The sequence below is a fragment of the Nannospalax galili genome, unplaced genomic scaffold (assembly GCF_000622305.1).
Source record: "Nannospalax galili isolate Female #2095 unplaced genomic scaffold, S.galili_v1.0 scaffold187, whole genome shotgun sequence".
In the NCBI taxonomy this organism is placed as follows: domain Eukaryota; kingdom Metazoa; phylum Chordata; class Mammalia; order Rodentia; family Spalacidae; genus Nannospalax; species Nannospalax galili.
Window position 1 is genome coordinate 1,895,497 of NW_008357584.1, and position 72,089 is coordinate 1,967,585.

General features: G+C 38.1%; 1 protein-coding gene and 1 long non-coding RNA gene across 2 annotated transcripts; one reads left to right on the forward strand and one right to left on the reverse strand.

The window, feature by feature from the left end:
• Window positions 1–14,812: 14,812 nt before the first annotated feature.
• LOC115067966 lies at window positions 14,813–18,306 on the reverse strand. The gene is made up of 3 exons (XR_003847326.1): window positions 18,038–18,306; window positions 15,107–15,240; window positions 14,813–14,868 (listed from the first exon to the last, which is right to left on the reverse strand). It is a non-coding gene; the product is annotated as an uncharacterized LOC115067966 (long non-coding RNA).
• A 66-nt stretch (window positions 18,307–18,372) lies between these two features.
• Window positions 18,373–40,542, forward strand: Sem1 (SEM1 26S proteasome complex subunit). The gene is made up of 3 exons (XM_008855218.2): window positions 18,373–18,568; window positions 38,516–38,609; window positions 40,350–40,542. Exons 1-3 carry the CDS (start codon window positions 18,493–18,495, stop codon window positions 40,390–40,392), a joined length of 213 nt encoding a protein of 70 aa, XP_008853440.1. The 5' UTR covers window positions 18,373–18,492; the 3' UTR covers window positions 40,393–40,542.
• Window positions 40,543–72,089: the final 31,547 nt, after the last annotated feature.

The following is a 72,089-nucleotide window of genomic DNA, read 5'->3' on the forward strand; positions in this document are numbered from 1 at the left end:
CTTTCGTCATTCATTACTAACTTGGAATTTCAATTTAAAAGACTTTTTTTTTCTAATTACAGTGTTCAAAAAGGTTTTCTACAAGAATAGGCAACTACATGGAGAAGGAAAATAGTATTATAATTAATATTAATTAATACAACTGATAAAAGTTAAACTGATAAAAGTTACAACTGATAAAGTTAAAAGGATCTTATGCCAACAAAAAATACTAGGACAACTTGATATCCATATGAAAATGAATGAAGTTGGGACTTTGTTTCACATCATATACAAACATTAACTCAAAATGGATCGTAGACCTTGACGTAAGAGTGACATTTTCTCTTCTTTTTTTTTTTTTATTCCAAAGAGAGGCAATTTTTAACATGTTTTTCCGGAAATAACTTGAAGCAGGTTATATAAAAATATATATACAATGAAGTTTAAGGTGAGGAAATAGGAATAAGAAATCAAAGACTAAAGGATTTGACAACCTGGGGTAAACTTTGGTGGAATAATGAAGGGATTTTTTTTTTAATCGTAATGAGTTTATTGGGCTTGCTAACAGAGCATAGGGTGGGGGTTTATTTATAGAAGAGTGGGCACCCCCCCCATTTACAGCTGCACTGGAAAGTCCACACTCAAATACTGTGACTTCCCAACAGCTGCATAAAATGGAGAGAGAGGTGCCTCATGACATTTTCAGCTTATAGATCCTTAGCCCTTCCCCCACATGCAGCTAAGATTGACTGATTGGGTAGGAGGGATAACTGACTACCCCATCAACTCCTTGATGAGCATGGGAAGGAGGTGTGACTATAGCTTCCTGGCTTAGTGGTCAGAGGACACTTTCAGGTAGCACTGTACCCCTTCCTCCAGCTTTTACATTCTTTCCACCAACCTCTTCCACAAAAGTCCTTGAGCCTTTGAGGGGGTGATAGGTGTGGGATGATTTTCCTCCCATTGTGGCAAGGCACTGAACTTTCAGGTCTCTGTGTCATCTGTTTTCCATGGGCTGTTGGCCCATTTCAGAGGGATTCCATCTACTCTAAAAACACAAAAAGCAAGAAGGAAAGACATCTAAACAGTGGCTGCTATAACTTAACCTATGGATGTAAACACAAATGCTTGGATGGCACTTTAGTAGGTGCATCACATCCATCTAACAAAACAATTGCAGTGGATTCCTACTGGGGCCTATATTCTCACCACAGGGGTTGGCCTGATGTACATACAGTACCAGATGTGTGTTCCACCTCTAGAAATGGGAAATATATCCAACCAAAATTTGCTGGTTGTGCATACACTAGGCACATCACTATTGCACCAGCTGGAACATTTTGTTTGGCATGTTGATAGTGCAGCACATGGGGTCCTATGTTAAACAGAATTATAGGGAACAATTCTCCCCCAGCCATCTTCATGTCACCTTCTAAAACCATGAAAGCCACACATCCAGTGACTTGGAGTTTCCAGCTTAGTCCAACCTTGATTTCTCCCTCTCCTGGCTCACATCATGCAGTGTCTTCAGCAATAGGTTACCATCCACTTCTGGTATACTACCAACATTATTAGCAATGGTCTTTGTTTTGGGGGAACTCTAGGGCCCCTCTTGCCAATGGCTCACAGTGGAGTAACCCAGCTCTGGCTCTGAGATTTTCATTTAACAACCATATGGGTTCTGGTAGGGCTTTATTCCATCCCTGTAGTGTTCCTTCTATGCTTAAGGCCTTTTGTTTGTTTGGTTGGTTTGGTTTTTTACTGTGTATCAGGAGATTTTCCCCTTTATTCCCATAGCTCTCTGTATAGCCCTTCTTCCCCCCTTCACCTTTAACTACCCCCTTTTTCCATATTTCTCCCTTAGTAACACCTTTCTCCTACTATTCTTCTATCTCTGGCTCCTTCTTTCCCTTTACCTCTGGTTGCCTTCCATATTCCTGATTCCTGTAGTTACATCAGGATATGCGCTCACTTATAATGATTTGGTGCCAGGATCCACAAATGAGGGAGAACATACACCTGTTTTTTTTTTTTTTTTTTTTTACTTCACTTAGTATAACAGTTTCTAGATCCATCCATTTGCCTGCAAATTCCATTATTTCATCTTTCTTTACTGTTGAGTAGAACTCCATTGTGTAAATGTACCACATTTTTTTAACCACTCATCTGTTGAGGGACACTTAGGTTGCTTCTACCTCTTACTTATTGTGAAAAGAGCAGCAACAAACATGGTTGTACAAATGTCTCTCCAATCGGATGAGTCCTTTGGGTATATGCCGAGGAGCGGTATAACCAGGTCATATGGTAGGTTCATTTTTAGGTTTTTAAGAGTTCTCCACACTGCTTTCCATAGGAGTTGCATGAGTTTGCAATCCTACCACCAGTGAATGAGCATTTTCTCTTTTCCACATCTCACCAATATTTGTATCATTTGTTCTCTTGATTTTAGGCAGTCTGATTGGGATAAGTTGAAATATTAAAGTGGTTTTAATTTGCATTTCCCTAATTGCTAACGATGTTGAACACTTTTAAATGTGTTTTTTAGCCATCTTTATTTCTTCCTTTGAGAACCCTCTGTTTAGCTCTTTAGCTCATCTTTTAATTGGGTCATTTGTTTTCTTGGTTCTTTGTTTTTTGAGTTCTTTATATATTCTGGATTTTAAACTTCTCTCAGATGTGTCCCTGGTGAAGACTTTTTCCCATTCTGTGAGTGTTCTCTTTACTTTCTTGATTGTTTCTTTTGCTGTACAGAAGCTTTTTCATTTAATGAGGTCCCATTTGTTGATTCTTGACCTTGTTTCCTGAGCAATTGATGTCTGGTTTAAAAAATCCTTCCCTACACCTACATCTTGTAGACTATTGCCAAGGTTTTCTTCTAACAGTTTCAGAGTTTCAGGCTTCACATTTAAGCCTTTGATCCATTTGGGGTTGACTTTTGTGCAAGGTTGAAGACAAGGATTTAGTTTCATTCTTCTACAGGTAGAGATCCAGTTTTGCCAGCACCATTTGTTGAAGGTGCTGTCTTACCTCTATTGTGTGTTCTCAGCACCTTTGTCAATATTAGGTAGCCAAAATTGTGTGTACTCAGGTTTGGGTCTTCAATGATGTTCCATTGACCTATGTGTCTATTTTTGTGCCAGTGTTATGACTATAGCTCTGTAGTATACTTTGAGATCTGGTATAGTAATCCCCACAGCATTGCTCTTTGTGCTCAGGGGTGCTTTGGCTATTCTCAGGGTCTTTTGTACTTCCATACAAATTTGAAGACTTTCTTTTTCTAATTCTGTGAAATATGTCATGGGGATTCTTATTAGGATAACATCTTATTAGAAAGTGTCCTTGTTTGTTTCTCCATTGCTGTGACAAAATACTCTGATCAATACCAACTTGGGGAGGAAGGGGTTTATTTTATCTTACATCTTCTCCCAGTTACAGTTCATCAGGGAGCCCAAGGTAGGAACTCAGGGCAGGAACCTGGAGGGAGGAGCTGAAGAACAGACCATGAAGGAACGCTGCTTACTGACTTGCTCCCCTGGCCCCTGCTCAACCTGCTTCCTTATACAACATAGGCCCACCTGCCCATGGGTGGCACCACCCACAGTGGGTTGGGCCCTCTCACATCACTCAATAAATAATCAAGAAGATGCCCCACATTCCAATGGAGGCAATTCACCAATTGAGGCTCCCTCTACCCAGGTGTGCCAAGTTGACAACTAAAGCTATCGAGCACCAAAAGCATAGGCATAAATATCCATGATCTTAGATTACACAGTGGATTTTAGATGAGATCTACAAGCATAACTGCTAAAAGAAAAAAAAAAAGATAATTGGGGGCTGGAGTGCTGGCTCAGTGGTTAGGAGCACTTGCTGCTCTTGCAGATGACCTGGATTCGGTTCCCAGCACCCACATGGCAGCTCACAGCTACATGTAACTTCAGTTCCAGGAGATCCTATGGTCTTCCTCTGACTTCCATGGACACCAGGCATGTACATGGTGCACATACATACGTTCAGGCAAGCACTCCTACACATAAAATAAAAATAAATAATAAACCTTTTAAATTTTAGGTAATTGGGCTTTATTGACATTAAGAACATTTTTTCCTTGCTTCACTGGACACTGTCGGAAACAAGAAATGATAACTCTTAGAATGAGAGGAATTATTTATGAATCATGTTTCTGATAAGGGACATGTATGCAGAATATATAAAGGACTCTTAAAACTCAACAATAGGGGCTGGAGAGATCGCTCAGTGGTTAAGAACACTAGCTGTTCTTGCAGAAGACCCAGGTTCAAATCCCAGCACCTGCATGGCAGCTAACAACTGTCTGTAACTCCAGTTCCAGGGGATCTGACAGCTTCTTCTGTCTTCCTCAGGCACTGAACGACATGGGTGCACTTATCTACATACAGGCAATACACACATACACATAAAATAAAAATAATAAATAAAATATTTTTTAAAAACTCAACAATAAAAACAACCCAATTTTAAAAACAAGCAAAGGATTTCAAAAGAAATCTCTCCAAAAAGATTAACAAATGTCTAGTGAGTCCATAAATAAGATGCACAGTGTCATTAGCCATCAGGAAAAATGCAAATCAAAACCACAGTGAAACAACTCTAGGACAGCCATAATAAAAACGGGACAATGCCAGGGCTAGAGAGATGGCTCTGAAGTTAAGAGCACCGACTGCTCTTGCAGAGGATCTGGGTTCAATTCCCAGCACCCACATAGAGGCTAACAACCATCTGTAACTCCAGTTCCATGGGAACCCAACACCTTCTTTTGACCTCTGCAGGTACTGCATGACATGGGTGAACTTATACAGACAATACACTTATACACTAAAATAAAAATAATTTTTAAAAATTGCACAATGCTGAACCATAGCAAGGATGTAGAGAAAATGGAATCTTCATACATTGCTGATGGTAATATAAAATGGTGCAGCACTTAAAAACAATTTGACAGTTCCTTAAAAAGTTAAACATGTTACCATAAAAGCAAGGGTTCCATTTTTACTGGACATTCTCATAATTATATCCTAAAAGCAATTAATACATATATTTACACAAATTCAAATTTTTCAAAATATAGACATTTCCAAAAATGTACATTATCTGATGACTCAACAAGATGTGCCATATTTATATAATTATATATTATTTGGCCATAAAATGGAATGAAGTATTGACATATGTTATAACATGGATGAACTCTGAAAATATGATGATATGATGTTGGGGAAAGAAGTTATACAGAAAAAGATATAAAGGATACATATACAATTGGATATCTCCAATATCTAATCAGGAATTGGGGTTCCTTTGGTATAGATATGTTCTGGAATTAGTTGGTAGTTGCAAAATTGTGAATATACTAAAATCCAGTGAGTTGTACACTTTAAAATGGTGAATTCTATATTGTTTAAGGTGGATACTATAACTGTCCACACTTTAAGAACACAATGCTAATGAGTTTATTAAAGAAGGAGGTGTTATGGTGCTCAGTGGTTCTCAAAATATTTTCTTCAGCTCAGCAGTGTCAACCTCTCCCAGAAGCATGTCAGAAATGCACATTCTCAGGTTACACCCATCTACTGAGTCAGAACCCCCAGGGCTGGGCTCAGTGATGTATGTTTGAGCCAGCGCTGCAGGTGATGCTGCTGCTCACTCAGGTTTGAGAGCCACCAGGTTAGTTACAATTTTAAAAACCTAATTGCTCTTCTACTTACCAGATGCGCAATCTTTGGCAAATTTCTTGTCCTTTCTGTGCCTTAAATTATTCACCTGGAAAAACAGTTCCTTACAGGTTTATTGTGAGGATCAGATGTTTTAACACAGGGAACATGCTTGAAGAGGGCTGGACACTTAAGAAGTACAAAATAAATGTCACCAGTTATGAAGCCATGCTAAGCTCACCTGAGAAACAAGTACAGATCCTCCAGCACAGCAGAGTATAAGTCATACATGTACATTTATATTTTCTCATAGCTACATTAAAAAATTAAAACAGAATGAATTCCAATGCATTTTATTTAACCCAATGTATCAAAATATTATTTCAACATGTAATTGATATAAATTTTTGAGATATTTATATTCCATGTTTTCATAATAAGTCTATAATAAGTCAAGATTGGGTATAATTTAGAGTGCATCTCAATGTGGAATTGCCACATTTCAATTGCTCAATATTCTCATGTACTTGTGGCTATCCTATGGAACAATGCAAGTACAACTCAAATGTCATGTTGTTTTCTCCTTCTGAAGTTCAATATTCAAGGATGTAGAATGTGACCAGATGGTGATCTACCATGAAACACTGTTTCCTGACCACCTGAACAGGCAATATTGGGCTGCACATTAGCCTCAATTGGCCCACCTCCTCAGCTGTACATTGCTTTACAAGAAAGAACCAGTAACCTATCTGAAACGAATGTTAGTGAAGTTACATATTATATCCCAGGCTGTCATGTATTGATCACTGTTGTATCCATAGAGTCTAATATAATGTAACTGGAACACAGCTGGCACTCAAAAGTTTTTCAATTAACACAAACTGTGAGTTTTGTAACTTGACTTTTAATAGCCATCTTTTTAAACATCTGAAAATCAAACTCCTTTATTATTACTTCTCACATCAGATGGATCTTGTTCTCTGAATTGATTATTAACCACCCAGTTACTTTTAAATATTTGTTGTAGACACTAGTGCTATAAACTTTCTTCTTACAACTGCCTTCATTGTGTCTCATCTCAGATTTTGATATGTTGTGTTTTCATTTTTATTTGACACTAAAATTTTTTAAATTTCTTCTTTTCTCCCTTGACCCAATTATCATTCAGTAGTGTGTTGTTTAGCCTCCATGAGTTTATGTACTTTCTGTACTTTCTATTGCCATTGATATCCAACTTTATACCATTGGCCAGATGGAAAGCTGGATGTTAGTTCAATTTTCCTAAATTTGTTGAGACTTGCTTTATGTCCTAATATGTGGTTGATTTTAGGAAAAGTTCCATGAACTGCTAAGAAGAATATATATTCTTTAGTGTTTGGGTGGAATGTTCTGCAAGTATTTTCTAGGTCCATTTATTTACAATGTCATTTACCTACTAAATTTCTGGGGGATTGTTTTTTTTTTTTGATGATCTGTCTGTTGGTGACAATGGGATATTGAAATTACCCACTATAACTCTGTTATAATTAATCTGTGGTTTTATATTTAATCATATTTTTTTTAAAAAAAATTGTGTACCCCTGTGCTTGTGTTTGGTGCATATATACTTACGATTATAGTATCCTGTTGGTGGGGTTTTCCTTTAATGGGTGTGAAGTATCTCTCCTTTTCTCTACCAAGTAGTTTTGGTTTGAAGTCAATGTTGTCAGATACTAGCATAGCTATGCCTGCTTGTTTCTCAGTCCCATTTGCCTAGAATACCTTTTTCTATCCTCTGACAGTAAGCTGGTATCCATTGTTGATGGTGAGGTATGTTTCTCTGAGGCAGCAAAAAAATGGATCCTGTCTTCTAATTCAGTCTGTTAGTCTGTATCCTTTTATTGGGCAATTAAGACCATTAATATTCAGAGTTATTATTGAAAGATGTGTATTAATTCCTGTATTTTGTTGATTTTGTAGTGTATTTTTAGATCTCTATTGATTACCTGTCCTGAAATTATTTGTTCCCTGTGGTCTCTTGGATGTTTCTAATCTCTCTGTTTAGAGTGAAGTATTCCTTCTAGTGACTTCTGTAGAGCTGGCTTGCCAGTCCTCAGGAAAGATTAGGCTATACAGAATATGAACCCATAATAGAATTGTTGATATTTAGGAGTTTTACTACAATATAATACACACTGCCTCTAATCACAAATATCATACAAAGATTATAAATGGATAGTTTTTCCTTGCTACTTTAAGAAAAAAGCAGCAAATATTCAGAGTTCTAACACATCTGATTCTTCCTGCATCAATAGCAGCAGCTATATGGACATATTTATATGCTAGGAGTGCATGATGCTAGACCACACTGACCTTATTAAAAGTCACCACCTGGACACTGAATGTGCATGCATGAACACTACTGATGGGTGGTGATTATGAATTAATTTCTTTCCTAAGCTTTTTGGATTCTCAAAGTAAAAGGTTGTGGATGATTTAATTAGAGAAAAAGATAAGGCCCTTGTCACAGCCTAGAAAGCACCTCAAACTCCGTGCCTTGATGTTCTTCCCCACACTGGCCTCCTTTTTGTTCCTCAAACACGCCAGGTTTGCTAGTTCTCTCCTCTTGGAATGTTCTTCCTCCAATATTTTCTTAGATATTTCCTTCAATTCTTGTTCAAGTTCTCTCCTTAATTATGAAGTCTACTCTGCATTATTAAATACCCTGACTCCACATCTTCCTCCTTTTATTCTGCCTTATCTCAGCTTTACTACCCTTTAATTGAAGATGTGGCGGATGGAGTTCTTTACTGTCCCTCACACCAAAATGTAAACTCCAAAGGGCAGATCTCTTGCCAGTTTTGTTTACTCAGATACCCAGTCCTAGAATAGTGACTGGCAGACAGCAGGCACTCAATAAGTCCTTGTAGAATGACTAAACAAGTAAGTTCACTGTTAAAACAGGCTCTGGATCTATAACATATTTCTGTTCTCTTTCACTTTTTATCATCCCGACTTTTTAATCAGCTGGGAAGTTTGGCAAGCATGTCAAACTCTCCCAACCTGTTGGTTGGGCCTGCTCAGTAAGGAGCCCGTCTCTGGAATGTATTCTTCTGGGCAGCTCGCCAGGGCCTAAATTTGTCATCTTTATGGCTATGATGCAAGGTTTAGGGTTTTTTGTGTTTTTTTTCCCAGGGGCGTGTTTCAATTTTGGCTGACTTTATTGTTTTGTCTGAGGTTTTATTCTTGTGTTGAATTCTATTTGTCTGGGTTGATCAAGCAATTTAGCAACTATTCTTCACAGAGCTATGGAATAGTAGAAATTAGAGCTGGAAAAGTCCGCATGGCTGATCCAGGCCTTCCCTCTTGCCATTCAATTTTGTGCTCCACAATACGTCGTCTATGGCTTTGTTCAATGGGGTTTTAAATGTCTTCAGAGATTTCTTTGGGCGCCCACTCAACAAACCTAATACTTCTAACAATTAACAAGAATACTCAATGTGTTGTCTAAACTTTCCCTTTCTTATATTCACTTTATTTCTCCTACTTATAGTTCAAGGTAGCAAACCCCTTCTCTTCTGGTATATTATACCCTTCAGAGAGGTGTGGACTTAGATTTCTGCTCTGTCAGCTTTTTAGCCAAAGCATACATGTGTTCTTACCTTAATCTTCCTTCCTTCTCTTTGTTTAATTTTGGTTTTGGTGATTGAATTCCTTCCATGTCTTCACCTTGATTTGCAGTCTGTGTAATTTCACTAGTCACCCATTGAATAAATGTAACATAATGCTGTTCCCTCTGAAATCTTAAGACAAAGCACCATCATCTGCCCCATGAAATGGAGAAAATATTCTGCTTACTATCCTAATCAACCTGGTGTGCTTTTATTTTATTCATCAGAATATGGACTTCCGTGCAATGCTGTTCACTTAACTTTAAAATTGTAATAGTGATTGTGTAATATCAGATGTCTCACAGACGCCCTTTGCATCTTTGTTTTTGTATCTGTGAAAAGAAAGCAAAGCTGCTTTAGCCTCCTTCACTGTCATCTCACGGACATAAGTATGATATTTCAGGGCTAGGAGAAGACCTTTCAGGCAGAGTCACACAGGATAAATTAATCTCAGCACTCTAAAGTTCAAATGACAGTCTTCCTTTATTCTGGTTTATAGTATTTTATTTTCAACCAACACATCTCTATTTGTAGTAAAGGGTACTATTTGTAGTAAAATTTGAAACTTTTCAAATGCCATGGATCCATTTTTATAAAATACAAAATCAAAGCATCAAATAAATTGTGTTGTCAAACTGCCTGAAAAGTTTCTAAATGTTTATGGCAATTTCTGGCAACATTCCTGTACGGGTACATTTTGAGTAGCCCCATGAGAGACAATTATATTCTTCATCTTCAGACTGAAATGGCTTTGAAGAGAAATTTTTCTGATCTAATGAGTAACTTTAGACTGCCTTTTCCATTTGTTTTCTACTTCAATTCATGGCCAACCTTACAAATAGAAGAACTTATCAGCTAATAATTTATCCTCAAATGTTTGGCTACATGGTTCTGATTTATCTTTACTTTTTTCAAAGGGGGATAATTCCTAATTTATCTTATAGGATAATATTACAATGAAAATTGCTTAAAATGAATACTTAAAATGTATTAATTATAACTACATATTTCTGTGGTATCATATGATAATTCAGTATAAAAATACTTTTAAGAAAGATAAAAATCCCATGATTTCATTAAATATCCCCCCAGCTGAGTTACAGAATAACCACATGATCACAGAGAAGCCAGCAATCCCCTCAACTGTCAGAAGTCTGAAAATCCAATGTGAGGACCAAGTTACAGCAGGAAGAAACCCACCAATCCAAAAGAAAGAGAAAACAACAACAGCAGCAACAACAACAACAACAAATCACAAAATCCAGTGTTTACTGTACCTCGCCTGGCACCATGCCATCAACCTGTACATTTGGGTTTAAGACCTAGATTATATGTCAGCAATGGCTGCAGCAGTTATTCCATAAAGCAGGGGATGCCATATGCTTCTAATCTGCATCTTTATACAGTTTGAGTAGAAATAAAATTTCAATTTTTAGCACTCTTCTGAAATAGACTTCTTTTATTCTTGGTGGGTTTTAATTATTTGGAGAGTGAATTGAATAAAAATATAGTGAAATTTCATTTTGCCAGAGAATTAAATAAGGTTTATGGGAAACCATGTAATGTGGGGAAACATTAAATACAATAAACTGAAAAAATGTAATACATGTTACACATTGGACCTTTTATGATCTACAGATCTATTCCAAGAAAAAGAAAAAATTGAAATTCGAAGACTTATGAGTTTGTTTTTGGAAATAGTAAAAATAAGTCCCAGCTGGTGTGAGAACACGGATAGAGTCACAACACAGAGCCAATGTACAACATAGGACCTAGGTAAATAATAGCACAGGATAGGAGAAGTGTTGGCAGAGGAAAATTTTAAATGCAGAATATTTCATACTGCTTTTCTAAAGGATTTTTACAAAAGCATAAAAGTATGTGCACATGTATCAATAGCAGGAAAATGTATTGAAACAATATATCACATGCAATTTTTCTTTACAGGATTTTTCCAAGAGCAAAAACTAGATGACCAGTGTGGATTAATCATTAGTGGATTTAATAAAGGGAACAGATTATTAATTACCAATGCAAATTATTTTTCATTTCTTTAATGTTTCAATCTGTTAGATGTTTCATTAAGAACAATTTTTATTATGTAAAATGACTAAGCTTGACTACTCAACTCTTTTCTGATGTTAAAATTTAAGTGTTAAAAACCCTTAACAAACAGAATTTACAGTTCAGTTAGCAGTCGCTGAATGTGAAAAGAGTTCTTAAAATGCTCTTCAGAGCCATTCTCGTTCCCATAGAAACCAATGTGAGATCTTGGAAAACAAGGTAAGTTCTAAAATAATCACCATTATAAATACCCATTATATAAATGTAAATACAGGCAATTGAAATGATTTAGATGATTTTGAAATTGCATATCATTTCCCAAACCATAATGATTCCTTCAGAGTGGTTCTTGTCTGTCATATAAATACAGCATTTACAAAATTTTTTAAATTCTTATGATTTGCTTGTGAGACCATAAACGCTTTTTCAAACAAGTCTTGGGCATGCAAATATAGATTTTTGAACATGTATTTTGGTATAAGATTGGTCTTTTTGGCTGTGCTTTTACTTCATTAAGTACTTATTAACTTTTGGATTTGTATAACATTTTCTTTCATTACTAATTATAATAAGATCAAGATTCTTTATGATGATGATTTTTATATTTTATTTATATAGACATTTCTCTTGATAAAAGAACAAAAAAATCTTATTCAGTTGGAATTATAATTCTTTTCCAGATTCAGAATTATTTGGATATAGAATACTCATAATAATAAAGATGTAAGTTGAACTGTACACACACACACACACACACACACACACACACACACACGAAGAGCTAAACCTCCTCCTGTTTAAGGAATAACACAGAGAATTTCCAACAGTGAGAAGCAAACATCTGTATTTAGCATGGTTATTAAAGGAACCACAACAAGTTATAGAAAAGTGACACAGTATTGTTAGCTGGAACAATTTTAGGACTTGGATATTTTCTTTTACTTTGATTTCATCTAAACTTTTATTTTTTAATGTGTGTTGTTCAGACTAGCAACAACATAACTTAGGAGCTTGTTTAAATGTAGACTCTCTCTAGGGACTGGAGATGGAGAGATGGCTCCGCAGTTAAGACCACTGACTGCTCTTGCAGAGGATCCTGGTTGGATTCCCAGCATCCACATGACAGCTAACAACCATCTGTAGCTCCAGCTCCAGGGAATTCTATGCCATCTTCTGACTTTCATGGGCATTGCATGATACCAGAGCACTTACATACATGCAGGCAATGGACTCATACACATAAAATTAATGTAATAAATAAAATATTTTTAATGTAGAATCTTGGGCTGTACATAGATTGAATTGGAATCTGAACTTTTACAAGATCTTCATAGATTTGAATGTACATTAGTCATATTAGTTTAAAAGCCAGCCTCAATAAAGCCTTTTAGAGACTTTCTTGTAAATGAACTGATAGGAATTAACAGAATCCACTAGGATATAAATCTATGTGGCATTTGTAGTGCTCAGAGCAGAATCTATAAGCAATATTAAACAATTTTGAGACAGGCACAATGGCACATGTCCTTAATTCCAGAATTCTGGAGGCAGAGGCAGGTGGATCTCTATGAGATCAAAGCCAGCCTTTTCTACATAGGGAGTACAGGAAAGCTGGGGCTATAGGGAGACCTTATCTCAAAAAAAGTTTTTTGAGCAGAGAAAATGAAAAATAACCTTTTAGTTCAAAACTGATATATTTTCAAGTATTATGTTTTCAAAGAAAATATTCTTATTTTATTTTTCACTGACCCCCTCCCTATTTAAATCAATCTCTCTCTCTCTCTCTCTCTCTCTCTCTCTCTCTCTCTCTCTCTCTCTCACACACACACACACACACACATGCACAGGAACTGAGAGCATTAATGTAAGACCTGACACATCAAACATCTAGAAAGAAGCACAGAAGAGCTGCATGCCATTGGTTTAGGCAATGGCTTCTTGGATATGACTCAAACAATATAAAAAACAAAACCAAAAATAGATAAGCAGGACTTAAAACTCAAAAACTCTTGCAAAGTAAAGGAAATAACCAACAATGAAAAGACAGCCTAGGAAACTGGAGAAAATATTTTCCAACAAAATATTTCATAAGAGGTTAATAGACAACCTAAACAATCACTTCTAGAGTTAAATAGCAAATTCCAGAATAGTCTAATTAAAATGTGGGCAGAGAAATTCTCCAAAGAAGACATACAAATAGCCATATGAAAAGTTTTTCAACATTGCTAATCATCAGGGAAACACAAATAAAATTTCACATGTTATTAGAATGGTTGTTACTAAAAAAAACATAGAAAGCATAGATGAGGATATGGAAAAATTGGAATCTTTGTATGCTGTTTGTAGGAGTGTAAAATGGAGCAGCCTTTGTAGAAGACAGAATGGAAGTTCTTCAAAGAAATTAAAGACAGAACTATATATGATCCTGTTATCCTACTTTGTGAGTATATATCCAAAGGAACTGAAATGAGGATCTTGATTAGACAGCTTTTACTTTAATGTTCACTGCAGCATAATTCATAATAATCAAGATACAGAAACAAACTAAATATCCAACTGATGAATTAAGAAAATGTGGTATACAATAGAATTCAGCCTCAAGAAAAGAGGAAACCCTACCATGTGTGACAGCATTCTTCTCGAAAGAGCTGTGGAGAGGACGTGACTCTGAGTGAAATACGGCTGCCACAGAAGGATGAATACTGCAAGGTTCTATTTGGATAAAGTACATTGTTCCTATTTCTGCATCTGAGAGAATTAATTGAAAAAGAGGAAATCTTTATCTTGGCTCATGATTTCAAAGATCTTAGCTCCTGCTTGGCCGACCTCCATAATTGGGGGCCTGTGGTGAGGTAGAGCAGCGCCAGGGAACTTGTGATGGAGGCGAGCTTCTAGCCTACGGTTTACAAACTAAGAACAAGGAGCTGAGGTCCCAATGTCCCCTTCAAGGGTATACTGCATAATGGCCTAATTTCCTCACACTAGGCCCTATCTTTAAAAGTCTCTGTCACCTCAAAACAGTGCCAGAGGCTGGTAAGCAAGCCTTTAGCATATTGGCTTTAAAGGGGACCTTTAAGATCTAAACCATTAAATGAGATATCTGAGCCAGGGATAGTGGTGTGTGCCTTTAATCCCAGTACTCAGAAGGTAGAGGCAGGTGAGTTCCAGGCCAGGTGGGAGACACTGTGTCAAAAAGAAAAAAAAGAAAAAAAAAGAAAGGAAAAAGATAAAAGAGGTATCTAAATAGGCAAACTCATAGAAATAGAACACAGTACAGCACACAGTTGCCAAGGGCAGGGGAAATGGGGAGTTGCTGTTCATTGGTTATAAAATTTTAGTTCTATAGCATACATCTGCAGTTAACAATAATACAGTATTGTACACTTCAAGTTGTAAGAGGGTTGAATGTGGTGATGCCCACCTTTAATTCCAGAACTCAGGAGGCAGTAGCAGGTGTAGCTCTGTGAGTTCAAGACCAGCCTGATCTACAAAGAAAATTCCAGGTCAGCTAGGGCTCCATAGTGATAACCCATCTTAAAAGAAAATTGACCAAAACAAACAATAAATAGACAACAACAAAAACAATCTCTCTTAAGAGAATGGCCTTTGTTTTTAAATGAGTCTGCTATAAATTTAAGATGCAAAAGACCAAAAACCAAAAAACAAAAAAACCCAAAACAAAAACACACCCTAAAATACAAAAATTTTGTGTTATCTTCTTACCATGACAGCAATAAAACTGCAGGAGGGTTTCCAGTCAGATTTAGCTCTCCAGAGTCTGCTTGCATAGGGGATAGTCGCTTTTTCTTGAGACATTCAGGTTCCATTTCTGGGAACAGCGAGTTAATTTTAAATGTCTAGAAAGAATGAAAATTCAATAAGGGAACTATGTGTGTGATGATTAGTTTTAATTGTCATCTTAATACAATGCAGCATCACCTGGGAAGGGTGTCTTAATGAGGGATGTCTTTATCAGGTTAGCCTGTGGGCATGTCTGTGAGGAACATTAATTGAGGTGGGAAAGCTTGCCCATTATGGTCCTCACCATTCCCTAGGCAGAGGATCCTGGCTACATATGTGTAGGAAGGGTGTTGAACACAAGTAGCATGTGTGCATTCATTCTCTCTCCACTCTTGGCTCTGACGTGACAAGCTGCTTCCACTTCCCACCTTTAGTTGCCCATGAGGATGGACTCCAACCTGCAATTGTAAGCCAAATAAACCCTCTCTACCCAAGTTACTTTTTTGTCAGGATATTTTATCTCAGCAACAGAAATGAAGTAAGACAATGTGTATGAAATAAGATATTTCCTATAAAATATGTTCCACTTTCTACTTTCCAATATTGCATCTTTATTATACTACCTTATTCATATTTATGGATACAAATCATATATAGCTTGGCTTGCTCCTACTTTTTTCCTAATTTTTTTTTCTTCTGGCACTAGGCAATGAACCACTGAGCTGCATCTCTAGCCCTCTGTTTACTTTTTATTTGGGGATAGTATTTCACTAAGTCACCCAGACTGGTTTTGAAGCCCCACTCAGGTGAAGAACCCCTCTGCTTCACCCTCCTGAGTGGTACGAATCAGACTCACACCACCAGGCCTGGTTCAATTTCCATATTATCTAATAGAGTTTTACACTTGCATTTACTACAAATATAGGTGGAATTTTTGAGGTTGAATTTGACAGTTGTCTAAATGCCATGACTTAGTGGGCAAAAGTCCCTGAAAGTGTTCTGCTGACAGGTCTTTACTGATAAACTCTCATCTAAGACTTTCCCTTTGGAGACTCAGCAAGAAGCTATTGGAAATGGTTGTTTTCTGGGAGTTAGATAAGGCAGATAAAAAGATAGCTATAGTGTTTCACAGATATTCAGAATTTCTTAATGACAAGCATCAATGCTGTTGCAAAGAGTCAATTTCTAATTCTGAGGAGTGTTATGCAATCAATGCTGGAAAGTGAGAATCAGTATTATCATCTTCTTTGGCTTCAAACTGACATCATTTATTGTCTATTTGCCATATGGCAGGAACCCTTTTGACTGCTTTGAATGCAATAGCTAATCTAATTCTCATTACTTTATGAAGATGGCAATTTGTTATTTACATATTCTGAAAGGATGATGTAACAATTGAGGTGTTGGTCCACTTTCTCAACTTTTCATGTCTGATTAATTCTGTTCTCCTGAAGTCAAACTGGATACTTTTGAAATCAATTCTTTCTCCAGGTATCAGCCTCTCACCATTTCTCCTTGGTAGACATATACATACACAAATCAACCTGATTGCTCTATTTTAGTCACTGTGCTGCAAACTGAAGGCGTAGGTAATTTTGCTATAACTAACTCTATGGAGGAGCCCTAACAAAATTTCTAGAAATAAAGCTACTTGGGACAAATAGAATCATCTGCTATGAAATATGCTGCCAACTTGATCTATGAAGTCAAAACTATTCAGCTATAGATATATAGAGGGAATAACATAGTTCTAACCATAAATGCTTCTCAAAAGAGTTGTGGTGAGTTTTGTAGCCATACACAGCTAAGTCAATCCAAGCGTTTGATTTTCTTAATCGTTTTACGTCTTTGCTTTCTGCACTTCTGCCTATGTTTAGAGAGATTTTGGTCACTGTACTTTATATTTGTGCCTACTGCTAGAAAGAAATGATTCTAGGAATTCTGCCAACTCTCTGCCTCTTTGTATATATTAGTAAAGGTTGTTTCCATCATGAATGCCCCTGGTTCCATCTCTCCTCAGCATTGTGACACTGGCAATACTACCAACTTCTCTGAGTTTCAGTTCCCTCAAGTATAAAAAATGGTTTAAATTGTACTTAGTAGGGCTGCTGTGGGGAGGAGTTAATGAGTAAATTCATAAAATGGTTTGACCCAGAGTCTGACACAAAGCAAACACTAATAGCATTATTATTATTATTATTATTATTATTATTATTATTATTATTAGTGTGAGGAGGGACAGACTGCATCATAATGTATTTCCAGGAAACAAACTTCAAATTTATAGACTGTTAGGATTAATAGGGCAGACCTGAAAATTTAAAAAACATAAATCCTCTATTTAATAGCTAGCATGTATTGATCATTCAGTAGGGGTCAGAAAGTGGTTGAACTACAAGTTATGTACATAATTGTATTTAACTGTGATACTGCAAATAAAGTATGCTATAGAGAAAACAAGTCATTTAAGTCTCCTTTTAGGACCTGAGTCTGGAATTATAAGCAGTTCTGCAAATACATATTATTATATGCTTAATTTACACAATAAGAGCTCCCATGTCATTGTCCAAGTTTTCCATGTGCCAGAACAATTAGAATGAAGAAAACCCCCAAATACTATATTCTGAACAGTATAAAAATTTCTACTTATTTTTGCTTACTTTTTTTTTTTTTTTTTTTTTTTTTTTTTTGAGACAGGGTCTCCCTGTAGCCCCAGCTGGGCTGGAACTCACTATATAGACCAGGCTGTTCTTCAACTCCACCTGCCTCTGCCTCCCTGGTTTTACAATAACCTGTAGAGTTACTACACAGAGCCATGAACTCTTAATAGTCCATTTACCACACGCATCTCCCAGGCCAAAAAGCACTGCATATGGAAATTTTGGAGGACCGAGTTAGTATTATCTAGCACACCTGAGTGACGCTGGCTGCTTCTGATTCCGTGTTTTCTGTGGCGTGGAGCTACTTAATACCAAGCTTCGGGAGCTGTTTTAAGGACTGGGATAATGTATGATAAGGGCCTGGCTCTTATAAAGCTGAGTCATGTTGGCAGTCACTAGTCACTTCGTCTTTCTATATTTCCTTCCTCAGTTGCAAATTAAGTAAAGGTGCTTCTATTTTAACACCCTATGAGTCTTTCTCAGCCAACATGAATAAGACAGCAATGGCCAAAGCAAACAAAACCACCCAGAACAGCTACACCCGCAGGAAGCGCTAGGCGGACCTCCGATATCCCAGCATCCCTTGCGCTGCCCGGGCAGCTCTTCCCGCGAGACTCTATGGTTGCGCCGGTGTCTGCAGCGGCTAAGGACTACCTGGACTTCTAAGTTTGCGCCATATCTGAGAGGTGTGGGGCCTGGGCCCGCGCCATGTCCGAGAAAAAGCAGCCGGTAGACTTGGGTCTCCTGGAAGAGGACGACGAGTTCGAGGAGTTTCCTGCCGAAGGTAACGGCCGGGGCCGGGCCGCGAGTGACTCGGGCCTCTGGTGGAGGCTGCGTGGCGGGCCTGGCTCTTTGCCCCGCGGCGCCTGCCCAGCGTGGCCTGGGGAGCCCCGGCTCGGGGTCGCGGTAGCGGCCTGGCGAGCCTGGTGGGTTCTGCCTCTCTGGGAGGAGTCAGGCCGAGCTCACCCTCACCCGTACAACGTGGTTGTTCTTCCTCAGCCTGGGCCAGTTCGAGCTTCCCAGTCTGTTTCTCTGGGGGTTCGCCAAGCCTTCCTTTGGTTAACCCTCCCCAGAATTGGACTGATGTCTCTAAGTAGCCGGCCACTCGCTGTTAGGACGGTGTAAATGACCTGGGAAGTAAGATCAGAATCATGTGTGGTGTGCCCATTACGGATTTGCCTGAACGCCTCTTCTTACCATTTGTGCTCACTTCGAATTAACATAAGCCTAGGCGTGTAAAGCTCTCAAACTTCTACGTTCTGTTAACTTCAAAACCAGAGACGCCTTCGTTTTCTCACTGTAGATAACTACATGCAACTAGTATTTGAGAGGTTGCCCTAATCTCAGTGTAAGTCTAGCATAATTCATTTTCACAAATACAAGAAGTAGGAATGCTGTTTGCCATTTTTCAGATAAAGAAACTGAAGTTTGGAACCTGTAAGAAGCAAGCCCAGTGTTGGTTGTATTTGGCTAGAAATGATGAAACTGGAATTGAGACACCTGCCCTGCTACATCAAAGCTCTCAACTTTAGCTGCACTAAGTTCTGTTTGTGCGATCTCTTTTGCCAAGTTAGGTTTTGACTACTTTAGCGGCTAACTGTGTTGAGTAAGGTTCCTAACTATTTACCTTGAGCTTGTCAGGATAAATTGGATAGCCTTTCTAAAGGTGGTAGGAAGGGAATTATTAATGGTGTGCACATATGTTGGTATCAAGCAATTATCACTTAACTGAAATGTCCTAAGTTATGTATTCTATCATGATCCCATTGCGCATAAAACCACGTAGCCAGAACATTCTGTTTATAATGAACTTTTATTTTTTGTGAAAGAGAACATTTGTGTGCATATTGCACCATCTCAGACTCAAAGCACATTTCCTTCCAGTTACATACTCCATAATATATTGTTTGGTAATGAAATTATCCTTTCAGTAATTTTCTTTTTTTCCAGGTTGGTTCATAATCCTCCTATATAGAGTTTCTGGTAGAAAACTGGCTTGGGGCAGGGTCAAATTCTTGAACTATGTATTTCAGGTGGTATTTATTGCTTATTTATTACTACAGGATACACTGTTAGACACTTGATTTACATTATATAATCTAGCATCCCATTCTTAGGAAACAGGTTCAGAAATGTTTAAAAAAAAAAACAAAACCAAAAAACTTTGCCATTAAGATGGCAGCTCAGGATCTGAAAGGTCCTTCTTTCTGACCACCCTCACCCCTCATCCTAACTTCACCCCCGTACATTTAGTAAATGTAGCTATTTAAAATAAGGAGGAAAGGATATAGTGGTAACTACTTGATGATGTACTAGATTATTTTCAGCAAGTTTCATCAGTTTTTGTCCTTCAAAGTTTGTTTTCAGCAGCAGTCTGGTCAAAATGTTAGCAGTTACATAGTTTTTAGAAATCTCAGTAAAGTTAAGGAAAAGCAAAAGACAAGGGTGTACAGTTGACTGGTTTATTAATATTGAGCACCACCTCATATATGTGTTGTCTTTAGGTCTGAGTATATAGAATCTAATTCATTGAGGAATCTTTATATTTAGAATGAGAAATAACATTTAAAATACCTTTATTAGGTTCTGTCTGTTCTCTAGTTTTTCAGTTAAATATACTTTCTCTAATTTGAATTAGGGAGATTTTGCTAAACACCATTAACCCACTGGGTGAAACATCTAAATATTTCCAAATGAAAACTGATTACAAACAAAAAAAAACTGGACAAGTATCATCAAAGGACCCATTTTGTTTGTTTGACACCGTACGTGTTCTTTCACAGTTTGATGTTGTCATGGTTTAGATTCTCAGTTGCTGTTTAGAAATGGGGTACATGGATCACCATCTTGGCATTACCATTGTTTATGGGAGACAGAGACTCTTCCTCAACCTAGATCTACTGAGTCAGACTGGGTAGAGTTCACCAAGATCCCTTTAAAACAGTGCCCAATTTTGAATTTTTGGTATTTGAGTTTTCTATTCAGTTATCATTACCCTGACTTACTTTCAGGTTCCTTCCTTTTGGGAAAAGTTCTTTTTTCTTTTGTGGCAAACATGCCTTTGGCAAACTCACTGCCAGAACAAATGAAAAATTTTCTGGTTAAGACAGTCTATTACCACCTGTGCCTTCTATAGGATACCTTACTTCAAGTACTTACTTTGTTAGTCTGAGTGTGCTCCAGAGTGGTGCTGACCATTCTCTGAGTTATCTTGTATAGAGCCTGTCACAAGTAAGCCATTATTGAGTTATGTATTTATGGTTTGACTAGTCATTGTCTGTCTGTGGGAGTCTTTGTGCCTGCCTCTGCCTCCCAGTTGCTCGGATTAAAGGCGTATGTGCACCATGCCCAGTTCAGAAGCCAAAACTTTTATTAATTTATTTTTTTTTTTGTTGATGATATTGGTCAATATTTATAAAAGCAAAGTTAGTCCTTTAGGATAAATATTTTTAAGTTTGAAAAACAAATTCATTTTTTACATTTGAATGTCTTTAAATATTCAAAGTATTCCTTATCCTTTGTTTTCTGGTTTTCACAGTATGTTTTTTGAATATATTTTTAATTGAATTTTTGTACATTTCATACATCTTAATCATATTTAGACTCCCCTTCCCTATCTGCACCCCCCCATGGCCCCACCACCAGATCACATGCATTCTGTCATATATGTTAAGGCCTATCAGGTCAAGTTTGTTACCCAGACCCTTGTTGTGGGTTCATCCACTGGAACCTAGTCATGTCTCTTCCCTCCTTTAAAAACCAACTCTCTCTTACCCAAGCAATGATCAACTGCCAGTAGTTCTCAGCTGAGGTTGGGACTTCTTGCCCATGTCCCCAGTTCCATGTTGGGTTTTTATTGGGTTTGAGTTTGCATGGATCTTGTGCATGCCATCACCATTGGTATAAGTCAATATGAGCAAGTTCCCAGAAGCCTGGAAAACTGTTCCCTTGTGGTCATCTACCACTCCTAAGCCAAGGATTTTAAATGTGTGCTATATACATAGACCTATGTGAGGAAGAATTCTCACAGGAACAGTGTTAAGAAATATTTGCATGAACTTTGGATTCTAACTGTCCTAAGTAGTCATCAGAAGGATTTTTAGGATCTTAAATATAAAAGGTAGATAGGACCAATATTAACTACTTCAGATACTGTTAGTCAGTTTACCTAGTACAAAACGGTTTTGCTGTTTACTGTTATTAAGTCTACTGCAGAAGTCATGCAAACAACATTATCAAACATTTAAGTTAATTACATGGAGATAGCATGAAATGGAGAATTTATGTCACTATAACTTTGGAAGAAAATATTTAGGACTGAAAAGAGAGTAGTTAAAAGTAGTATATACTCTGGGTTGGAGAGATGGCTCAGTGGTTAAGAGCACTGGCTACTTTTGCAGAGGACCCAGATTTGATTCCTAGCACCCACATGATGGCTAACAACCATCTTATAACTATTCCTCTTCTGACCTCTGGGGGCATTGCATGACACAGGTTCCTTACATACATGCAGGCAATACAGTCATACATGTAACATAAAAATAAATAAAAATGTATGTATTTTAAAGTATGCACTGCTCTTGCCTAGGACCTAACTTCAGTTTCCAGCACTCATGTTGGGCAGCTCACAACTGCCTCTGACTCCAACTCAAGCAGATGCCTGTGGCACCACAGGCATCTGTACTCACATGTGTATACTCACATACAGATACACAAATGCACATAATTAAAAATAAAATAAATCTTTAAAAATACAAAGAGTATTCAGTTTGTATAGTAAGTTGGAGAGTACCTATTGAATGTCCATTGTTGGGAATTGTGTTCAAAGATGTAAGTTGTAAAATCCAGGATGGTGATTCTAGGAGCAGACCTGTGTTTAGATCTGTCATTCTTAAACTTTTTTTTTCCTTTTTTATTTATTTATTTTTTATAAATATTTTTAATTTATTATTTAAATAAATAATTTATTGAGAATTTCATACATGCATATAAGGTGTTTTGATTAAATCCATGCCCACTCCCTCCCCTCCAACTCCTCCCATATCTCCCCATCACTTTTTTTCTGATAGCTCCATGTACTCTTCTCTAATTTTTTCTGTGGGGCTTTTGGGTATTCTAACATTCCCCCTTCTGAAGAGGTAACCCTAAAATCTTTTAAGGATTAGACAAAAGTTCCCAAATATTTTCAACATTTTTGGCTTTTGGAACAGAGTGGGTTGCTAAGAGGCCCAAGGACATTGTGAATTTTAGCCAAGAAACTGGCTACTTTTCTTTGGGGTCTTTCTACCCTGACTGCCTAGCAAGTTCTTAACACACCATCCTCTGAAGAGGTTACCCAAATTGCCAGTAGGGAATCTGGACACAGACTGCTCTGGCTTCTTCCATGCTGAACAGGGATGCAGGGTGAGGCAATTGGAGTACCTCTTCAGGGGTTCTATCTAAAAGACTCCCAAATTGTATAACTCTTATTTCAAGAAGGAAAACATTATCTAGCCACTCTTCCCAGCCAACTGAATGTAATTTGACCCTAATCACACATGGCCTCCTGGATTTGGGGAGGGCTAAAGTATACAATCTGGGGAAGGCTAGGAAGAGAAGGCATGACTCATACTGGGTAAAGGCTACCCTCATGCCATACATACACCTCAGCAACCCCTCAGTTATTTCGGTAAGTAAGCTCAATAAATTCCTTGGTTCCCTAGTAAAACTTTAATCAAACATTGGCTCGACTCTAGAACCTTGAAAGGTAGTAAGCATTGCTTAGTATACCCAGGAAAAGAAGTCTCACAACAGATGAAAAATTTATTTGTTAATGCTATTGTGTCTCATAATTATTTTAAAAAAAGAGAGAGAGAATGTGGAAGATGTTAAAAGGATATGGGAATGGAGATATTTTCTAAACTAGATAGAAAAAATGAGAAAGCCTAAGCAAGTGATGAAGGTCTGTTTAGGTTTGTTATGATATATAAAGGATGAGAAAAAAATAATATACACATAATCTTAAACTTTCTGTGATCATAGTTTAATCAACTAGTTTAAGGAACAAAATATATATCTAGTCAATATTTTTCTGAGAATATTTTGTTTTTGTACCAAGCCTTATCTACATAGCACATGATAATTAAAAGTACCAGACTGGTGGAACTAACCTTATTGGATGTTTAAGCTTTTAGCATATCTACTAATACTAATCATTGAATTTCTTTAAAAGTTCTTAGATTAACTGTACAAGTAACTACGTTGAATAAAAATTTCAGTCTACAAAAAAGTATGTAATGAAAAGTAAAAAGAACCCATTGTCACTTCCCCTCCCCACAGCGGTTAAAAACTGTTAAACATTTTTTTTTTTTTAAACTTTTGGAATAGTTAAAAATACAACACAAGCAAACATTTCTTTCAAAACCTTTGAGAGTTGCCAACCTGATGGCCAGTTCCCCTGAGTTCTTAAATGTGTGTTAGGAACAAATTTAACCATAATACCATCAAAATTAGAAGGTAAAATATTGACATATTACTATCACCTAATACTGAGATTCCTTTCAGCACTGAGATGTCTTTCTCTAATTATCCCGTTAATATCTTGATTCAGACTCTAAATAGTTGGCTTATCTCTTTATTGTTCTTTAGAGTGTTTATTCTGTTAGTCTTTGGCTCTCGTGATCTTGACACTTAGGAAAGCTTTAGGCGAGTTACTTTGTAGAATGTTCTTCAACTTGGGCTTGTCTCATTTTTCCATGACTAGATTCTGGTTTTGCACCTTGGCAAGAATCTCACAGTCATGGTGCTGTGTTCTCCCTACATCCTATCAGGTGGAGCATGATGCTCCTTACTTCTGTTACTAACTTTCATTTGGATCCGTATGTGAAGGTGATGTCTGTCAAGCTTTTCCATTGTTAGATTTTTCACTTCCCTTAATAATTAATAGCTGTTTTGTGGGAACGGAATTTGAAACCATGTGAATACTCATTTTAACCACCAAACCTTTATCTATTTGTGTATTTACCTGTTTACCTATTTATATTAGTGTGGGGTCATGGAGTCTAATTTAGTGCATTATAACTTACTACTGTTATTTTTATTCTTAGATTGTCCCATATTTGAATATGGAGAATTCCTTCAAGCTTTCTTCTGCGTTGTTTTGACATGTCCCCATCAATCTCTGTGCATTTTCTAGCATTTGAACACCACGTGTTTGAAGCTAATCTTTTATTTCCCTAATCTAGCCCTTGAGTAGAAAACAATGCTAAAAAGCAGGGTCTTGATACCAGTTGTGCACATTGCTTTTAGGATGGTACTGCTCCCACTAGAAGGAACTAGAGAACATACAGTTGTGTATATGTAGGTGCCAATGTATAAAACCATGACTTTACACAGATATCTCCAATTGGAGTTCAACACCACAGGGTTTTTTGTAGGTCACCCATCTTTCCCACATTTGTAACCCTCTTTAATAGTAAGATACCTGGCTACTGTATCTTAAATGTATTGTCATCCTCTTTCCTGCTGGCCTCTGAAGACTTGCTCACCTTATTTGAGTTCAGCATTCTATATATCACGGCTCTCCTTCCTCACTCTAGTGTGGATGACTTCATTCCATCCAGGCTGTGACACACCAACCACACCATGCTACCACTTCACAGAAGTGTTTTCTTTCATCAGCCTGGGCTCTTATACCTCATCCAGAACAAGGTACATATTAAATTTATACATACATTCTAAATTTTCCTTTAAGAAGGATTATGTCAATGTATGTTTCCATTTACAATTCACCTTTTCTCCCTTAGGCCTACTTGCACTAGATATTAAACATTTTAATCATTGCCAACCTGATGGATGAGAAATGATATTGTATTTTGGGTGATTTTTTTTTTTATGTGGGGTATGCATGTGTACATGTTTACTTGTGTGCATACACACACACACACATATATGGAAGCCAGAGGTTGATGCCATAGACCTTCCTCTAGTTCTCTCCATCTTATTTTTGAAATATGATCTCATTGAACCTGAAACTTACTAATTCAGCAAGACTAACTGGCCAGCAAAGCCCCAAGGATCCTCTTGTTTCTGCCTCCCCCAGTGCTGGGATAGAATTGCACGCAGCACCAGCTTTCTGCATGGATACTGGGGATCCAAACTCAGGTCTTCATGTTTGTAAAACAGGCACTTTACCCAACTGAGCCATCTACTAGCCCCTTATTTTGTGTTGATGACCATTACATTTTTCTTTGAATTGTTGCCTTCTTAATCCTCAGTTTTCTCACTTGTAATTTATGGATGATAAGGCTTATTAGAGTTGTAAAAGGTTTATCTAATTGTATTAGACTGCTTGAGCTACCATGAGAAAATACTATAGACTGTATGCTTTAAACAATACAATTTATTTTCTCACCCAGTCTGAAAGGTAGAAAGTTCAAGATCCAGGTGTTGACACATTGATTTCCTGGTGAAAGAGAAAGCTGCCTTCTTTTTTTAGGGCTCCTATTATGAGGGCACCACCTTCATGACCTGATCTCATTCACTCCTAATTATTGCTTTAGAGCCCTGTCTCTAAACACCATCACACTGGGAGTTGGGGCTTCAACATAGGAATTAGGGAGGGGGGTACCAACATTCAGCCCAAAACAGTGAGAAATATGAAGTGCCCAACAAAGAGCTTAGCATTAGTTTCCTATATAGTAAACATTGATCCTCTTGTTCCTCTCTTCTCTAATGTTTGTTAGGAATTAGGATTTTGGATGCTCTTTGGTATTATTTAGAAATTGAACTATTTCTCATAGCTATTTTAATTAGTAACTTTGAGTATATTCAAATTAAACTTGTTAGCTTTCTGATTTATTGTATAGTGTTCTGTAGATAAAAAGTAAAACATTGCTATTAAATGTTTTTCAAAAAGTAGAAACACAGGACATGTGTATATACATAGCACCTATTGTTTAGAGATACATGCAGATCAAAATGAATAATCTCTTAGGAGGTGGGCAATGAGGGTTATAAACCAGAATATTAAGCAGTACAAAAAAATTCTTTAGAAACCACTTCATTAGCTCTTCCAGTGCTTGTGTGGAGTGAGCAAGCAATAAGCAATAGTGATTTTCATAGTGTTTAATATTACTCAGTTGCTAATATTACTCATTGAAAACTGAACTATGAAAGCATTGAAAAGACATGAAAAAAATCACAAAAACTAATCTTTGGAAGTATTTAAATTCACCAAATGTCTTTATCTAATTTGTATGATCCATTGTACATTCAGTGTTTGGTAGCTGCAGCATTGTCTTTATTCTGGAAAATGTTTCTCTGCTTACATTTCTCACCCCTCAAGTATCTTTGTAGTCACTTGGGTGGAATAAGTGATTTTTTCATTTAATGTTATTTACTTTCTGTAAGTCTGGTCCTGACAGGTGCAGAGAGAATGATGTTAGCTTCTTTCACCAGTCCTAAGTGCTTCTCTTTATCTCTCTTAGAGCTCATAGCATCTGTATGTTGACTTTATACCTGGGGTTTAACACAGAATATCCAAGGTCACAGCTAACCAGACTGTACTGAAGCAAATTTCACTCCTTATGTAGGTATCTGTCTTTGTAGTAAGGTACCTAAATGCTAAGGAATGAGGATCAGTGCCTTTTACTCTGGAAATGCTCATCCTGGAGAAAAACTCTTTAAGGCTTCATGCTAATGCTGTCTCCCCTCCCTTCCTCTTCACTCTCTTTTCCCTTCCCTTCCCCTCCCCTACACCTGCCCATGGTTAAACTAGAGCAATTTTGATTTAGTCTGTTTTATCTAGTGTGCTTTTGGTTAGATTTCCTTTAGGTTTCTTCCTTTGTGTATGTATTGGGATATCAGAACACAAGACAGCTAATTATAAAGTCCAACAACTGTTCAAAAGACAGGGAACCTATTCCCATATACTTAAAACATGAGGCAGCACCATTGGAACAGAACTTTCAAGAGATGGAAAGGTAGAAGGGTTTTCCAAAAGAAGGAAAAAGTAGGTACTTGGGGTGGAAAGTGTATGTATTTTTTGTTTGCAAATGAAATTGTACTTGTGGGCAAGCAAGCTGAGAGGGTAAAGGCCTTGCTATGCAAGCCTGGGGACCTGAATTGGATCTCTGGAACAACATAAAGGTGGGATAAGAGAACCAACTCCACCATGTTTCCTCTGACTTTCATGTGCATATCATGGCAGGTGCATGTGCATGCCCTTCCCCAGTTTTTTGTTTTGTTTTGCTTTTTTTTTTTTTTTCAAAGTTAAGAAGAAATAGAACTTGTTGGGGCTGGAGAAATGGCTCAGTGGTTAAGTGCACTGACTGTTGCTCTTGCAGAAAACCCGAGTTCAAATCCCAGCACTCACATGGTAGCTAATAACCATTGATAACTCCAATTCCAGGGAATCTAACACCCACTTCTGTCCTCAGTGGGCACTGCAGGGCACGGATGCACTTACATACATGCAGGCATAGCACTCATACACATAAAATAAAAATAAGTTAAAAAAAGAAAATAGTACTTGTAACTGCAAGCAATTAGAATCTAAACCTGGAAATCTCTTAAGTAAAATAATTTTTGGCTTCATTCTTAAGTAGATTTGAATTGCTTTTTTTGTTGTTGTTTTTTAATTTTGTTTACTTATTTTGCTTTTGACGGTGATATATTTGTCTCACTTAGGCAGTAGTCTGTTTGGGAAACATTAACACAGTAGAATTAATTTGAAAAGCAGAGTCAGGTAGGCTAAATGGCAAATTGTTGAAATAAGTCAGATGAGAAATAAAGAGTCTCCGGTAGATTGTTGTTAGGATTGAAGTGAGGAGGGTGCGTGAATACCAGAGGAGGCCGAACTGACTGACTTCGGCAGCTAGTTTTGTACATGGTGCTAGCAAAAAGAAGAGCTTGGGGGTCTCATTCTGTACTTGCCTAGGAATGTGGGTGTTGGAGGTTAGGTTGGAGACCATTACCTGAGTCGTATGAAGCAGGGCCAATGTGGTAACTGAGCTGAACTTAGGGCAGGAAGGCATGGAGAAGATGACAATGACGATTTTTAGCAACTTTATCAAATTAAAGAAAATTGAACGTACTGAATTATAAAAAGAATAAAGTGTAAACATTTTGTCAGATATTGTTAATGAAAAGAATTGTCTGAATTAAAAAATATATATATATAAATGATTATTTAGGTCATTTTGAGCCTTAGTTTCAAACTCCTTGCCACACATAACTAAATACTCATCAGTGGCCTGGAGCTGTGCCATTTATGGCTTGCTTTGCTTATTTGCTTTGAAGCTCTCCAACTGGCCTTTTGGGTTGTTAGAAAAGATGTAGAACATGGGTACTGTGCTACCAGTACTACACAGACTAGATTGGTAGGATACGGTGTGGATGTGTTTGCATTGGGATAGCCTACAGAAAGGAAAGTGTAGAAGAAGTTCATTCTGTTTTTTATAGTCTTAAGCAAGAATACCTGCAAGCTGAGTAGAGTTGCTGTGACTTCATTGTATTTGTGAGTGTCATAGGGCTGTTTGTAATGTTGCGGTTTTTTATGCTCACATGATGATGAGCAAACAGTTTGGTATGTTTTCATCATGTAATGCTCTGTGTATGTACACACACTTTTTATTTGAAGAAGTTCGGTTTGTTTAAACTCAGAATAACTTATCTATTATGGAATGACAATTTGATGCTTCTGAGAATTGATACAAAACATTTATAAGCCTCTTTAATGTAATGAGTGGAATTTCTTGTTTACTTTTCTCTAACGGGGCATATTTCGTGCCTTTAAAAAAATTTGGGAACATGTTAGAAGATGGGGACAACTTTAAAAACAAGATAAGAGAAAGAGAAAATTCCTTTCACACTTAGGTCAGTGTGATAGTTGGGTGAGTCTGTGAGTTACTTAGTAGCCACAGTTAAATTTAAAGCTAGTCACAGATGTAATTCTTGATTCGCAAATGTGAGGAAAGCTAATAAAGTCCTAAATAATTTAGAATTACTAGAAATTTAAGTATTAGATATCTGTTATTAGTTATTTCCATTTCTTCTAAAAACATGGTACTTTTTAAACCTGTACACATCTGGAGGCCTACAAATTGAAGTAAACACAGCTGTGTTTATTTAAATAATTGATCACAATTCTGGCAGTGCATTTAATGTTGAATGTAAAGTGCATATTTTATAAGATCAGGTATATATTACCGGACAGTATTAGACATGAATAAAGCACCCTAAAGATGAAAAATGAGAGGTTAAACAGAATCACTTAGTTATCAGTATAATATTGTAATTAAAAATTAAAATACAATTCAAGTATATATTGCAGTGGATGTAATTAAAAGTCATTGTTGTAAGCCGGGTGGAATGGAGCACGCCTTTAATCCCAGCACTTGGGAGGCAGAGGCAGGTGGATCTCTGTGAGTTCAAGGCCAGCCTGTTCTACATAGCGAGTTCCAGGACAGCTGGGGCTATAGGGACACCCTGTCTCAAAAAGACCAAAAATTAAAAAAAAAAAAAAAAGTCATTGGGCTTTTTGTTGAACTGTGACAGACATAGCATTTATATGCGATATGAAGGATTGATGAATGGGGATATTAAACTATTAAGCTTACAGAACCACTCCTACATAATCCTAGTTACTAAGGAAAAATCTTTAGTTTCCCTCTAAAGTAGATGATAGCTTCTGATTTGTTACTACAAATTTTCTTAATGCTATTATCAAGTAATTTTAAATACTTAATAAATAGTAACTCAAAAGAGTTACCAGGCTAGAGAGATGGCTTAGTGAGTAAAGGTGCTTGCTGCCAAGCCTGATAACCTGAGTTCTACTCCTAGAACCCATGTGATGGAAGGAGAAAACTGACCCCTGCAAGTTGCCCTCTGACCTCCACATACACACCATGATTTTTCATCCATAAACTAAGTAAATAAATGAATAAATAAATAAATAAATAAATGTGAATAGGATGAAAGTTATCAGATTCTCATTTATGGTCATTGGAAGAATAGTATATAAATCAATTTTAGTGCATCTTACTCCTAGGTTAAGGTATTAAATTTTTAAAGCATATTCACATTTATAAGACTAATGAAGAATTTGCTCCACTTTCCCATCTTTGTAATCAACAGTATGATTATGAAAACCATATAATAATACCAAGGAGTGGGCCAATGAGATGGCTTAGCAGGTTAAGGTGCTTGCTGCCAAACCTGACAACCTGAGTTCAATCCCTGGAACCCATGTGGTTGAAGGAGAGAATTGACTCCCTACAGGTAGTCCTCAGACCCCTCCACACATGCACTGAGGCATACTTGCCCACACACATAGACACAGTGAATTAATTTTAAAAATTAAAAAAAAAACAAAAGCCAGGCGTGGTGGTGCACTCCTTTAATCCCAGAGACAGAGGCAGGTGGATCTCTGTGAGTTCAAGGCCAGCCTGGTCTCCATTAGCGACTCTGGGCCAGCCCTGGCTAGAGGGAGACCTTGTCTCAAAAAGACCAAAAAAAAAAAAAAAAAAAAAAAAAAAAAAAAAAAAAATTAGCACCAAGGATATAGAGCTGTTTTCATGGATCTTTGTGTAAACTTCCTCAAAGCTTGCCTGTGCTGTTTTCCTTGCTTCATGAGCCAATTTCCTTTTCTAAGAATTTTCTTTCCTTTCTCTTCCATTAGAACATGAGATGGTTGTTTAAAGAAGGAAGATATGCTTTATTCTTATGCCAAAGACTCATCAGTATTCAACTTGATAAACTAAAAATGGCATTATCTTAAAGGAACAAAAAGATTTTGGCTTTTTAAAATTAAAAACTGGCATTCCATAAAACAAGTCATTGACTCAGTTATATTTTTTGTTGGTGATTCTCTGAAGCATTTTGGTTACAGATGAACAAGTATGTCTTTTTCCTTTCATGGTTAAAAAAATAAATAAAGCCATCATGGAGACAATTGAATGACACCAAGTAATAACAATATTGAAGTCAACATTTTGAATCAAATAATAATTTGGATTAAAAGTTTCTGGAACCCTATAATTTTAGTGTTTCTGAAAAAGCAATTGCTTTTGAAGACAATTAAAATTCTACAGTATTTTTGAAAGACTTTATAAGCTTATCAGAAAATACTATATTTTTATTTTATTTTTCTAACTTGCGTTCTTCGACACATGTTCATTTCCCTTTTAGGACCAGTGCAGAGGGAAACTACTTAGGTAATAGTTTTGGAAGTTGTTTAGTTAGAAGTGGTTCAGGCTGACTGTAATCTTGGAATTATAGAGCCTTAAACACTTTCATCTTAATTTGACTGACATATGTCACTCCCTTGTCTGAAAAACATAGTATCAAGTCATTGTTCAAATTACTTTTTTGAATAATTTTTTGAACTTTAGACTCCCTTGGGTATGTAAAGATTCCTAAAAGTATCTTAACAAGTATTTGACATTTCTTGTTTATGTGCTCTGTAAGCAGTGTGTTTACAGCCAGAGGTTTAAGATTGGGAGAAAGATAGTAGTTGATACATTCTTTAAGATAATCTTCACTTCTCTGTTTTTGACTGTGACAGTGGATGATGATTATTATCAAACCAAAATGGGTAATGTGGAGTGTTCTTTCAGACCTTTCTGTAGCTCAAAAAACATCAATAATATTTAAATAACCATGTCTTGACTATTTTATAAAAACTTGAAATACAAAGCCAAATTTTGTTGCAAGGCAGTTAAACAAAGTAGTTTCTTTTGGATTTTAATAAGGAGTCTTTAGTGTTTCTCATTTTTTTAAATTCTGTATTACTCAGTAAGATCACTAAATGGCCACAAAACTATAGTTTATAGTAAGACTGAAGGGAATATGAAGAAAAGACGAATATTATCAGTCAGTGCTCATTTGCTATAAAAAAGTAAATTCAGTTGTTCCATTGAAGTTTGACATAGAAGAATCTAGATTTTTTTTATTAACAAACTTGAGATTATTTTGAAGTGCTTTATTCAATTTGAATTTAGAAAATTAATCATATTGAGATTTGATGGTTTAATGATATAGAGAAACATATCTACTGTCTGAAGCTCCCTTTGAAAAAATTATTTTTATGGCCAGGCATGATAGCACATGCTTTTAATCCCAGCACTTGAGAGGCAGAGGCAGGCGGATCTCTGTGAGTTCAAGGCTAGCCTGGTCTATGGGTTCCAGGCAGCTGGGGCTACAGGAGACTGTCTCAAAAATAAATATAATATAATATAATATAAAATGAGAGAAAGGAAGAAAGAAAAAAAAAGAAAACATTTTTTATGTGTGTGTGTGTCTGCCACACAAATGAGGTGTCTGTGGAGCTGGAATTATAGATGGTTGGTTGTAAGCCACCCATTATGGGTGCTGGGATTTGAATTCCAGTCCTTTGGAAGAGCAGCAAAGAAGTTTTAACTGCTGAGCTATCTCTTTATCTCTGAGGCTCATTTTTTATTTAAAACTTGATCCTAGAATCTAATACCACTTTCATGTAATGGTCCTGTCGTGAATACCTAATAAGGGAACTAAGGCACAGTGATGTAATCTATGAAGGAATTCTCCAAAATTAGGATAGAAGCAATGAAGCTGAGATGAGTAACTGGAGATACTTAGGAGTTAAATGGGAGAGACATAGTTGAGAGAGGAACAATAGTGAAGATGACTCCCAGCATCTGGTTTCTTCTGATTTGGGGACCCAGAAAATTGAAAGTACTACTCTCTTCTTAAATTAAATATTTCTAGTATGTACTTGGAATAAAATGCCCCTATTATGAGCCATTGTTGATAGTTTTGACTCTCTCTATATATATATACATAAGATATGCCTAACTCAATACTTTTGTTATTTAGTTATTTTTCTTCTGAGATTTGTGTTATTTTCCTGATACTGTGACTGAATACCTGACAGAACAACTTAAGAGAGGAAACGTTTATTTTGATTCACAGATTGGGAGAAATTTCAGCCCATAATAGCAGAGAAAGCATGGCTGTTGTGGTGTGAGGTAGTGGAATGTTCACATGGTTGTAATTAAGAAGTAGAGAGGCTGGACTGGACCAGGGTTGGTTATAACCTTCAAAAGTCTTGTCCTCGTGATATGCTTCCTCCAGCCAGGCCTACCGCCCAAAAGCTTCACAGCCTTCAGAATAGTGCCACAGGCTAGGGATCAAGTGTTCAAAATAGGAGCATTTCAGATTCAAACCTTAACAAGATTGAACTCTTTCTAGCTGTTTCTAATAGGTGACAACTAAGGTGAAACTAATGGTTAGGAAATAAAGAAAATACTTAAGAATTACTGGGTTTTGGATGGAGGGGAGGGAAATCAAAAATATACAAGATCTTAGCCTGGTCTACATAGCGAGTTTTGCACACACACACACAGACACGTATGTGTGTGTGTGTGTGTGTGTGTATGATTTTATTTTATTGTTAATTTGTGATTTAGGATTTTGTTGCATCTTTCATGACCTTTTGCATATGCTAGGTGCTGTTTGTCCTTTAGAATTTCAAGTATAAGAGATGGATGGTATTCCTATGGATCTGAGACATATGTAATATAACTGATAATTACAATTGTCTAGTATGTCAATATTTTGATACTCAAATTTCTAGAGGAAGTATTTTCCAGGGTGGTTTTTATAAGCTCTTCTCATGTTTAAATTTTGAAAGTTTTTAACTCCACAGAAAAGATTACAACGGACACCTGTCATATTTATTCATGTATGATAAATGTATATGCACAGTTACATCTGTTATATCATATAACTATATTACATACAGATATTTGTGAACTGTTTGCAAATAAATTGTAAACAAAATTATTCTTGACTCATTACTGAAATGCTTGCATGCATGTGTTAAAGAATAAACTCTCCTCAAATTATTTCAAAATTATACCTAGAAAATAGCATAATAGCATAATACCCAAACACACACTCTCCATATTCAGATTTTACTAATAAAACAACCTTGTTACTTTTGCCCCAGTCCTATGTTAACTTCATTTATTTGGATATATTTGGTTATTGTATCAATGTAGTTTTTTTTTTTTTAATGAACTACTTAGGCCGGGTGTGGTGGCACATGCCTTTAATCCCAGCACTTGGGAGGCAGAGGCAGGCAGATCTCTGTGAGTTCAAGGCCAGCCTGGTCTACATAGTGAGTTCCAGGACAGCTGGGGCTGCAGGGAGACCCTGTCTCAAAAAGACCAAAAATTAAATAAATGAATGAATGAATGAATGAATGAATAAAATTCTTACTTGAAGAGCCCAAATTGTAGAAAGTTTCACCTTCTAGATTTATCTTAACATAGATTCAGGATGAACTTTAGCCAGAGTACCGCAGAGGTGATGGGCATCTTACTGCATTTCATAGAGACACATGTTCAGTTGTTCTAACTTGTGGTAATGTGTTGCTCACTTGGTTAAGATGGCAGTCACTAAGCCTCTCTGTTTCCCCTTTATAATGAATAAGCAGTCCTGTTAGCCACTCATTTTTCACCCTGTAATTTTAATACTGATGATTGAGCCTTTACGAAGTTGCATTAAAGTTTTTGCAAAATGTTGAATTTCTAATTCTGTCATTCTTTTCACATTTATATAACTGAGACCTGTAAAGAACATTGTCACCTCTCTTTTTCTCTCTAATGTGGACTCACAGAGTTTTAAAAATTCAATATGTCATTTCTTCAAGCAAGTTTCTCTGAGCTTTGACATGCTTTTTAAAAAGAAGTCTCTTAACTTACCTAGTGACTCTCATATCACAGATCTGAAATCAACTAGTTTTCCAGGAAGCTATGGTTCCATTTAGTGGTGAAATAAAGAGTGCTTGTTTGAATTAAGTTCAGAAGTAGAAGGCAAGCCAAATAGTGGGTTCAAAATATGATACAAAGAGATGGGAGCAACATGAAATATTTCATCATTAGCAAATTTTAAACAGGAGCTGGGAGATGGCACAGTTGAGTGCCATGAGGACCTGAGTTTGAATGCTTAACACTCATGTAAAAAGCTGGTCATGGTTGAACCTGCCTGTAACTCCAGTGCTATGGGAGGCAGAGATAGGAACGGTTCCTGAGACTTGCTGGCTGCCAGCCTAACCCCAGGTTCAGAGACTCTGCTTTAAGGAATAAAGTAAAGAGTGATAGAGCAGAAGACCTAGTCTTGGGCTTCCATGCAGGTGCACACGCACTGAACCCAAAATCACCTATACACACTACACATACCAAAGATAATTTTAACAGTTTCAAAATGTAAAGTATGAAATTAGGGACTAAATAAAAATGAAGATCTTGTGGGTCTTTCTTCATTGTACAGTTTTCACATGGGGATGTGCATAAGAGAGCACTTAAAGACATGATTAGTGGAATTATGCCAGTAGATTAGAATGTTAAAGGGCTGGAGAGATGGTTCAGTGGTTAAGAGCACTGGTTGTTCTTGCAGAAGACCCGGGTTCAAATCCCAGCACTCACGTGGCAGCTAACACTCCAATCCCAGGGGATCCAACAGCCTCTTCTGAACTCCACAGGCATTGCACATGCAGGCAATACATGCATACACATAAAACAAAAATAATAGATAAAAAATTTTAAAAGAATGTTAAGTAATTTTTTTTTCCTTTTTTGGTATTTTTAAGACAGGATTTTGCTATGTAGCCCAGGCTGGCCTGGAATTCATGATCCTCTGCTTCTGCCTCCTTAGTGCTGGCATTACAGGTGTGTGCCACCACACATCTGGCAAAATATTTTCAAAACAAATACATATTAAATGTATGAGTTAAAATGTAAAGGTACATCAAGAGTACAGCAATTGGGTTAGCCTAAGTAGGAGTGCAAGGGCACAGAGACTCTTGTTTCTGGCATAGTTTGATGTCATTAAAATGAAAAAAGATTAAAGTGACATCATCCTGGAGGCTAGATTTTATCAGAATATGAATGTTTTATCTAGATTAAAGGTTCTAGGAATAGAGGATAAGTTTCAGAATGATTTTAGGGGCTAAATAGGCAGGATTTAGTCACAGAGAATGGATTCTAGGGTGATTCCTCTGTGCTTTTCCTTCTTTAGGCCAGTAAGTTAGTGTCAGGGGTTCAGAGGTTTTTTTCCTCTGTCATTCTCTGTATTGTCTCTGTCAGCTCTCTCAAAACCTGGAGCTTACAGATTATTTCTCTACTTCCCCAGCGCTGGGAGTGCAGGCTCATGTCACAGCACCAGGCTTTGTGTGGATGCTGGGAATCTGAACTCAGCTCTGTATTCTTCCGTGCTGCAAACACTTAACCAGTTGCACTGTCTCCCCAACCCCCCCCCAGTAGATATTTCTTAATCCACTGCTGGAATGCCTAAAGATATTTATATGTGTTTTTCTCATTGTTCTAAGTAAAAGCTGAAATCTTTTTTCTTTTTAATTTTTAAATTTATTTTTATTTTATGTGTATGTATTGCCTGCAGTTGTGTAAATGCACCCATGTCGTGCCTTGCCCACAGAGGATAGGAGGTGTTTGATCCCCAGGAATTAAAGTTATAGGTGGTTGTTAGCCACCATGTTGGTGCTGGATTCAAACATGGGTCTTCTGTAAGAACAGCCAGTGCTCTTAACCACTGAGCCATATCTGCAGCCCAAAAGCTGAACTCTTAATCTAAGCCTCTCCTTTAAAACCAAAAGGAAAGAAAGAAAAAGAATTTTTTTTTTTTAATTTTTAAGTAAAAACAGCAACATCCCCCCCACCACCCAGTGCGTATTTGTTTTTCTTGCCTTTAAAATTCGAGTTTCATGGAACATACAGGTAATCTCAGCATTTGGGAGGTGGAGTAGTAGGGGCAATCAGAAGTTCAAGGTCATCTTCCCCAATATAGTGAGCTTAAGGCCAACCTTGGTTATATGACATCCTGTGGGTTGTTTTTGCAGGCGGTGGGGGGCACACACTGTTTGAGACAGGGTCTCCCAGTAGCCCCAGCTGGCTGGAACTCGCAGTGTAGACCAGGATGGCTTCAACAATCTCACAGAAATCCGCCTGCCTCTGCCTCCCAAGTGCTTGGGACTACACCTGGCAAAATATGAGTTTTATATAGATTTTATTGGCCATAGTTTATAACTTGAATTACCTTTTAATACCTGTGTCTCAGTTTTGTCTCTTTTATGCTTAACAGTTTTAAATTCTATGCTGATACCTTCCTGCTACTCAGTTTGCTTCAGGCTTCTTGGTGCTGAATGCCAGCAGAGATTGTGTCTGAGGCCTCAGATTACTGTGCAAGTACTTTGCTACTTGACAATGTCCCCAACCCTTTCTTTTTTATATATTTTGTTTTGACACAGAGTCTCACTAAATTGCTTAATTTGGCCTTGAACTCCCTCTGTAGCCCAGGTAGGCCTTGAACTTGTGATCTTCTTGCCACAGCCTATCTAGTACTGGGATTCTAGGCATGTTCCACTAGATCCAGCTAATGCTATGTTTTGAATGCTTATGAAATAGACCTGACAAAAATGATCATAAAGAAAAATCAGTGAAATAAATATCCTCAAAAAATTAAGTTTACATAACATGTCCAGTTTTCTATTAACTTGTTTTAGATTATGTGCAAATCCAAGAGTGAGAGAACAAGACAGCAAAACTTTCGAGAGTACGGAGGAAGATTTTTCTTAGATGCAGTCTTAGCTGTTTTTGAGTTGTGGGGGTGTTCAGTGGGAAACTTTCTGAGGGTTTTTTTATATGTGGAAATAATGTATGAGAAATACTTAGACATCGGTTTCTGTGTTTAGACTGGGCTGGCTTAGATGAAGATGAGGATGCACACGTCTGGGAGGATAACTGGGATGATGACAACGTAGAGGATGACTTCTCTAATCAGTTACGGTAGGTTGAAGTCAGATTTTTAATCAAAGCTCAGTATTAATTGTGAACATGGAATATGTAACTTGCTTAGGTAATTGTCCTCTTAAAACTTCTGAAATGATTTTATGTAAAATCAGACATACTACCCTCATCTTTTGGGTTTCTAAACAGGAAAGCTTTAGGCAACTTCATACAACTTTTGTTCCTTCTAGTCTTTTTACAAAGGTAGTTAAATAGAAGTATATTTACTTTTTTTCATGAATTTAATTGTCAGCATTCATTTTCAACTATTATTGAATAATGGACAGAAATTAGAATCACAGTGCTGGGGAACCCAATTAACTGGTGATTCTCAAATTTGGAGGTTGGAGTTGTAGGAGTCTACTTTTTTTTTGTTTACAAATATATATAATTTGCCTATTCTAGACATTGCATATGAATGATGTAATTCAAGATGTATCTTTTTGTATCCAGCCTCATAGTATAATTTTTGTTCAGGATGTGCTGACTGAATAATATGCCACTGTATGGATATGTCATATTCATCAGTTTTTGGATATTTTCATTTTTTTAATCTGTCAGGAGTAGTGTGCTGCTATGAACATGTATGTACATGTATTTGAGCACCTGTTTTCAGGTTGGGGATTATATTTAGAAGTAGAATTTGTGGATTTTATGGTAATTCTGTTTTAGCTTTTTGAAGAAGTGTCCAACTTTTCTATGGTGCTGAAAAAAATTTATATTTCCACAAACATTGTTAACCAGCCTCCAGTGGGTGGACGCACACCAAAGTACATTTGGGGAAACAAAAACATGGCTCTAGCTCCATAGGCCTTAACATGTATGACAGAATACATGAAATCAAGGAGGGGGGGCAGTCTAAATATAATCAAAATATATTGTATGGAATTCTTAAAAGTTGAATTTAAAAATTATAAAAATAATAAAATGAGATTGTCTTTTTGTTGTTGTGTTATAAGACCACTTTGCATAGTTTTTGGTATAAAACCTTATCAAATATCTCATGTGCCAAGTATTTTGTTAAGTTATGCTTTTAAATTTTTATTAATTCAGTGTATTTTTCTTTTGTTACTATGCTTTTTTGGAGGAGTTTTATAGCATTAGCTCGTACATTTAGGTCTTCAATCAGTTTGACTTAATTTTTGTATAAGATGTAGGTGTAACTCACTGTTTTGCATGGAATAATAGCCAGGTGTCCCGGGTATTGAACAGAAACTTCTTTCCCTTGCATGTATTAGGATGCTTATAGAATTTGTAAAAGTTGATGTGAACTTGACCATTCTCACAATTTTTGTTTAAGTGGCTGAAAAGATAGTTGAATAGTAGAGCACCCACTTAGCATGTGGTGCTGATTTTAATCTTCAGTACCACCACAAGGAAAATAAACCATCAAAAATTTATAATTAAATAGGTTAAAAATAAAACATTTGCATAGTATTTGCAAGATACTTGGCAGATAGTCTTTCATTTCTTCCATAAGTAGATTTATATGTAAGAAGATTAAGGAGAAAAATGAAATGTAACTAAAGGAAAAACATTTTTAAAAATTATTGTATTGACCTATACCCAATTTCCTTCTTAGAGATTTCTTTTTAGGGACTAAAATAAGGATATTTGGTAATATTTTAAACTAGTGACCCAGGCTTAGCTTATTTATGTATATATTTTTTAAAACACTTTTTTTTTTTATGATTTACCAGACAGCAGCTTAATAATGCCCTTTTTTGTCTTGTGTTCCAGCGCTGAACTAGAGAAGCATGGTTATAAGATGGAGACTTCATAGCACCTGAAGTATGGAAGGATCTTAACTTGAACTGCATACTAAATTCTAGGGCAGAGAAATCAGGATGGGATATTTAAAAAAAATGTTTATTTCATTATCTGCTTGAATTTATTTTTGTTTTTATAACAAAAAATAAATGTTTTGATCTAATCTTGGTTTGGTTCAGATGCCTTGATTTTTTTTTTTCTCTTCATTAATTTTATACTTGTGATTTTCAAGAACCTTACATTGTCACAGTAAAATTACACGTTATGAAACTTTAAAAAATGTTAATTGAGTCTCAGGTTGAACATTGTCACAATTTCTCAGATTTCCAGCTTGGCACTTTTCTTATGCCACATGAATGAAATATTGGTCAGGTTTTATGAGGTGCTACTTTTACATCACAGCATACCTTGATGTCTTCTATATTTTGATAGCTTAGGCAACATTTTCTGGCATTTATAAGGTGACCCATCAAAACCTATGTTTTAAAAATATTAATCATTTTAAATTGCTGTAATTGGTTAGTTCCTGAGCCATTCATAATGTTACTAATGGTTGATAAGAGTATTATTAGTACTTAAGTCCATTAGATGTCTGAGCTCAGTTATAAAAATCGTACCTTCTGTTAAAATTGGGGAAGTGTGCTCAGAATGCTTTAGCAATGTTTGAGTATTCTCACCCCTACATAGATTGATTCCACACAGTAAAGATTCTGCAAATTACTGTTGACTTTCTTTTTTATTGAACTTTTTGTAATTTTCATACAGCATAATTTGATGTTATTTAGATTCCCTCCCCTATCTTGTACCTCCCCTTACTGTACCCTGCCCAATTTAATGTACTTTATAATATATATAATAAGGCCTATAGAATCTAATTTGTGTCCCCAAATGTCCTTCAGTGTGGGTCTATCCACTGGAGCCCAGATAACCTACCAAGAATCCCATCCCTGTAAGAGACTGTCTCTTCCTCTCCCAGCAACCAGCCATCCAGTTGCCAAAAGTTCCTTAGGTTGAGTTTCTTACCCACTTCCCCATGTCTGTGCTGGGCTTTTGTCTGGTTTGAGTTTGCATGGGACTTGTGCATGCTGTCATCATTGCTGTGAATGCACATAAGTAACTGACCAGCTGTCTGGAAAACTCTCCTTATTTGCCTACTGTTTTGAGTGGGAGATTTAGTTTGGTGTGTTGCTGTATAGGGTGTCTTTTAGAAATAGTTATAAACCTAAATGTGTTGTTACTAAGAAACAGAATATGAGCACCCACACTATCAAGTTGAAAGGGGCACTCCTTCACCCTTTTGGCAGAGAGTTCACAGTTTGCACTTCTGTCAGTCCACCTATCCGTGATACTGGAGGATGGTCTTGGATTTTGTAGCTACTTAATGTCTCCTGTTTATTCCACTACTTAGTCTTAGCTTTCAACTATACTATCCCTGAGTAAGTAACTTCAGATGTAATTTTTGTCTAGCATAAGGAAGTAAGCAGATGCCAAAATAATTGGTGACCTGAAAATACAGGTTATGCCTCAAAATTAGTTTGGAAGTAACCCAGCTTTGCCTGCCTGACAAAATTGGCAAATGATAGAATGGAATAAAGAACAAAAAATTTTTTAAAGAATAATGCCCTGAACATACAAGCTGCTATTTTTGCAAAAGTAGTGACGCTCTAACGTGTTGAGAAATATTTTGATGCATATTTTTCAGTATTCTGACTAGACAGTAGTCAGTGTCAGATCAGTCCCCAGAATAATATTCACTTCATGTGGCTTAAGTTTAAATTGGTGAGGTGTAATTTTGAAACACCATAGGAATTGGGCAGAGGCTATGTATGTTATATAATGTGTGCCATACTTAATTATATATAAAAACTGGGTGCCTGGAAATTGGTATCAAGATATGATAAGGTGTATCAGAGTAGGAAGTGAGACTAGTCAGGCAAGGGTTTTACATGTTATCCCTTTGTTTAAACTTGGCTGATCTTTACAGTGACTGAAGCAGGCAGGAAGGGCCCAGCCATTTTATCAAATGGAAAACAGCCTCACAGCAAGTTGTGAAGTGAACAGGCTTAGCTAGCAAGTGGCAGATTCAGAATTAGAGTCCAGATTTCCTATTAGGAAGATTTCCTGCTTATGGAAAGTGTAAGAGTTCTAGGGTTAGAGCAGAGCTTTCTTCATAATTAGGCCATTGAACTCTGTGTGCATGTCTTTAAGCAAGTCCCCAAACAGCCAGGTAACAATTTTCCTGTATCATAAAGTAGAATACCTACAGGACTAAACTCTGTAAGTATTTAAAATTTGATGATCATTGGGCTGGAGATGGCTCAGCAGTTAAGAGCACTGGCTACTCTTTCAGAGGATCCAGGTCCTGTTACCAGCACCCACATGGCATTAACAATCATCCATAACTCCAGTTCCAGGAAATCTGATGTTGTCTTCTGACCTCTGGAAGTTGCCTGCACGTGGTACACTTACATGCAGGCAAAACACTCATCCACATAAACTAATTAAAAAATATGATCAGTAGGTGCTCTGTGGGTTTTTGGTTTTTTGTTTTTTTGTTTGTTTTTTGTCTTAGTCACATTACTGCTTGTATCAAAGTTTCCTCAGATTACCTTTTGTTGGGTGATTATTTTTATCATTGGGGATGAAAACATACCTATTCAACCCAGATAGGGCACTTACAACAGACCAAAGAAATGATTCCACCCAAGTCTACCTTAGTCCATCAGTGGGTTTGAGGGTTATAAGAGTATGGGTGAGAGGTTACAAGCAGGAATGTGGATGACTCAAGGGCAACCACATCACCACAAAGCCCACCCCAGCATAGATAAAGACCCACAAAAGCTGCATTCTGGAAGTTCCTTGCACAACTTTCAGGAACTTTTGCAGTTTAGCCTATTGTGGAGTCTCCTCTTGCCAACAACTGCTTATATAACCATCAGGAGGAGTCTTGTGAATTTCATTTCAGGACCTTCCTGAACCTCATAATTTTATTTCCTAAGTCTTATGAGCCTCTCTAGGAGGCAATGTTTAGGTATGCAGCAAATTGCTGTACAATACCCCTTCCTCTAGCTTCTACATTCTTCCTGCCCCTGTCTTCTGCAATGTTCCCTGAGGTTTGAGAGGGTGATATAGATGCCTTGTTTATTCTTTCATCTGTGGCTGAGCATTGGGCCACTCTGCCATAGTAGCAGTCATTTGGTCTCGGGTTATGAGTCTCTGCAGTACAGTAGTGTTACAAAAAAATGGAAGTTTCCCTTCCCAAGGCTCACAGCAGCAGTAATGTATGAGTATAAACAGAAATGCATAAAAGTCAGTTTGATAGGCATATCTCTATCTAACAAAACAATAGAGGTGTTCTCCCTACTGAGGATTATGACTTCCCTAGCCACATGTCCTTTGCCCTGGCTTAGAGTACAAGATACAGGTTTCCATCTGTGGAGTAGACATAAATCCAATTAGAGAGCAGTTGATTACACCCCTAAGAGTCATGCCATTGTTGTACCAATAGGTCTATCCACCCAGTAGGCATATCTTGCCTGGTTCTTTAGTCTGTAGCGTGCAGGAGTCAATACCTGAGCAGGACTATTGGTGACAATTCTCCCTCAGCAGCCTGTGGGCATTATAAAGCCAGCTAGCAGAGAGGGAGCTTCCAGCCCAGTCCTAGCCTGTTTTCTCCATGAACTGTAGCTAAAGCATGCAATATTTTCCACAATAGAGACTTGCCATCTAGTTCTATGCAGCCAACAATAGTAGCAATATCCTTTACAGATTGTAGGGCCTCGGGGCTTTCTGTGGCCAGCAACTCAGAGAACTAGCCTACTTCTGACATTGGAATTTTCATCCAACAACTTTATGGCTCCGGGGAGCATCCTTTTCCACTCAGGGTGCCTATGTTCAAACTCCTTAGTTGCTGTTTTTACTGTCCTTCCAGATGTGTTTCCAAGTCTGTAAGGCATTCAAGCTTTAGCAGTATATAATGAAACCTTTTTGCCAAGCCCACCTAATACCATGCAGTGGAAACAGCCACCCTGGAATTCTAAGGATGCTCCACTCTGAAGTAGCTCGAGCTTGGTTGCATATTGGTTGCAACACCAGTAGACTACACCCAAACATAAGAGTCATGCCACTGTTGTACCAATAAGTCCATCCACCCAGTAGGCATATCTTGCCTGGTACTTTGGTATGTTGCATGCTTATCACTGGTAACATGCAACCAGTGCAACACAATCCTCTTCAACTCATCTGGATATCTAGTCCCTGTTCAGGCACCAGTTGTGTGGTATGACTTTTCCTGTCTGTTAATCCCAGTCAGGGTTTATTGGGGTTACTTACAGGAGGACGTGTAGTGAGAGGTTACTTAACAGGAATGTCAATGACTCAAAGGCAACTGCATCATCAAAAAGCCCACCCCAACATAGGTGATGACTCAAAAACAGCATCCCTGAAGCTCCTTACAAATTGTGGGCTTAACGTATTGGAGAGTCCTCTCCCCAGCAATTGCTACTGCTTATATAGCCTTGGGAGAAGCTTTGGGAGTTTATAGATCTCAGCTTTCTGAGACTCGTAGGTTCTGTGTACTAACACTTGATCCCTCGCTGGTCCCTCTACTGCTTTTCCTTCTCTATAATGTGTTCGAAAAAATAAGGATCATATTAAAATTCAGGGGAAAAAGGTTCCAGTGTCTTTTTATTTCATATTTAAGGCTTCTTGATCCATTCTTAGTTTTGATTAACCTGCCTACCCTTCCCCCATGTCACTGACCCCATCCCTGCTTAAACCTTTGGCCCCCAGGAGTCCCCTCCTATTCTTGCATGTCACATGTGTTCTGCTAGCCTCTCTGACTCTATTTCTTACTTGAGCTGAAAGATCTTAGGTTTCCATGTAGCTTTTTCTTTTTATTTAATTTATTATTTTTATTTTATGTGTATGCATGTATTGCCTGCATGTAGGTAAGTGCACCCATGTCATGCAATGCCTGCAGAGGTCAGAAGAGGCTGTCAGATCTCCTAGGACTGGAGTTACGGACAGTTGTTAGCTGCTATGTGGGTGCTGGGATTCAAACCTGGGTCTTCTGCAAGAACAACCAGTGTTCTTAACCACTGAGCCATCTCTCCAGCCCCACCCCCCCCCAATGTAGCTTTTTACTACATGCCTCTTTGGCAATGATGGCAAAGTAAGATAGCTTCTTCCCCTAGCTGGCTGCTAGGTAGCCTGCAACTTTCCCCAGTGAAGATAATAGAATCACTGGGAGGATCAGTAGGCACATTCCAGTGGTATGCAGAGCTTTTAAAATTCCAGATTATCAGCCAGCATAATGATATATTCCTGTAATCCCAGGATTCTGAAGGCTGAAGCAGGAGGCTCACAAGTTCAATGCCAGCCTGAGCTACATAGCTAGACCTTTTCTGAGAAAAACAATTTTTTTTTAAATTCCAGGTTATTATCTTCACCTGAGCCAGCACACCTGTATTTACAGTATAACTTCATAGTTTTTTCCTCCGACTGTTTTTGTTTATAGTACTTATTAATGGTCTTTTTAGACCAATCCTTACACCATAGCACCCTAATTGGATTCATTTTTTAATCCCCTTGTCTTAGTTTGGGTTCTCCCAAAAGCAGGCTTTAGATGAGGAGTCAAGTGTTTCTTGTTTATTTTAACAATGATGAGAGAGTGGAGACGTGAGGCAGGAAAGAGCGGGAACCTAATATGTGGCAAGCAGGTTACCACGGGGGTAACGACATAATTCCACCTGAGAATTCAGTGTGGGGTCGAGGGGGCATCTATAACATACTTTACAGTTATCCCTTCCCAGTGGTAGGGGCATCAGGGTATTTGTCATCGGTTGAAGGTTCTATAAGGGAACTTCTGCATCTTCTGCTATGGGCCGTGTACAGGAAGAATAGCTTCTAGCTATAGAGAGTTCAGGCAGTTAAAATTGCTGGCTGTTGGAAGTGGAACTACTTTGTTCAGACGGTAAATGGAAATCAGGGCAGAACACCAAGAGCATGTGTTACAACCGTATATTATACTCAGTATATCTTAAATATGTGTTACAAAGTGAATCTTGAAACCACTGGTCAAGACATAGAGATGTTTTGGCAGAATCAGTATAAATGGGGTAACAAGTGGAGCCTTTTTATAACAGAGGTGGCAATTGTCTGCCACCTTACCTTTGAGGCTCGTGTCCATATATTAAGCCATTTCATGCCTAAGTGGCTGTACCTATGACCTGTTAAAATATGTTGGTAGGATCACTAATGTCTGGGAAGTATACTCTTTTTTGTTCCTGCCCATGGTAAAATGTCTAGTCCCCCTCTTTGCTTTTGCCAGCTTCCACAATAGCTTCTAAGACAGGTTGAGATGTAGATGTCCCTGAACTACCCATATCTCACAGGTTCTAGTGGTACGGGGTGCCCTGCTGGGTTACCTGGACATACATGATTAGGGTCTGGGAGCACCCTTAGGAGACAGTGGGAGTCAGAACTGTGTTCTCAGGGACCAGGTAAGTTGAACCTCTCCTGTGTCAGACTGGTGGGATGTTCAGGCCCCTTACGTGAGTGGGGTCCAGGACTGAAGATTATGCTGATGAGCAGATGTCACTTAAGTTTCTACCTCAGCTTCAGCAGAAGATGTCTTTGGGACCCCTAGACATGTTATGCTTTAAAGACATGTACCCAAGGGACCTGGTGGCCACCCAGGAAGGAGGGAGCCCTTCTCAGGTCTGCGTGCCATTGGCACCAGAGACTGAGATGAACAGAGCGCCCAGACAGAGAAGAGCTGGTTCCTCCTCCCAAATCCCTCCCCAAGTGTGTCCTGGGGGCTCTGCCTTCCACCCAGCAGCACTGGGAGCCAAGGTGGAGGGTGAGGATGAGTGGCTTTCCAGGAAAGCACCCTGCAGTTATTCTGTAGCTCTCAGTGCTGTCCCCAGTAGCCTGTACCTTTTGTCACTGGGTGAAAAATCCAGAGTAGGATTCTTCTCCAAATGTGACCTTTCCTGTGACCTCTCCATCGAGTGAGGTTGCTCTAGTCCATGAGTCGAGTAATATTTCCCTCCAAGGAACTGGGGGGCAGGGGGCCTCCATGCACTTCACACTGCTCTTTATCTATGGTAGCAGCAGCTCCAAGATCCCTTACAGTGAGCTTGCTGTCCTGGTGACAGTCTCTCAGGAGCCATTGAGTGCCACACCAGCTGGTAGGTATACAGCCTTTGGTAGGTGGCTGTATTTACAGCCTGAGTCCACCTTCAGTTGAAGCTGAGGAGTGATGAGCTCCTGGAAGATGCAGGCCTTCCGGGTTGCAGTGCTACTCAGTATCATCCTGCAGTTTCCAGTTGAGGTCCAGTGGAAAAGATTCATACATTGTTAGGGTGCTGCTGCTGGTGGTGGTTCCTAGTTAACAGAGCTCTATCACACACAAGCCTTGAGTGGGAGAAAATGAGTAGGCAGAGCCTGGTACATAATCATCATCCTCAGGCCAGTTCCTTGGTAGACATCACACCAACACTGTTAAACCCTTCAGGTGGAAGTAAAGGAAATTTTGACTTTATAACTGTTCAGAATGGGTTTACTGCCTCTGTTTAAAAAAAAAAAAACCAACAAAATGATATATGCTAAATTACTTTGGCTTCAGAGACACACACATCATTCCTCTGAAGCAGGACTGTAAAAAAATTATACAAAAGAAAGTTGACTAAAATGAAAAACAAAATTTAAGCTATGGTATGCCATGTATTGGAGAAGTTTCTTTTTAAAAAAAATTTTATTATTTTTATTGGATGTGTATGAGTGTATTGCCTGCATGTATGTGAGTACACCCATGTCATGTCCTCTCAGAAGAGGGCTTAGGATTCCCCTGGAACTAAAGTTAAGGATGGTTTATAGCTGCCATGTGGGTGCTGGGATTCGAACCTGGGTCCTCTGCAAGAGTAGTCAGTGCTCTTAACCACTGAGCCATCTCTCCAGCCCCAAGAAGAGGTTTCTTTATATTTTATAGTTTAATTTGTTAAGTAAGTCCAATAAAGTACATGGAACTTAAGTTTTCTCTTTTTAAAATAACAGTCTGTGCATTCCTAATCTAATGTTAGAGGATTCATTACTGTTATATTATTTTTGAAATTCAAGTTTATTTTTAATAACTTACAAAATCATCTTTAAGTCAGTTCACTCAATTTCTCCATGGATAGCTTTCTCTTTAATTTATCTTGCCTGAATAAAATTGACAATCTCATTTTAAAACTATTTTAAGGTAGGGAAAAGTCTAGGAATAGTTAGGAATTGAATGAGTGATATCAAGTGATATTTCCAGGAGTCTGTGGGAGAAGGTGTAAGGTTGGGGCTCCTGGCCTCTGCCTTTGTTTCAGACAGAGTTGTTTTGACCTTTATTTGTTTTAGACATTGGAATTCAATGTAAGATTTCATTTGAAAAATTGATTCTTCTGCCCTTCTTTTAAAGTTTGATAACAGTGATCTAGATTTTCTACAATACTGGCAATTTCTCCTAAATACCACCAAGTAGGTTAGGTTTTACTTTCTGTCCAGATTCAAGGTAGAGTCACTTCATACTGTGAAAATTATAAACATTTTTTCTAAGGTAACTAAGTCTCTGTCATCTGTACTTTTGTGACCATGATGTTAGACTTAGAGAATTGGACAGATTCTTAAAGAGCATCTACCTGTACCACTTCATTTTACAAATGAAGAAATAAACCCAAGTGGTTGTGACCAATCCCAAGGTCACATTGGGTAGAAGCAAAAACAGATCCAATGCAATCGTTTTACTGTCACACTGAGATTTCTCTTATAGAGATGCCATTTCGTTAATTTTGACTATAGAATATTTGCTAGACATTGGGAAAAATAAGTGGCATAAGGCAAAGAATGAGGACAAATACCCATTCAACAAATATTTGAGTAGCTACCATGCATCAGTACTGTAATACTAAAGGTAGTCTGCAGCTATTGATAAATCTACATGTGCTTTATTAGATGTTTCTTAATGCAAGAGCAAAGATGACTCCTGGCCTTTAGGGTTAAAACAGTTTATTTGCTTTAGTAACACAGTAGACAATGATTTCTTCTTGGCCACCAGTGATCCATTGTCCTTTATGCTTGTAACACACCCAGATTCCCTTGTAATTAATTAACATTGCCACTACCTTCCCAATTCTTCTCAATCTCTTCATTCTTCCACAATCTAAATGAGATCTCAAATCAAGGTCTCAGTCCAGCCCTAGCCAAACGGTAAAGGCCTAAAGCTAATGCCAAGCCAATTAAACTCTTTTACTCGGGACTTCATATCTTAAGCAGAGGGATACAAATATGGGAAACATCACATTTCATTCAGTTCAGACTACTGACTGGGTCCTAGGATCCTTTCTCCAGGAGGCCTATTGAATCCTATTCTTTTAAAACCCGACTCTTGGGGCTGGAGAGATGGCTCAGTGGCTAAGAACATGTACTGCTTTTGCAGACGACCCTAGTTCCCTTCCCAGCATCCATGTTGGGCCACAGACAGTGCCTCTGTGGACACCTGCAGTCATATACACATACCCACACAAACATCTGCACATATACATAGTTAAAAATTAAAAATAAATCTCAAAAAAACTGGCACTTCAGTCTCAGTATTGATTTTCATAACTATCTTACTTCCAATATATCCCTCTCTTTTAAAAAATGTTGATTCTTTGAAAATTTCATACAATATATTTTGATCATATTCAGACCCCTCCCACACCCCCATCCTCACTCTGCTACCCCTACACTCAACTTCATGTCCTTTATTATATTTCTTTAAAGGCCTATATAGAAATCAGTGTTTCCCAAGTGCTTTGGGTTTGATTCTATCCCTTGACGTCTTGTCAACCCACCAGGTGTCACATCCTTAAAGAAAACCAACTTTCCTCTTCCAGCATCTGTCAATTGCCGATAGATCCTCAGCTAGAGCTGGCACTTCTTGCCCACCTGCCTTATCCATGCTAGGATTTTGTCTGGGTTGCCCAGGTCTTGTGCATACTGTCACAAACCCTGTGGGTTCATATGTGCCACTACCCTGTGATGTCCAGACAACATGGTTCCCTTGTATTCATCTACCACCTCTGGCCCTTACAATCTTTCCAACCCCTCTTCCGCATATCTCCTTTTTCTTAAGTTAATTATAATTGATTCTTGTTGCTTACCACTAACCAGTTAGACTCCAGGTGATGCCTAAAAGAGTCTGCAGTTCTATTTCAAATGTGCCAACACAAATGGCTAGAGAAGAGTAAGCTCTCCTGAAGTTTAGGCTTTCTGTCTCAACTCTGAAAAGATGACCCTAAACCCCGCTAGTGAAACTTTTAGCTTTTTGTTACATTACAAGCTTGGTATTGGAAGACCTGTTATGCAATAAAGATAATTCTCTTTCCTTGGTTTATCTTCTCCCCATTTAGAGACGACTTCCTAAGAAGCCGTCCTAGGCCTCTCAAGGCTTGAAGCACTGTCATCCTGTTCCAGTGTTCATTTTGATCTGCTAAAGTGCCATTGCGTTGGCCCTCTGCTGAGTGCTGTTGACCTTGTTCGCTGATTGCTTTTAGTAATTCCCTTCAGTGACTGATGGAACTGACTGGACAATAATGAAAACAGAGCTGATTCGCTTTGTCTTAGCAGGATTAAAGCCTGAAAACAAATCTAATTTTCTTTTATGGGGAAGGGAAGTAGGAACAAAAGATTTTGATCAGTGTCTTAAAGTAACATGAAAAGAAGACTAAAGGGTTTAATGTGGTAAAAGGAAACTTTACAAAGGAAGGGAAGCATAACTGTTAGTTTCCTAATGGCAGGAGTGATGACTCTCTAATTTCCTTTTAACAATAAATGTGTTCACATTCTAGGCATGGTATATACTAGCCCACATTGCCTCTAGATAAATTTTCTATCTAAATTAGAGAATGGGGACAAAAGGGAAATGTAAAATGATCATGAGAAAATTGGAGAGGCTGGAGTAGAGCATTGGACAGTGTAATTTGAGTTCTTTTCCTTCCATGGTGTCTTCCCAGAAGACCAGGGAAGATGTAACTTGTAGGTAATTAAAGGAATGTTCTTGAGTTCTGTTCAGTTGCTTTTCTGCTAGTGTTGATGAATGTGAAAGGTTTACTATTAAACACTGTCACATAGCACCAAGTAGTAGGTCTTTTAAAAATATAATGTAAATTTCAACCATTAATTAAAGGCATTTATGGGTGAGTGAGATTGTGATGGGTCCTATCATAAGAGGATAAGCTACTGAAAAAAATTTGCCTTCATTTATTGTTTCTTTGCTGGAATATACAGATGGTTCAGTCCTAGGCAGAGCTGGGCATCAGAATGCCAATGCCCTGACATTCCACTGCTATACCATGGGATATGTCCATGACTGATCTTTAGCCCTCTGTTCCACACTGTGAAATGGAAATGTGTCAGTCAGGGGCCAGGCTGCTGCCTTGCATAAATTGGAAAAAGCCACTCTTCTTTTCTGGAGGATGTTGACTCATGAGATTCCAGGCCTTCATTTTATAAGCTACCTGGCTGTATACAGCAGCCCTGGTGAGAGTTCTTAGGTACCTGTAACAGAGAACAACCCAAAATATCTCAGGCCAAAGAAGAATTTATTGACTGGATATTGTAGACTACAGATCTAGAGGAAGCTACTGTATCAAAAAGAAGAAGCTGCTGCATCTCATGACATCAGCAAGTTAACAAACATTTCAATTCAATAGCCAGCCAGTCCTCAGGTCCTAGTGCTGTAGCGCCACCTCATCAGTGGCATTACTCACTCATGATTTGTAGTCTCAGGAGTGGCATTTGATTGCCTGATCCCCATCTATTACAGGGAGCTGAAGGAGAAGGAGCTTCCAAAGTGGAAAATGGCAGTGAGGTAGCATTCAGTACCTCCAGTAAGATGGCATGCCACTTGACTTATCTCCCAGGGATACAGGCTGCTATTAGGACACTGTATGTATGGAAAGAGTTGGGGCTGTATAACAAAAACCATAAATGTCTCTTACAGGTTTTAGTATTGAGACATGCTGAAGAAATGATCTAGGCCTGACTACCCTGAAGATGGACGCTTGAGGTGTTAGAACTAAAAGCACTTCAGTGGCAAGTTTTCCTTAACCAGTGTTTTGATTAGTATCTTTTTCTCTATACATAGCCATGATAGAAGAAATAGAAAAAGAAGAATGTACTTATCTTAACATAGATGGAACTGGTAAAAGAAAGGAGGAAGGGGGCTCCCCTCAAGCCCATGTGACCCATAAGTAACAGATCCTCCAACGACCTGAAGAGTAAAAATAAATTGGTTTATTTGGGCTAACTGTATGGTCTTAAACACCCAAAAGAAAAGTATAACCAAAGATTAAACTGATCAGTATATTTCCTTAAGAGTTCAAGGGATTACATTACCCAGACATTAGGCTTAAGTCCATATAAAATGCTATTGAGACAATTATTTCTCATTGATGATTTTATTTCTAAGAAGAAATTGCTGCTCAAATGTAAGATTTCAATCTTGGTCTGCAATACTGTAGTGCTCACGAGTAACTAAGGGAGAAAACTCGCTATTATTCTAAAATGATGGCTAAATTTGTTTACTACCCCTATCTAGAAGCCTATGAGAGGGAACTGACACTGATTCTAGCCACTCCAACAGCTATCAAAGTGCTTGAAAACAAATCCTGAGTCCATCACTCTTGAGTCTAGCCTTGGCAGACAAAAGGAAAATGAGGGGGAACCCAATAGAGGGATGCTTTTGGAAGCTCTCATCAAAAAATCCCAATGGATTCTGAAATTTGAAATTGCCCTATTCTTACTTTATTCTGGTTCCCTGTTTAGAACTTGTAATGCTAAGTACTCTTGCCTTTACTTCTCCTTCACATCCCCTAATCACCAGTCAAGGACCTTCTTTTCTCCCTACAGATAAGAGTTATGCAATTTGGGAGTCTTTTAGATAGACCCACTAAAGGGGTACTCCAATTGCCTCACCCTGTGTCCCTGTTCAGCATGAAATAAGCCAGAGCAGTCTGTGTCCCAATTCCCTATCAGTAATTTGGATAACCCCTTCAGAGGATGGTGTGATAAGAATAGGAGGTAGGAATTGGCCAGGCAGTTAGGGTAAAAAGATTCTGAAGAAAAGTAGCCAATTTCTTGGCTAAAAGTCAAAATGTCCTTGGGCCTCTTAGCAACATACTCTGTTCCAAAGGCCAAAAATGTCAAAAGTATTTGGGAGCTCTTATCTAATCCCTAAAAGATTTTAGGATTACCTCTTCAGAGGGGGGAATGTTAGAGTAGCAAAAGGCCCCATTTAAAAAGAAAGAAAGCAAAGGAGGGAGGGAGGGAGGGAGGGAGGAAGGGAGGAAGGGAGGGAGGATGGAAGGAAGGAAGGAAGGAAGGAAGGAAGGAAGGAAGGGAGGGAGGGAAAGAAAGAATACACGAAGTTTTCAGAAAAAAGCGATGGGGAGATATGGGAGGTGTTGGAGGGGAGGGAGTGGGCATGTATTTGATCAAAACATGTTATACACATGTATGAAATTCTCAATAAAGTTTTTTTAAAAAAAGAAAAAGAATATGCTGATTCTTTGAACTTTCATAATTATTCATGAAGTGTTATTCTCTATATCAAATCTCTTTAACACACACCACACTGAATATAGAAGACAGTCTTCTCCAGAAAAGGAAAAGTTCTCAAATTCTGTCTTCTCATGGAATGAAATGTGCTGTTTTCTGTTGCTTGTTTGGTGCAGGTCCTGTACACAAATAGCAAAGTGGTCTTCACAATTGACAATTCTGTCTGCAGGATGGGGTGAGGCTCTGTCCTCAGACTTCCGTAAGATCTAGAGTCTTCTGCATGACCCACCTCTGCTGCAGAGCACCCTGCTACTTGGCAAAGGCCTTCCAAGATGGAAGAAAGTATGTTAGTCATTCTGTTGGTTGGTCTAGAGTCTATTGATTTTCCTATTAATGTGATGTTTTCATACCCTTGATTTTCCTCTGTGTGTAAAATTTCTGATCTAATGTATAATCCAGAGGACTTTATCACCTTGCCATTGTCCATATTATGAAACAATAAATCTCCTGCCAGTCCATGTTTTTGGTGGCTTGATGTTTGCTCATGAAAAGCAATGTATAAATAATTGTTGTAGTGGTGTTCTAAGCCCTGGTTGCTTTACCTATTTCATTGGTAAGTAAAACCTAGAATGCCTATAGGTTCTGTGTGGCTCTTACATTCTGATGAACAAGGAAGAAACAAATAGATACATAAACATGTTATAAATTATGAAAAAATTAAAAACTAGCTCTATAAGGGAGAGCAGCAAGGGCAGGACACACTTTGAACAACAATCAGGCTTCTCTGAGGATCCAAGAAGTTACAATTTAAAGACTGATAGGAAACCTCTCAAATAAAAGATTGGGGGTACACAGGAGTTGGAGAAGCAGAAGGAAACAGAACGTGGAGTGGGGTATAAATAGTGTATACTTCTTTAGGATGGGCCAGGCTTATTCTATGGTTGCAAATAAGCCTCATATCATAATTTGATGTTTAGAAGTTCCTTGCTTTACCACAGTCTTTTCTCCCAAGCAACTAGGCTCTTTCTATAACTAAGTCTAAATCATGACCTCATTTCTGCATACACTGCTATAATCTACTCAAAAAGCAAAGGGCATGCAGTGATTTTCTCCGAGCCATGGAACTGAATTCATGGTACAGCCTAATTGTAAAGAGATGGGATACATAGGGAGGAGTGAACAGCTGGGCATTACTGAGCACTAATCATTTCTGCTCAGAGTGGATGGTGAGCGAGGAGCTAGAGTATTCCAGATGGAGAAAATGGCCTGGATGGTTGAGAGGTATGATTATGATTTACATGCCGCAGTACTGTTTAGTAGTAAGAAGGTGTACCATCTTCTGTAGCCACATAGCAGAGATTAACTTGAAGAGTGACACAGTTTGTTCTAGTCATCAGAGTTCAATGGAAAGTCATGACTTTGATTGAAAAAAAAAAAAGACTCAGAGTTGAGTGCTAGAAGGGAAGCAGATAACTACTGATAATTGCTAATTATATATTGTGTGTGGCAACTGGAGGGAAGACGTTTTCTCATGCAATTCTAAGTATTACTATTGTCCCTGTTTTGAAGATGAGGGAACAAAGAGGGGCTTAACTGACTTACGTAAGGTCACATAGCTGGGCAGTCACTCATGTGCTATATTCCAGTTCAGCTTGAAAGTGTTTTCTTGGTCTTGGGCAGGAAGGACCCTACTAATCAGGTGCCAGAGCCTATAGGAGAAAAAGTGCCATGAAGAAGCATTATTGCATCTTGCAGAGGCAGGTGAAGGGCAGGAGAAAGGTGTGCATGCCTGGTGCTGATGAAGCTGTGTTCTCTTTGGTGTTAGTGTTCTTCCTAAGGACAGGATTTTGTATAGTAAGCCAGTGTTTTGCTAGCCTAGCCAGAGACTGTCTTTCCAGTGCTGCCATTGTTCTTTTGTAAGTGTTCTTGCACATTTCAGCTTGTTGAGGTTGGAGAACCAAAGGTACCTGCTTCTCTCTACTGTCCAAGACCTGGAGGCCTCATCTGCATAGTGACAGTACTCTTAATCAAGGCATGAGAAACTAGAGGAGAAAAACTCAACAAGAATGAAGCTAAAGATTCTCAAACAACTGTCCTTCCCTACCTAGATTACCTTCCCTCAAGGCTAAAACCTAAGTGGGCTTGAACTGACTGTCAAAATGAACACTTTTCCCCTCAGCTTTTGCGGTGGTGGCCTACAACCTTCTGCAGCTTGATGTCCAACAGTCCAGTTTGAGTGGGGTAGTCACAGCTCTCTTGGTTTCCAGCCGGTCTTGTTTCTTTCCAAAATGTGATTCTGGGATAGACGTGTAGTATACCACCTAGAGGTCCTAGGAAGAAGAGGTGGGTGCAGGATGATCAATAAATAATCTCAGGGTGCAGCTAAGAAGCCACCAGGCTTCACTTTGTCACACCTGCAGTCACTTTGAAACTGCTACCCAGTGAGAGCAGAGCAGGCCTGAGTTACGTCAACAGCATAAGGGGGTATTTTGATTTTCTAAAATTAAATCTGTTTTTCTAAAACCTGTTCCTAGGACCAGATTCTCCATCCTGATATGAGCATTATATCATAATAAGAGTAGGCTTTCTCAGTTATAGTTTCCACTGTGAATTTAAAGGTTTTAATAGTACTGTCCAGGCACCTAATCTTTTCCATTCTGGAATGCTGAAGGCATTCTACTCTAGGCATATTCTGTCTGTTGCCTCTCAGCTCTTCATGTGGGTGCCCTGGCTAGGATGCCCTGTCCTCCCTTTTCTCAATTGTTTGAATATGCATTGTCCTCATTTTTACACCCCATCCCCTCTTAGAAACGTCTTTTGCACTCCCAGGTTAGGCTCAATGTTCCTCCAGTTTTGCATTCTATGCAGTATCTTTCTCCTTTCTCTTACTCTAGGCTTATTTATATGAATTTATCTGTTTTGCAGGGTTTCTCCCTCTTCATAAAGATCTAACGTCCTCTTTCAGCATTGTCGCCTCTAGGCCTAGTTTGGTAAACCAAACTAATATGGGTAAAAATTGTTCCAATAAGAGGCAGTAAGAAGACATGATTCGACGGCAATTTTGGAAGTAAGAACTGTTTCAACCAAGTCATCAAAGAAACAACAGAACCAAATTTAAACTCCATAATCCAGCCATCCCAGAAAAGGTAAATACAAGAACCAAATATGAACTTGAATCTTATTGCAACTTCCAATTCTAAAGAAGGTTGTTTATTCAAGGTGCCTTCATTGGTTTTGCTGCTAAGCAGCTATGGACATTGTATCCATGGCCACTGTGGGCCTTGCTGTTCTTATTGAGTAACATAAATGGAGCTCATCATGCCAAAAAGTGCAGTGTGGCTTAATCGATGCAGAAGGGAAGACTGAGAGCCTTGGAGAAGTTGTACTGATTTGACATTTCCCTGGAATCAGCAGGGAGAATGTATTCCCATGTGGCAAGCTACCAGATTTCCTCCCCTATATTTCAAGTTACAAACACATTTTCCCATTGACGTTTATTAGAAAGTAACACAAAGCAGATTGCTGGGTTTGTACTCTGAGGACACTTTATATCGGGCACATTGTGTGTTCTCCTTGTGCCAGGCATGATGGCATGCTCATAGGTTAAGCCCTCAAATCCTGTTCTACTATTTTAATAATCTCATTGACTTAACCTTTATATAGATGAAGTGCTTTGCTCTTTTTTGCAAGCTAAAAGAATGCTTCAGGTTAAAAAATCGGTCTGGGATCTGTCAGGTGATGCTACAAAGGGTTTAACTTAAACAGGAACACTAGGTCACACAGGAACAGACTCCAGATGGTTTTATATTTTATTACACCACCCTCCATCCCGTGATATCTATCTAGATCCTTTCTGCTCTTTTTTTGCCATCTGTCAATAAGACCTGAATGAGGACCTTAATTACCTATGCTATTAATAGGTCAGGGATGTTTTTTATTGGGTTGTAAGACAAGAGTACATTATATCTAGTGTATCTAGTTTTATATTTTACTGTGTTTTTCCCAGTGCTAAGTAGTAGCTTAATACTAACATTACATCATTTGCTCATGTCATTCCAGTATTTATGACAAATCTAATCAAATGTTTCATATGTACATATGTAACATATATATGTCTGTGTATGTATATATACAGATAGATGATAGATAGATAGATAGATAGATAGATAGATAGATAGTAGATAGATAGATAGATAGATGGTATATAGATAGATAGATAGATAGATAATAGATAGATAGATAGATAGATAGATAGATGGGTAGTTTGGTCTCATTATGTAGACCAGGTCAAACTTACAATCTTCTTGCCTCCTCCCCAGTGGATTATAGTTTCAAATGTTTTATTTGATCTAATTTAGCTGAATTAAAATGCAGTACATTTTCTTCATTATTTGTTATATTTTATTACTTATTAGTAATAAAATTGTAGATTTTACTATTAATTCTATATTCTTGATATTGGAAGTTTAAAATTAACCGTGAAAAGTATTAACAACTATAGAAAGTGGTTTAAGTGATAAGTCAGAATCACTTGACTGTCTTCTAACTCAGTTGTACTAATTGTCTGGCCCAGGCACATGACTGCACCTGTGTGAGCCTCCTCTGTAAAGAAGATAGACGTCTAGGTAGTTTGCAGGGTTATTGGAGGATTAATGACATCATTCTGTTTGACATTTCACAAAGTACCTGGCACTCTAAAGATGCTCAATAAATGGTAATCAATTTCATTATAATATTTGTGCTACCAGTAAAAATACTTAAAGGGGCTAGAGAGAAATGGCTTGGTGGTTAGGAGCACTGGCTCTTGCAGAGGACCCGGGTTCAGTTCCCAGCATCTACATAGTGGCTAACAACTGTCTGCAACTCCAGTTTCAGGGGATCCAACGCCCTCTTCTGACCTCTGTGGGCACTGCACAACAAGAATGCACTTAACATACATGCAAAATGAAAATTAATAAAGATAAAGTAATGAAACAAAAATGAAGACAGCTATTCTTGTATGCATCTGGAAACGTGAATTCCAATGCTTTTATGAACATATTTTCGTGTTATAGAGGTTTTTATGGTGAATGTAATGTTACCTTCAAGAAGTCAGACTGCTTAGTTCAAGTGTCCTCAGTAAAAGGCTGCACAATATTTTTTCTCTGATACTTTGTAACAAGATCTTTGAATTTATGAACAATTTGAGAAAAAAATCCACTAAATACATCCTACAGACCAAATCCAGGCCCCGTTTGGTTTTTTTGTGCACTTTGGGAGCTATGATTGGTTTGTGTGTATATGTGCTTTTTAAGTGATGAGAAAACTTTAAAAATAATATTTTGTGATTCAGGGAAATTACATGAAATTCAAATTTCAATGTCTATAAATAAAAGTCTAATGGAATGCAACCATGATGATTTATTTATTTGTTGCCCATGGCAGCTCTCAATCAGCAGAGTTGAATATTTGTGACAGAAACTGTATCACATGCAAAGTCTAAAATACTTCCTAGATGGCTCTACAGAGACAGTCTGTGGCCCCTGACTTAGACTTAGAATAATGGAAATATATTTTCAGATAAGATTTTCAGTGTGCTGTTTTCACTGTAAAGACTGGTGCTTTCGTGTCCAATTGTTGCCATAACAATATCACATTCTGGGGCTCTCAAAACAACAGAAATTCCTTGCCTCCCAGTTCTCAAGGCTGGATATGGGATGTGGGAAATCAAGGTGTGTGTGCTCCTTCTAAAATCTGTACGGGATCTTTTCCTAGCTTCTAATCGTGGACTGGCAGGCTTTGGCCTGCCCCTGTAATAGGCCAGCCCTGTCCTTTTTTCACACAATGCTTTCCCCATGTGTCTTTTGTTTAACATGGCCTTCTCTTTACCAGGACACCAGTCACATTGGATCAGGGGTCTACTTTATTCCAGAAATGTTTCATCTTCGCTAGTTATATCTACCGCAACCCCATTTCTAAATAAAGTCCCAATATGAGGTACAGGGAGTTAGCATTCCAACATATCCTTTGGGGTGAGGGGAAAGGGAAGGAAACACAACTTGTGACAATTAGGAAATTGGATCTTCAAAATATAAAGGAACTTGTCCAAAGTCACAGACAGAATTAGTGGTAGAAGCAGGACTACAATTGGGATGCTGTCTGTAACTAATTGATAAATAAGGCTTCCACTAGCCACATGAGTTCAAAGTGAATTAATCCCTCATGTCTAGTATATATTCAATACTTAGCTTCACAAGTCCTTTTTAGGACATATCTATTTAAGGATTACTAATGAAACCCACCACTTAAATTTTTAGACCGTAATTGGCTAAAATACTCAATACTACAATTTTTACTTATTCATAATGGGAAAGAATCAGTATAATGAGGTTTCTTTCTTTTTATTCTATTTCAGTTGAACACTCTAGAAAATAGAAGTGAATGTAGTAAAAACCTGTATTATTTGGCAGCACTTTAATATTTTACCCAACCATCAAAATTTACATTCTTCTTCAGAATGACATCTATTTGAAGAAATACTAAAGACAAAAGATTGGCAATATAAATACTCACTTGTTTAAGTACCTTAAGAAGTAATTTATCTGCTAGCTGAACCACTTTTTTCTTCTTAAAGCTATCACTTTTATTAGCTATAGGAAGCTCAAACTTAATTCTTTGTCAAAATCACTCTGAAAGTAGTATTTGAAGGTGGGTTTCCACGTCCATTAGGTCTGTTAATAGCTGTTTGCAAAAAGATGATTAATTTCTCAATGTTAAAAATATCATTAAAATATGGAGCGTGAAAAAGATTCCCTTTGTAACTGTAAGTAGTAAAAATGTGGCTGATCAAGAAAGATATTGTTGTAGACCAAGACAAGAAAAGAGATAGAAAACTTAGCCAGGTGTCATTTACCTATAAATAATAAACTGTATTCTTTACAGAATTTTTAAAGCAGTTTCAGATTCTGATGTTGTAGGGAAGCCTCGGTGACTGTGACTAAAGAAAGTCACCAGTGTGACTTAGCAATGTTGCCCTCTTGGGCTGAAGCCAGGCTTTTTGGTTTAATGTTTTGGAAGATGCTCTGCTTCTGTCCGCCAGCACCCAGGAAGATGGGCATGTGGCTGAGAAGCTCTAGAGAAAAACAACCCTAAATGAATCTCCAGCTATGATATTCAGCCCTCCAAAACCTAAAATAATTGCAAGATTAAATGATTGTGTTTTGAAGGGGAAAGCTGACAGTGGCATTGTTACTGCACAGAAAGTTCCAAGTTTACTGTGGCTGTGGGGTAATTAATTGTCCTTATGTATGCCTTTCAAGTAGAAGGAGGGGAGGAAAATTACCCCATTTGACTGACAGAAAAACTGAGACAAGGGCAGCTAACTTGCTTGTGGTTACCCAGGGAATAGTTGGCTGAGACGCCAGGATTCTTGACTCCAAATTCATTGCTGTAACCACCAGACTGAAACCAGCTGCCAAAGGCTATAATTTGGTCTTGAAGCTGTGGCTGTAGTTTAGAACCACAATAGTGAGAGAAACACACTTTAAGGAAGACCTTGAAAATCTCTCAAGAGAATTACGCCTCTTTATCTGTGTTGATTATGTAACAATTGGAATAAATGAAGGTTCCGTGTCCACCACATTTTGTGGGTTTTGGTTAGGCTGGAGTCCCTCTGAGGAAACTGTGAAGGTTTGCCTCACTATTTAGTCCTAGTTTATAAAAGAATTGTGTTGAGTTTATGATGCACATATCAATATTTTAACATTATGCTTTAAAACTGGCAGAAGTATATGGGTTTTAATGGATATAGGAACTTGGGCCAGTGAGAACTAGAGACTTAGAAACAGGCAGATCATACTTGTCAGGGCCACATGGGTGATTTGGATAGGCCTGAAGGCAGACTATCTGCAGGGATCTAAATGGGCATAGGCCTTGCATAAAGAACACCTTCAGTGTCTCTGGAAGCACGAGTGTGGGCAGAGTTTGGCAGAAGTGGGATCCCATGGTGAGTTCCAGGCTAAAGTTTTGAGAAGAAGCCTCAGGCATCACAGGTTTCAGGCAGATGAGTTTGGGGTTGAGGCTCAAAGAAATAGGTATCGTCAGTATTTTGATTATTTTTAAGGAATAAAGCAAGTCTTACTCCACTGGAGCAGGGGGACCAGAAACTGACAGTCATTATAATTATATTCTGTTGAGCATCTTAGTTACCTGTTTTATTCCTACCTGCAATCTAATAAGGTTTCAAATTTTTACAATTTATTATGTGGAATTTAAGACTCAGAGGGGTTAAATTTGCCTCATGTCATAGTGATGCATAAGATGGAGAAGGTATTTGAACCTGGGGCTCCAATTCCATTGCCCAGGCTTTACGTCCATTCCTACTGAACTATGAGCACATCAGAACTAAAGTTCACAGGCATAAGGAAAGAAGCCAGATATCAAACCTAGTGTTCAAATTGTTGGATACACCACACTGTGTAAAGTTTTTCTTTTTCAGTACTGGGGGTTGAACTTAAGACATCATGCTAGGTAAATGTTCTATCACTGACTACGTCCTCAAAAATTTTTAAGGGTCTGAGTTGCCTAAGCTGACCTTGAAATTTCAATTCTCCTGCCTCGACTTCCCAAGGAGCTGAGATTACTATTCTGTGCCACCAGACCTGGCTTGGACAAAATTTTAATATATCTTTCAAGACCAAGATTGGGTTTAGAGATTAAGTTTGGCTGTTTTCATGTTAGAACACAATGACTCTAGAGTGAGAAATTGAGGTTGCTAAACAGGTCTTTATCCATACTTAATGTTGTCCTCCACAGTGACTTCCTCACTTACTAGTGGTTATATGCATGGAATTTGAAGTCATATGGAACTGATTTGGAATCCTGTTTCAGATACTTTCTAGGTACATGATTATGGTTAAGCTGCTTAATGTCTCTGAGTCCTGGCTTCCTCATCTGCAGAGCTGGTGGAGCTGGTGCCTCATGGGATTCTTGTCAAGAGTCAGTGAAGATCTGAATATGTTTAGCCTAGTGATAAATTATTAGCAATGCCCAGTAGTAGCTGTACATTGGAAGCACAAGGAGGCCTTCAGAAGCCCTGAAACTCAGGCACAGTCAACATCAGTTAATTTGGAATATGTAGGTATGGGACCCTAGCATTAGTATTTGTTTTAAGTCAACAGCAGCAAAGAATAGGGACTAACTCTTAAGAATCTAATGATATTTTTCTCTTATGTGGATAAAAGTTAATTTTAATTCTCAGTCTAGCAAAAGCTTGGAGAAATTCCTGAGTAAAAATAACCATTACTACATCTTAACCTCAGAAGAGTGTTTTAGTATTTGCAAATAGAACTGATTTGCCTATTTACCCTCAGAAGTTCAAGGCTGGTCACATTGCATCTGCAGCAGGGAAACAGCCTTGACTGCCAGTGCCCAGCTCGCTTTGTCCTTTTTATTCAGTTCAGGAGGACCCCTGCCAGTGGAGTGATGCTGCCCACATTTGGGGTAGGTCTTCCCACCTTCATTCAGTCTAGAAACTATGTCATAGACATGCCCAGAATTTTGTCCCCTAGGTGATTCTAGGTCCTGTCCTGTTGGCAATCACTATTACCAATAGTAACCATCACAGGCTCCCTAGGAGTGAAGAAAGGAGTTAGGGCAATGGGTGAGAGTCCATCACAGAGGAAGTGTCCAGCAGATCAGGAGAGATAAGACAGAGTGTAAATAATGGAAATCCAGGATGGTGCCAGCTTCAGCACTGAGAACAGGCCAGTAAGGAGCATCATCCGATGAGTGTGCCCTTCTAAATCAGCCTGTTTGCAAGGCAGTCTTGTAGGCTAGGGTGGAGTCTGGGCTTGCATCATCTCACTGTCTTTGTCTCCAATCCATTTTACTATCATCATCTGTGACCTCCCTATCACTCCTCTATGTTCATTGACTTAGGCATCATCCTAGAAGGCAAGAAAAAGGGAAGAATGGTTATTTATGGAACTACCAGTTCCCAGCAACCATGTGGCCTGTGCCAATACCCCTTTCAACACTGTGGATAAATTCTGTAATTTCTCAGTACCCATAGTTCTTTCTTCATTTTTGACAGCACACATTTTTTTGTTTGTTTGTATTTCGAAACGGGGTCTCACTGTGCAGCCCCGGCTGGCTGGCCTAGATCATAATCCTCCTGCCTTGGCCACCCAAGTACTGGAATTATAGATGTATTAAGATATCACCATACCTGGTCACTTTTTTTCCTAATGAAACATTACATATATAGGAAGAACATATCAGATATGAAGTAATACAGCAGAATAATAAAATGAATGCCTTGAAATTTATCACCTGACTTAGAGATTTATATATTACCATCAGCATTTAAGCTACCAGACTAGTTAATCTGTTTGCTTGACTAGGGCCTTTCTAGGACTATGTTTTCTTACCATTATGTTATCTAAAATTCAACCATCTTATTTCATGTGTATCTATGATTTATTCTTGACTTCATTACTGTGGTTTTCCACTTTATGATCATATCATAATTGCTTCACTCACCGTGCCTTAGTGAACACAGGGTTTTTCCCATTTTTATTCTCATGAAGTGTATGGCTACAAATGTTTCTGATTGCCTCTGGTGGCATATATGCAATGTTTCTTTGCAGTGACTTAGTAGGCCAAATATTAGCTCGCCAAATATGTCCAAGTTCTAATTTCTAGAGGGTCAATGCAGCGAATGAACAGAATTCTCCCTCAAGCCCCCAGAAAGGAATGCAGCCTGTCAGCACCTTAACTTTAGTCCAGTGAGATCCACACAGACTTCCGGCCTACAGGACTATACTAAGTTCAGTGGTTAAGCAATAGAAAACATATGGAGATATATGCCAAGAATGTAATTATTGGGTTGTGAGTTTTTGTTTTCAGCTTTTTTTCACTGGTGACACACTGATCTGTGAAGGTGGTGAGTGCTCCCCTCACCTATAGCTTCACATAAACGGTACATTCAACTTAAAAACTTTTGCTCATCTTGGAGTATTAACTGTTATTTAATTTGGTTTTAATGTCCATATACCTATTTGTTTTGCATATATTTATGGGATATATATGTCTGATATTTGTTTCGTTTTTGTTCGTTTTCCGAGATCAGGTCTTCCCATGTAGCCCTGGCTGGCCCCCTACTCACTGTGTAGCTGAAGCTGACCTAGAACTCATGAGAATCCTCCTGCCTCAGCCTCCTGAATATTGATTGGTATTACAGACATATGCCAACATGCCTGCCTCTATCTTATTACGTGTGAAAGGCCTATTTACCTTTTGCCTATTTTTCTGATCTGCATTTGTTTTAGTTTTATATGCTTTCTGAGGATTTTTTTATAGTGTTTTAAATGTCTCCAAGTTTGGAAGTCTAGGCTGTCTTTTTACTTCCTTGCAACCACAGTTGTGCACTGATCAGAGACCCTGCTGTGAGAAATGGAATTCATTGAGAACCTTCCTGTGCCACGCTTTGTGGATCACCTGCTGCCAACCCACCAGGTGGAGGCACTAGAAACTGAGCAGGCGTTTCCCAGGGGCACTGCACCCCAGGCTCCCCTTCCGAGTGCAGGAATCGAATCCTGTTCTAAGGCTCTCCCACGCACTCTGCTCTCCACAGGTGTTTCTTCCAGCAGGCCTCTTGCAACTTTGATTCTATCTTGTCTTCTTCCTCCTAGAGAACCCAAACTATCACAGAATTGTAGGATGAATGGAATTCTTTTCTGTCTATTCATTCCTGCTCTTTTAACTCCTTCTTTACTACAGAAATTTAAAAACATGTACAAAAGTGAAAAGTTTTGTCAAGAAACTCCATATACAAGCCACTAGGCTTCAATCATTATTAACAATTTTTTCCAATCTTGTTTTATGTATTTTCTTCCACTTTTTTTCTGGAACAAAAAGTTGTTAAGCTTAGTGCAATGGAGCACATCTAGTGTCCCATCTACCTAGAAGCTTAGGTAAGAGGATCAGTTGAGCACAAGAGTTCAAGATCTTTCTGGGCAACATAGCAAGATGCCATCTCAAAATAAATAAACAAATAATAAAGGAGGACAAGAAGTTGAAAAGGAGATGAGCTAGGTGGGAGTAAGGGTATTGGAGGGAGGAGGAAAAGTTGAATATTATCAGGAAACGTATCTATGTATGAAATATTGAAAGAATAAGTAAAACATAATTTAAAAGGAAAAAAATCTTTTGTCTTAATGTGTCTAGGTAATATGTTTTTGCTTTGATGATTTATGCTTTCAGTTTCTTACTCAAGGAATCTCACCTGGTGTGGTGATACATGTCTTTATTTGTAGCATTCGGGGGCAGGGAGGGCAGAGGCAGGCAGATCTCTATGATTTCAAGGCTAGACTGGTCTCCATAGCGAATTCCAGGCCAGTCAGAGCTACATAGTGAGATTCTGTCTCAGAAAACAGCAAACAAAGAGGAAATCTCAAATTAATTATTGTGCTAGTTTGAATGAGAATGTCCCCATAGGCGTAGCTCCTCCAAGTACTTGAACATTTTGTCCCTGGTTGGTGGTCATGTTTGGGGAGGTTTAGGAGGTTCAGTCTTGGAGGAATGGGGCCAAGTTTTTGAGAGTTCTTAAGCTTTGCTGATTCTAGTATCACTTTCTCTGCTTCCTGTGCCTGCTTGGCCTCCTCTGCTGCCATGCCTGCCTGCTATCAGAGACTCTTAGCCTTTGGAACTGTGGGCCAAATAAACACTTCCTCCTATGAGTTGCCTCGGCCTTGTTGTTTTATCACAGTAACAGAAAAAGTAACTAATACAATGATCAACAAAAATTCCCTTATTGTGCCTTCTAATTTAATTTTTTTTTGCCTTTGCACAATTAAGCCTTGAATAGATGAGCTTTATGTTTATGTAGGTGTGATGGTTGATATTGTCAACTTGATGGGATTAAGAATCACCATAGAAAAATCTCTGGTCATATTTGTGAGAAATTATCTAGATTAAGCTAAATGTAGAGATAGCATTCACTGGGCTGGTGAACTGGACTGAGTGAAAAAGAGAAAGCAGGCTGGGTGCGAGCATTTCTCCCTCTGTTTCCTGAACATGGATGGAATGACCAGCTACCTCCTGCTCCTGCCATCACACCTTCCCTTCCAAGACAGGCTGTGTCCTCTGGAACTGAGCCAAAGCAAACCCTTCCTGGCTTTAACTGCTTTTGTCAGGCGTTCTGTCCCAGCAGCAGTGAGACAAGCACCTAACGCCATAGGCTATGCAGTAGGATTTCAGTTATTCTTTATAAACAATCAATCACTCAAATACTGTTTATTGAATTATCCATTCTATTTCCAATGATACACAATGTGCCTTCGGTAATATAAATCTAATTATTTTTGTAAGCCTCACTTTCTTCACTGCCTACTTTATCCCCTTAGACAAATTCATTTCTATGTGATAAAAATATATCAAATCTTGATAACCAGTAAGGTGGATCTCCTCTTTTATTTTTCCTCTCCAGTAATGCCTTAGTTTTATTGACCATTTTCTTTTTTCATATAAAATTTAAAATCAATTCATAAAACAGTTTGAACTGAATTTGCACTGAATTTAAGAAAGACTTTAGGGAGGTGGAAAAATTGATATCTTATCATTTGCAAGAAAAGCTTAATGGATCTCACAGATATTTGGTCTGTCTTTAGAGAATGTGTGGTCAAGAATAGTACAGAATCGGGCATAGTATTTCCCAGGTTTGAATCTTGGTAGTTAGGAACTGCAAACTTCTGAAACTCTGCCACGTCTATTTCTTCATTTTTAGATTGAATACAATTGTGAGGTCCATGTTAAAAGACTCTTGTAAACTCGAGGAATTAAGACATGTAAAGCAAATAAAAACTTAGCTGGAAAGCAGTAAGAACCATGCAAACATTTGATTCTAATATTATTTATTCTTAACTTCTATTTGTTATTCTATTCACATAAAATAGGATTTTAGGACTTGGGTTTTCATTTCTGTGTATATTCCTGTAACTGATTTTTCCATATTGATTTAAAACTGAATTCTGTGGTGATTAAATTCTATTTGTTAGAAATTTCTGGTGAATTGCTCCATTTGGTCAGTTTTCATAAATATTTCATGTCCTCTTCAGAACAAGTATATCCTTAAGTTATTGTATACAAATTTCTCTATATGTTTATTAAATCAAGCTTATGAATTGTGTTTAAATTTTATGTTATTATATTAAAATGTGTGGATTTCACTAGATCAATGGGTGATATTGAGATAGTAATGTAAAAAAACCCAAATAATTTTTTAAAATTTTAATGCATGTTGAAAATTATATATACAACAACATGGCTTCTCCACTTAAATAGAACATAGAGTTGCCTTGCTAGAGATCAAGTTCTTATGTTCACAATGCAATCATGTATTTTTCATTTTAAAAATGAACTGACTGAATGATAAAAATAATAAAATCTATATCTCTGCATGGCATATTAAAGACTGAAATGTTCTGCTGTGAGAAAGAATGTGTCCATTTCTCTCTATGATCCATCAACTTTTGATCTACGGGATTTAAAGCTACTTTTAGCTTTGGCAATTTTAGAACTATTAGAGATCTTCATTGGGAGTTGAGACTTTTTTCACTATTTTGGACTCTATCCATGTCTTTTTTGTGTCTCAACCATCTTATCTGCTATTGCTGTAGCTTTCTTGACTACATTTTTATTAGTTGTACATGAACAGTGTTCCCCATCCTTCTCTGTAGGCAATATGTAGTGGGGTTTTTGTCATCCAGTCTGACATTCTTAGTTTGTGTGCATGTACATGTTCATGTGTATGCACATGCATCTGTGTGCACGGTTCAGAGATTGGTGTTGTGTCTTCCTCAGTCACTTTCTACTCTGCTTTTTGAGACAAGGCCTCTCACCGAGCTTGGAACTCACTGATTCAAGTCATTGTCTGACCAGCAAACCCCAGCGATCCTCCTGTTTTTATCTTCCCAGTGCTCAGATTACGATACATGCTGCTATGCCCAGCTTCTATGTAGTTCGAGGGATCTATGTAGTTCCAGCTCTTTGTGTTGTGTGGCAATCCCTTGACCAACTAAACTGTCCCCCTACCTCTCTGATGCTCTTATTTTTAACTGGCAAATTTAACACATTTACACTTACTGTGATTTTTAAAATATATTATTTTGGTGGGGTTTTTTTTTTTTTTTGGTTGTTTTTAATATTTTATTTATGTGAGTACACCTGTGTCTTGCAATGCTGTGGAAGTCAGAAGAGGGTTTTGGGGTCCCCTGGAACTGGAGTTAAGGACAATTCGTAGCTGCCATGTGGGTGCTGGGAATCAAACCTGGGTCCTCTGCAAGAGCACATAATGCTCTTAACCACTGAGCCATCTCTCCAGCCCCTGGGTTTTCAATTCCCAGCACCCATATGGCAGCTACGAACCATCCTTAGCTCCAGTGCAGAGGAATCCGAAGTCCTCTTCTGATCTCATGGCATTGCTCGACATGGGTGCACTCACATACATGCACCCAATACACTCATACATATAAAATAAAAATAATAAATAAAATATTTTTTAAAAATAAAAGATTTATTTTTTATTTTCTTAATTATGTGTGTGTCTAAACGTGGACCCAAGGAGTCCAGAAGAGGATGTCAGATCCCATGGAGCTGGAGTTACAGGCAGTTATGAGCTGCTGGACATGATTGCTGGGAAGCAAACATAGGTCCTCTGCAAGAGTAATAGGTATTCTTGACTGCTGAGCCATCTCTCCAGCTGTTGGTTAATTTTTTTCTTTTATAACAGAATCATTTATTTTATGTGTATGTGAGTACCTGTATGTATTGTGTATGTGCTGCTCAGGCATACCTAGTGTGGTCTCAGAGGCCAGAAAAGAGCATCAGATCTTTAGAACTGGAGTCACAGGCAGTTGTGAGCCACCATGTGGGTGCTGGGAACTGAACCTGGGTCCTCTGCAAGAGTAACAAGGGCTTTTAACCTCTGGTTCATTTTCCAGCCCCCTACTTTTCTAATTTCATGCTTTCCCTTTGGTTTGAAATTTATTCATTTACTTCTGTTTTAGTGGCCACTTTTTAATTTTTGCAAATAAATTTTGCAAAATCAGCAGTCAGCTTTTTATTCGGATCCTTCATGTGCTTTCATTCTGATCACGTCAGCCATCATGAAAGTTTCTATCTTTTTTTAAAGCATCAAATTAGAAATGATCATTTGGGGGCTGCAGAGATGGCTCAGCAGTTAAGAGCAGTTCCTGGCTTCCTAGAGAATCCGAGTTCAGTGCCCAGCACTCAGATCAGGAGGCTCACATCAGCCTGTAGCTCCAGCCCCAGGTGATCCAATACCTTCTTCTGACAGCCGAAGGCAGCAGCACACATGTGGCATACATACACACACACACACACACACACACACACAGACGTTCACATGCATGCAGACAGGTAAACAAAAAATAAAAATGAAAACAAATCTTTAAAAAAATAAAATTATTATTTAGTGCAAAAGGCCATGTTTAGGTTTACTTCTGTGTTTTTAACATTTCTTTTTCCTTTCTTCCTAACATCACACTTCGAAGGTTGATTGGGTAAAGATCTTTTAGTGATGATCTCAAATTTGTTTGCCAAAACTGTCCTCCACCCTTGTTCTTGAAGCACAATCATGCTGAGAGTCTAAGTTGGCAGTCACTTTCTGTCAGAATTTTGAAAATATTATTTCAGCGTTGCTTTTTGGCTTCCTTCACTGCTGCGGTGAGTCTCTACCTATAATTTGTGGATCATATTCTTTCCTGTTGCTTAAAATCTTCCCTTTAGACTTCAGTGTTCTACAGTTTCACCAAAATGTATCCAGGAATGATTTTTAAAAAATTCTTAGTACATACCATGCTTCTTGTGTCTGTAAGTTCATGATTCCCCAGTTCTGGAAATTTGGGGTCCTTTAATTCAGAAGTTGGCCCCTCTCCACACTTTTTTGTGTTCAGAGGACTTGCACAGTATAGCCTGGCAAGTTACAGACACCTTCCAAGACTCTCAGAGAAGTTGCCACAGTTTTATAAGCAGTTCAGAGACATCCATAATTATGCAACCGAACACAGCTACAGGATTTCTGATCAACTCCATAGTGTCTCTGTGCATAGTAGGAAAAAATGTACCCTAGTTGGATATGGAGCAGAAGTCACAGCTTAGAAAGAAGGAGTCAGGATTCAGGTTTAGCTCCCTGTCAAGCCATTGAGTTTCTTTTTGTTGAACACAACTGGCATGACCATTTTTTGATACCTTAAGTGTTAAGACCCATCCTAACCATAGGGCCCTGGACACTGCGTTAGCATGAAAGGTACAGGGAGAGAGCCCCCAAAATGATACAACCACAAGGAAATCTTCCTGAAGAGTAGTCAAGGAGGACCTCCTGGTCACATGCTGGTCTCTTCTCTGACACTTGTACACAGATACTTTTCTTGTTAGCCTGGCACTTTTTAATACTGAGATAAGTTAAAGATGTCTTCTAGTAATTGTGTGGCTTATACACTTGCATTTAATTTTGCTTCCTTATTTCTACCTATGTTCTTTATTAGAGGATCAATTAGAAAAACAAAATAGTTGTTTGTTTGAGGGAGGAGGAGTTAACACAGGGCCTCATTGTGTAATCTAAGTGTACTTGGAACTCACTTGTTTAGCCCAGGCTCGGTCCTGTCTTTACTTCCCAAGTGCTGGGAGTACAGGTACACCCCCCAACACTCATATTAATTGGTCTTTTTATTTATTTTGCTATAAAAATGCCTGTATGGTTTTAAATTTGGATCAGTAATGACATTTAAAATGTATAAAATGTATTTCATAGATGTTAAACGTTTTTCATTACGTAAAATATATAAACCAAGCAGCTCTGATCTCCCAAGTGAATTCATAGAAACCCTTCAAATCCAGTGAATAAAGAGGCATTGAAATTTGTACTCAGCCAGTCTTCACTGGCACGCACTCTATGTCCAGGACTGGATACTAACCTCTACACTGCATATGTTCTATAGGGATAATAGCAGAATACTAACAGGGAATCTCTGGGCCCTGAAGCCAGGAGAGTTTCAAGCCATTAAACAGCACATCCCATCCTCTGATTTCACTTGGGATACATCAGCCTAAGTAACCTAATTGAGTGTCATAATT

Bases quoted from the DNA above. Each gene is read 5' to 3' on its own strand.
- Sem1 (XM_008855218.2), top strand. From the start codon at position 18,493: ATGTCCGAGAAAAAGCAGCCGGTAGACTTGGGTCTCCTGGAAGAGGAC. The intron at 18,569-38,515 runs GTAACGGCCGGG...TTCTGTGTTTAG, and splicing joins CGAGGAGTTTCCTGCCGAAG to ACTGGGCTGGCTTAGATGAA. The intron at 38,610-40,349 runs GTAGGTTGAAGT...CTTGTGTTCCAG, and splicing joins GACTTCTCTAATCAGTTACG to CGCTGAACTAGAGAAGCATG.